We start from the raw sequence: 72,089 nt of genomic DNA on the forward strand, positions 1-72,089 counted from the left end.
TGGTGGCAAAGTAATTACAATAAAGCAATTAAACACTGGAATGGTAGATGTGCAGAAGATGAATGTGCAAGTAGAGATACTGGGGTGCAAAGGAGCAAGATAAATAAATAAATACTGTATGGGGATGAGGTAGGTAGATAGATGGGCTGTTTACAGATGGGCTATGTACAGGTGCAGTGATCTGTGAGCTGCTCTGACAGCTTCAGAGATTTTTGCAGTTTGTTCCAGTCATTGGCAGCAGAGAACTGGAAGGAAAGACGACCAAAGGAGGAATTGGCTTTAGGGGTGACCAGTGAAATATACCTGCTGGAGCGCGTGCTACGAGTGGGTGCTGCTATGGTAACCAGTGAGCTGAGATAAGGCGGAGCTTTACATAGCAGAGACTTGTAGATAACCTGTAGCCAGTGGGTTTGGCGACGAGTATGAAATGAGGGCCAACCAACGAGAGCGTACAGGTCGCAATGGTGGGTAGTGTATGGGGCTTTGGTGACAAAATGGATGGCACTGTGATAGACTGCATCCAGTTTGTTGAGTAGAGTGTTGGAGGCTATTTTATAGATGACATCACCCGAAGTCGAGAATCGTTGGATGGTCAGTTTTACGAGGGTATGTTTGGCAGCATGAGTGAAGGATGCTTTTTGCGATATAGGATGCCAATTCTAGATTTAATTTAAGATTGGAGATGTTTAATGTGAGTCTGGAAGGAGAGTTTACAGTCCAACCAGACACCTAGGTATTTGTAGTTGTCCACGTATTCTAAGTCAGAGCTGTCCAGAGTGTAGTGATGCTGGATGGGCGAGCAGGTGCGGGCAGTGATCAGTTGAATAGCATGCATTTAGTTTTACTTGCATTTAAGAGCAGTTGGAGGCCACGGAAGGAGAGTTGTATGGCATTGAAGCTCGTCTGGAGGTTAGTTAACGCAGTGTCCAAAGAGTGGCCAGAAGTATACAGAATGGTGTCGTCTGCGTAGAGGTGTACCAGAGAATCACCAGCAGCAAGAGCAACATCATTGATGTATAGAGAAGATAGTCGGCCTGAGGCTGGTACCCTGTGGCACCCCCATAGAGACTGCCAGAGGTCCGGACAACAGGCCCTCCAATTTGACACACTGAACTCTATCAGAGAAGTAGTTGGTAAACCAGGTGAGGCAATCATTTGAGAAACCAAGGCTGTCGAGTCTGCCAATAAGAATGTGGTGATTGACAGAGTCGAAAGCCTTGGCCAGGTTTTGGCTTAACTGTGTTGGGATAAAGAAAGACGCAGTAAGTCCATGTAATATATATCACCATTATATTCACACACTGTAAACGATACACTGAATAAGCTTAGTGTCGTATAATAAGCCCATATATGGGCCGGGCATCTTGATGACGCAAGACACTCTAATAATTAATCCATCATACCAAATAATAATAATTGGCCAAATAAATAAATCAAAAATAATCTAATTAAATCATGCAATTAAATTCATGTTGTATGTTACTTTCTGCCAAGTCAGGACCATGAACAAGTACTGCCGCCCAATGTGCAAGTGCGGAACTGCATGATGGTGTGACAACATGCTAGGCCTATAGAGTGTTAATTATTAATGGGTACTGGTATCCATTCGCTACGACTGTTGTTGCAATTTATGAGAGAAACTAGACGACGTGAGATTAATAATATCTGTCTGGTTTTACCAATCAATAGGCTAGATCAAGAGAAACCTACTTTTAGTTAAACACTAGTAAAGTTGTGTATTACATTTTGTGTTGCCTGGGATGAAATAAGAAAGACGTGGAAATGGATCACAGAGGGACGTACAAATACTATTAAAAGGAAGTAACTTAATCGGTTTGTTATTATATACTATAATATTCTATTCTACAAGAACATTCAACAACAAGTGTATCTTCTTTTCTTTACACCATTAGATGATGGAAAGAGTTTTTTCATGCGTTTCCCCCTCAGCCCAAAAGTTGGTGTGTTTGAAAAGAGAAGTAGGTGAGCGGATAGGAGGCGACGGAGAGAATATTTTAAGGAGAGGTAGACAAGGAAAGGATGGGGGAGAGAGCGGGGGGCGGAACCCGGATGCTGATGCTGCCGTATCGGATGAGGAGAAGCTGAGAGAGAAAGGGGAGAGAGAAAAAATAAAACGGTTTTGCGGCCAGAAGGGAGGCTATCCCGTAACGGATTGTGGATGCAAAGAACTTCGACAGACAAGCAGATATTTTTTGAATCGCTTCTGAAGCTACATCTTTCTGTACAAGGACACCGGTGAAGGATGAATCTTGAAACCAGCGGCGGCAGGAGCGCGAACGGGGATGCTGTGATATGTCCATAGACGGCGAGGGAGGGAGAGAGCAAGGGATAGAAGGGAGGAGGGAGGAGAGTACTACGCCAGCTAAATATTGTCATTTTTTGTAGAACCACGATTTATTACAACCATCCAATCGAGCATTTTACATAATAGAGAAAACGATTATTTCTCGAAATAAAAATATATTTTGGTCTGAACAGAAACGCAAGGTGAAATTGTTGACAGACGTTGACTGGAGAATACAGATTGAAAGAAGTGTAGGCTAGTCCGAACGGGTGTGGATAGCAGGGTGGCTGTTTTGACTCTCTGTTCCCCTCTATTTCCTGATACCAGGCCCTGGGATAATCCGAAGAGTGCACCGGATATTGGGAAAACCACCCCTCTGAGGCTAAAACGGAATATTACTATTCATATAGCCTAAAGGGCGGAGCAGAGATAGTTTACATACCAAAATGGGATAACAAGAGGTGGAGGGAGACTAAAATATGTTACGATAATAAGATTCTTTACAAATGCCATTAGTATGTTATTATAAGGATCACTAATGGCAGTAACGGGTGTAGGCTATGGGGTGCAGAATTGTGTGCAATCTAGCCGTTACATGGAGCCTATCTGATTCAATCATTTTTGATAGGCTATTGCAGCTCCTTACATCTATCTGCCTGTACTAATATTAACAATAGGACACATTTATTTGGTATACTGTTAATAATAATTGTAATTCATAATAACTGGCATCATTTTGGACTTCTCAAATATGCACCTGCCAATCTCCCTACGAATTTCTCTCTTCCACTTTCTAACATCCCATTATTTCATTCCTGTTTAGTTAATTCACGGTCGTTGATAATAAGCTGGAGTTTACCGAATTTATATCACGGTAACCGCATAGAAAAAGGCAAGTGCATGGGAGTAGCCCAGCCTAGACGATAGGCCACGAAATTGTCATCACGACTACAACCGCTCTCTCCATTCCTCCCTGTGACAATATCGCTAGGCGTCTGTAATGCTATTACCGTGGAGCCGTTCTACACCGAGGACCGATAGCTATAAATTCCTATTGAAAACAACAGTGATTTGATCTCCTTATCATCATATAATTTCGCCTTCAACGCACGGACATCATGACAAGCAAGGAGCTGTCCGTAGGCCAGTCGGCCCAATACGTCGGGCCTTACCGGTTGGAGAAAACCCTTGGGAAGGGGCAGACAGGTAAGCAATACTTGCACCGCTCCCTTTAAACGCACCATCACGCGAAAAAGCTGCTAATATTAGTGCATGGTAGATGAAAATAGTCATATCTATAGCTATTTATGTATATTAGGCCGAGAAATACAATTGGTCATCTAAAGAGTCCACTCTTTGTGCACCTGAACATTATGTCCTCAGTATTGATATTTGTGTGTATTTGATTGTCCCAGTTGTGGTAGCAACTGACATCAATGGGCCAATATGTCCAATATTATTGATATTGACAAATATCTGTGATCAGTAATGTGAAGCATGCTGTCACAGGTTTTACATGTGTATAATGTTGCATGTAATATTATTGTGAGAGTAGTTGTATGTATGTGTCTACCTGTTTGTGTATGTGTGTATGTCCTTTATGAATGAATCCATGTGTTCTGAGGTGTGGATCTCACTGACAATGCAGTACAGTTGTGGACACAGTCAGGCATAACTTGTTATCTTTCATCTCCTGGTGTTCTGAAGTCTAACTAACTCCAACATAAAGGGTGGTTTCCCGGTCCAGATTAAGCCTAGTCCAGGGCTTCATTCTCTATTGAACGGCCTTTTTAGTCCAAGATTAGGTAGAATTTGTGTCTGGGAAACCGGACCTTTATATTGGAGTTAAATGACCCTCCACCATAGTAAAGTAGGCTACTAGACGGCGGAGACTGGACTAGCAGATTGAACTGATCTATTAAGTGCTGATGTACCAGTCCCAGATTAAGTCTATTCTCTATTCCTGGACTAAACAATAGTTTCTCCACTGAGCATGCTTTTTAATCTAGGAGTAGACTTAATCCTGGTCTGGGAGTCTGGCCCTCGGGAAACTTTTTTAGACCTGTGTAATGTGACCAGTTTACTTGAATTTAAATCGATAGAGAAGACTATAATTGCTTGGTTTATTATAGAGGCTTTGATGAGTAAGTGGTAGACTTATCATATCAGATGTCAATGCTGGAAACAGGCTGGTGTAGCCTTAGTGGATTGAACTGGTTGAACTGTAAACAGATTGATGTAGACTGCAGTCGCTGAATTAGGCCATTAGGTTCTGCATAGTCAAGTCAATATGGTATGTGTGAGGTCATGCTCCACCTGTGTCTCCTGTATGGTCTGGTTCTGGTTCACTTGTTATGAATGAGAATTGAGCTGTGTTGAAAATAAAGGTAACTAAAGCAAACAAGACAAACTCAAAGCTTTTCTTTCTTTCTGCTCTATTTTGCTCTCTCTATCTCGGTCTTTGTCTCTCTCTATTTATCTCACTCTCCCCCCATCTCCTCCTCCACCCTCTCTCTCCCAGGTTTGGTGAAGCTGGGAGTCCACTGTATTACGGGACAGAAGGTGGCCATAAAGATTGTGAACCGAGAGAAGCTGTCTGAGTCTGTCCTTATGAAGGTATGAACCCAGAGAAGCTGCCTGCGTCCCAAATGGCAGCCTATTCCCTACATCATATGTTACTTCTGACCAGAGCATGGGCACTGGTCAAAAGTAGTGCACTTTATAGGGAGTAAGGTGCCAATTGGGACTCAGACGCTCTCTGAGTCTGTCCTTCTGAAGGTCCAGTAGCCTACAGAGAGAGCCATGAGCCTGCTAATATGAATTTGTAGAAGCACATTATATAGACATCCAGCGTGCTGTCGTTACTAATTAAGGTATTGATATACAATATATCATCAGCTTTTTCTTCCTCTTTGGTTCTTCTTTGTATTCTACTTCTGGGTTATTTGAGGTGTGTATAGGCTATGCACCGTGTGTATACAAACTCTCTGTCACATTCATTCACAGACACACTCTCGCTCGCTCTCCCTCTCTCTATCTCTTGCTCTCTCTCTTCCCCTCTTGCTCCTGCTATCTTTATCTCCTCACTCTCTTTTTCTCTCTCTACCTTCTCTCTGTTCATACCTCCTCTCTCTCTCTCTCGATCTCTTTCTATATCTCCAGGTGGAGAGGGAGATAGCTATTCTAAAACTAATAGAGCACCCTCATGTGCTGAAGCTGCATGATGTTTATGAGAATAACAAATACCTGTAAGTATATTATCCTCTTTTCTCACTCTTTCTCCCTCTCTTTCGTCTGTCTCTTGTACTGTACTAAAACTCAATAATATACTGTGTGTGCATGTACAGTTGATGTCTGAAGTTTACATACACTTAGGTTGGAGTCATTAAAACTTGTTTTTCAACCACTCCACAAATTTCTTGTTAACAAACTATAGTTTTGGCAAGTCGGTCATGTGCATGTGTAACAGTTTAGCTTCCGTCCCTCTCCTCGCCCCAACCTGGGCTCGAACCAGGGACTCTCTGCACACATCGTTACCCATCGCGCCACAGCAGAGCAAGGGGAACAACTACTTCTAGATCTCAGAGCGAGTGACGTCACCGACTGAAACACTATTAGCGCGCACCACCGCTAACTAGCTAGCCATTTCACATCGGCCACACATGACACAAGTAATTTTTACCAACAATTGTTTACAGACAGATTATTTCACTTATAATTCACTGTATCACAATTCCAGTGGTCAGAAGTTTACATACACTAAGTTGACTGTTGAAAAATAGAACTGTTGAAAAATAGAACTGTTTGGCCATAATGACCATCGTTATGTTTGGAGGAAAAAGGGGGAGGCTTGCAAGCCAAAGAACACCATCCCAACCGTGAAGCACAGGGGGTGGCAGCATCGTGTTGTGGGGATGCTTTGCTACAGGAGGGACTGGTACACTTCACAAACTAGATGGCATCATGTGAAAGGAAAATTATGTGGATATATTGAAGCAACATCTCAAGGTATCAGTCAGGAAGTTAAAGCTTGATCGCAAATAGGTCTTCCAAATGGACAATGACCCCAAACATACTTCCAAAGTTGTGGCAAAATGGCTTAAGGACAACAAAGTCAAGGTATTGGGTGGCCATCGCAAAGCCCTGACCTCAATCCTATAGAAAATCTGTGGACAGAACTGAAAAGGCATGTGCGAGCAAGGAGGCTTACAAACCTGACTCAGTTACACCAGCTCGGGCAGGAGGAATGAGCCAAAATTCACTCAACTTATTGTGGGAAGCTTGTGGAAGGCTACCCGAAACGTTTGACCCTTCTTATGGCTTGGGGGCAGTATTTCGACGTCTGGATGAGATGCGTGCCCGAAGTACACTGCCTGTTACTCAGTCCCAGAAGCTAGGATATGCATATAATTGGTATATTTAGATAGAAAACACTCTAAAGTTTCCTAAACTTTTAAAAATTATATCTGAGTATAACATAACTGATATGGCAGGTGAAAACCTGAGGAAAATCTATCCAGGAATTGGGATTTTTTTGATGTGGGTATTTTAGAGTATTTAATGGGTTTAGGACCCAGATTGCAGTTCCAATGGCTTCCACTAGATGTCAACAGTCTTTAGACATTGTTTCAGGCTTGTTTTCTGAAAAATGAAGAAGAATGAGACCTTTCTGTCATTGGACTGTAGAATCATGCAGTGCTGGTTTGCGCTCGTGACCGAGTACGCGCCCTTCGTTTTTTTTCCTTTCGATTGAATATGCTATTGTCCGGTTGAAATATTATCGATTATTTAGACAATTGACAACCTGAGGATTAATTATTAACATTGTTTGACATGTTTCAACAAACTTTCCCGGTACTATTATCTTCAAAGGTAAGTTATTGCTATTTCTGACTTTCGTGACTCCTCTACTTGGTTGGAAAATGTTTGTATGCTTTTGTAAGCGGGGCGCTGTCCTCAGATAATCGCATGGTATGCTTTCGCCGTAAAGCCTTTTTGAAATCTGACAAAGTGCCTGGATTAACAAGAAGTTAATCTTTAAGCCGATGTATAACACTTGTATTTTTATGAATGTTTATTAAGACTTTCTGTATTTTGAATTTGGCGCTCTGCAATTTCACAGGATGTTGTCGAGGTGGGTCGCTAGCGGAACGCCTGCGCCAGAAAGGTTAAACGATTTAAATGCAATGCTACCAAATACTAATTATGTAAACTTCTGACCCACTGGGAATGTGATGAAAGAAATACATGCTGAAATAAATAATTATCTCTGCTATTATTCTAACATTTCACATTCTTTAAATAAAGTGGTGATCCTAACGGACCTAAGACAGGGAATTTTTACTAGGATTAAATGTCAGGTATTGTGAAAAACTGAATTAAAATTTATTTGGCTAAGGTGTGTGTAAACTTCCGACTTCAACTGTATGTGTGTGTGCGCGCATCAATGTGTGAGTGATAATTGTTGCTGTACTGAAAGTGTGAGCATATGAACAGGCCTATACAGGACTATGTTCAAGCATGTACACGTCAGATTGCATGAGTGTATGTATTTGTATTTATTTTACCTTTATTTAACTAGGCAAGTCAGTTAAGAACAAATTCTTATTTTCAATGACGGCCTAGGTGGGTTAACTGCCTGTTCAGGGGCAGAACGACAGATTTGTACCTTGTCAGCTCGGGGATTTCAACTTGCAACCTTTCAGTTACCAGTCCAACGCTCTAACCACTAGGCTACCCTGCCGCCCCAATGAGCATGAGTATGAGCATGTACAGTGGGTATATAGTTTGTTATTATTAAATGCTTGAACATATAGCATTTGATCCCTCCCTCCCTCCCTCCCTCCCTCCCTCCCTCCCTCCCTCCCTCCCTCCCTCCCTCCCTCCCTCCCTCCCTCCCTCCCTCCCTCCCTCCCTCCCTCCCTCCCTCCCTCCCTTCCTGTCATTCTCTCTCCCACTTCCTTCAATCACCCCACCTTTTTTCTATCCCTCTCTCTCTCCCTCCCTATCCCCCTCTCCCAGGTATCTGGTGTTGGAGCATGTTTCAGGAGGAGAGTTATTTGACTACCTGGTGAAGAAGGGCAGACTGACACCTAAAGAGGCCAGGAAGTTCTTCAGACAGATCATCTCAGCGCTGGACTTCTGCCACAGCCACTCTATATGGTCAGCCACTACAGCAATATACTGTATACAGCAATATATACACAGCCACTCGATAGTCAGACACTACAGCAATGCAGTATATACAGCAATATACTGTATATAGCGATTAACACTGAGTATTTCAAACATTAGGAACACCTTCCCTATATTGAGTTGCACCTCCCTCAGAACAGCCTCAATTCGTAGGGGCATGGACTCTGCAAGGTGTCGAAAGCGTTCGACAGGGATGCTGGCCCATGTTGACTCCAATGCTTCCCACAGTTGCGTCGAGTTGGCTGGATGCCCTTTGGGTGGTGAACCATCATGATTCACAGGGGGAACTGTTAAGCGTGAAAACCCCAGAAAGGCTTTCCAGGTCTTGAAACACTCAAACCAGGGCTCTTGGCACCTACTACCATACCCCATTCAAAAGCGCTTAAGTCTTGCCCATTCACCCTCAGAATGGCACACCTACACAATCCATGTCTCAGTTGTCTCAATACTTAAAAATCCTTCTCTAGAAGGGAACAACTACTTCTAGGTCTCAGAGCGAGTGATGTCACCGACTGAAACACTATTAGCGGAAAAATAAGCTTCTGATAGGCTAATTGACATCATTTGAGTCAATCGGGGGTGTACCTGTGGATGTATTTCAATGCCTACCTTCAAACTCAGTGCTTCTTTGCTTGACATCATGGGAAAATCAAAAGAAATCAACCAAGACGTCAACAAAAACAATAGTAGACCTCCACAAGTCTGGTTCATCCTTGGGAGCAATTTCCAAACGCCTGAAGGTACCACGTTCATCTGTACAAACAATAGTACGCAAGTATATACACCCTGGGACCAAGCAGCCGTCATACTGCTCAGGAAGGAGACGCGTTCGGTCTCCTAGAGATGAACGTACTTTGGTGGGAAAAGTGCAAATCAATCCCAGAACAACAGCAAAGGACCTTGTGATGATATCTGTATCAGTATCTGAAAAAAAGTATCTGTATCCACAGTAAAACGAGTCCTATATCGACATTTGGCTAAGGTGTATGTAAACTTCCGACTTCAACTGTATACACAGCCTCAATTTTAAATAAATCCATTTAAAACTAGAGAGATTGAGAGGTTAGAAAATAGGTGAAAGAAGAGAACAGACCTGTTTCTCTAACCTGTGTGTGTGTGTGTGTGTGTGTGTGTGTGTGTGTGTGTGTGTGTGTGTGTGTGTGTGTGTGTGTGTGTGTGTGTAGTCATAGAGACCTGAAGCCTGAGAACCTGCTCCTGGATGAGAAGAACAACATCCGCATCGCTGACTTTGGCATGGCCTCCCTACAGGTGGGGGACAGCCTGCTAGAGACCAGCTGTGGGTGAGTACTGTGTGTTCCTGCATGCGGGTGTCCTTAGTGATGTACAGTATGTTTATGAATGTTAAGAATGTTATTTTCTTTCTTCTGAATGATTTCAGATCTCCTCACTATGCATGTCCAGAAGTTATCAGGGTAAGTTCCCTTTCTCTCTGTATGTCTGTGGTCATTGTCAAGGTGCATGCACCTACAATATGTGTGTGTATATACTGTATGATTGAACAGTGAATATATTTTATCCTAAGTGAGTGTAGTGCCGTCTTGTATTGCAGGGGGAGAAGTATGATGGTCGCAGGGCAGATGTATGGAGCTGTGGCGTTATTCTCTTTGCACTGCTGGTGGTAAGAACCTCTTCCTCTCTCCATCTTTCTTCCCCTCTGTCTCTCGCTCTGTAACTCCCCTCTCTCCTCTCCTGTGTGTATAGGGAGCTCTACCCTTTGACCATGACAACCTGCGCCAGCTCCTTGAGAAGGTGAAGAGTGGGGTGTTCCACATGCCCCACTTCATCCCCCCAGACTGCCAGGCCCTGCTCAAAGGAATGATTGAGGTCAACCCTGACAAGAGACTCACGGTACGGGGGAGGAGAGGGGGATAGAGGGGAGGATGGTGGAAGGGAGAGAGGAGAGGGAAGGGGATTATGGAGAGAGGGATGATGATGATGGGGCGAAGGAGAGCCAGACCCTGCTCAAAGGCATGATCGAGGTCAACCCTGAGACTCACGGTATGGGAGAGGGGGAAAAAAGGGTGGGGGGGAAAGACTCACGGTACTGACTAGATGTAGGAGTACCCTGTGTTCTGTTTAGGTAACTAACTGACTGTGTCTGTGTTCTCTTACAGCTAGAAGCAATACAAAAACACTCATGGTATCTGTAAGTACACTCATCCCATTCGACTCTATTTTCTCTACTTTCTCACCCACAGCTGGTATTCTCTGACACTAGTCAGGGAGGCTGGTGGTTAGAGCATTGGTTAGAGCGTTCTGCCCTTGAACAAGGCAGTTAAGCCACTGTTCCTAGGCTGTCATTGTAATAAGAATTTGTTCTTAACTGACTTGCATAGTTAAATAAAGGTTACATTTAAAAAATGTATCAGTCTTCTCTCTGAATAGAAGAATAAAAGAAAGTCAGTTGAGTTGCTTGTGTATGTGACCTTGTTCACGGAACTCTTTACTTATCTGTACTCTCTCCCCTCCATTTGTCTTTCTCTCTCGATCTCTGTGTCTGTATCTCTTTCCCCCTTTCCGTATTTCTCCCTTTTCAGTGGTGGTCGTAACGAGCCGTGTCCGGAGCAGCCTCCTCCCAGGCGTGTGTGTGTGAAGAGGATTGTGTCGCTGACAGAGCTGGACCCCGATGTACTGGACAGCATGCACTCTCTGGGCTGCTTCAGAGACCGGGGAAAACTGACCCAGGACCTGCAGTGTGAGGAGTGAGTACTGTCTGGGGTGCTTTTAGAGACGGGGGAAAGCTGACCCGGGACCTGCGCTGAGTGTCCCTTGATGTGGCCCCTGTAGTGTCACCATTTACTGGTTGCTGTGGAAACAAACTCTTGATCTCTCTCTTAGTGTCTCTGGCACCTCTATTAGAAGTAGGAATAGGATAATTATTTTCTTTCTCTCTTTCTCTCTTTCTCTTGCTCCCTACTAGTGTTTTCCTGCCTCTCTCTATCCTAGTATTTTTCTCTTTGTCTCTCTGGAGAAGTAAAGGTAATCTGACCTTTGGAAATAGGACTTTGTGGAGTATTTGGACAGGGTCCTTCCTCTTCCTATTTTTAATCTCTCTCTCTCTCTCTCTCTCTCTCTCTGTCTCTGTCTCTGTCTCTGTCTCTGTCTCTGTCTCTGTCTCTGTCTCTCTCTCTCTCTCTCTCTCTCTCTCTCTCTCTCTCTCTCTCTCTCTCTCTCTCTCTCTCTCTCTCTCTCTCTCTCTCTCTCCCGACTGACTGACTGCCTGACCAATCTAATCTGCTTTTTTGGCACGTCAAATGTTACATCACTCTGGCAAAGCATAAACATGACCAAAGATATTAACAATGGCTCTTTCTCCTTCTACTGTTGTCCCTCCAACTCTCACATTCACATTATGCTCTAGTTCTAAGTGAACTATTCAGGCTGTAACTATACTACTACAACTGTTTCGTTATTGTTAATAAAACAATTATATTCTGGTCAGATATTAACCCCAGATATCGCAACACTCTTTTTCAATCCCTGAATGTCTCTTACGATCTCTCGCTCTCTCTCTCTTGTTTTCCAAGAGACAACCAGGAGAAGATGATCTACTACCTCCTCTTGGACAGGAAAGAGCGTTACCCCAGCTGTGAGGACGAAGACCTGCCGCCCAGGAATGATATAGGTTAGAAAGAAAACCTTTAGACAACATTGGTAAACCTTTAGACCACATATATTAGAAAGGAACAACATTCCTAACCTACACTTATTGGACACTCTGATTTCTCCAAAGTGTCCACCATGTGTTCTGAGCACTCCCAGAAATATTCTATTCATTTTCAATTCTAACATAACATTCTAAGAAATAATTTGGAACATTATTTTTCTAGCCAACTTGGACTTACTGATAGGTATCTGTGAAGCTAGCGACAATAAGCAACATCTGGCGATTCTGTTTCAAAATAAAAGAGCTGCAATTAAACTTTTCAAAATAATTGTCCTGTGACAAAATTTTACAAAAAATTCATGTTGGTCTGCAGTTTTTTTGGAAACATGTCCAACATGTCAGCATCTCAAAACCTCCAGACAAAGCACCAGTGCTTTATTTAACATAAGTTAGAGGTGCTTTAACCTTTGTGTACCTCTGAGACCTGGATTCTAACCTTTCTAAGGTCTCCCAGCAGATCCCCCTAGGAAACGGGTGGACTCTCCCATGCTGACCCGTCATGGCCGGTGCCGGCCGGAGAGGAAGAGTCTGGAGGTGCTGAGTGTGACGGAGCAGGGCTCCCCCACACCCACGCGCAGGGCGCTAGACACCTCCGCACACAGCCAGAGGTTAGACATAGATACACTACCGGTCAAAAGTTTTAGAACACCTACTCATTCAAGGGTTTTTATTTATTTTTACTATTTTCTATGTTGTAGAATAATAGTGAAGACATCAAAACTATTCTTCAAATAGCCACCCTTTGCCTTGATAACAGCTTTGCACATTCTTGGCATTCTCTCAACCAGCTTCATGAGGAATGCATTTCAATTAAAAGGTGTGCCTTTATTAAAAGTTAATTTGTGGAATTTCTTTCCTTAATACATTTGAGCCAATCAGTTGTGTTGTGACAAGGTAGGGGTGGTATACAGAAGATTGCCCTATTTGGTAAAATACCAAGTCCATATTATGGAAAGAACAGCTCAAAAAAGCAAAGAGAAACGACAGTCCATTACTTTAAGACATGAAGGTCAGTCAATACAGAAATTTTCAAGAACTTTGAACCTTTCTTCAAGTGAAGTCGCAAAAAACATCAAGCTCTATGATGAAACTGGCTCCCATGAGGACAGCCACAGGAATGTAAGACCCAGAGTTACCCCTGCTGCAGAGGATAAATTCATGAGTTACCTGCCTCAGAAATTGCAGCCCAAATAAATGCTTTACAGAGGTCAAGTAACAGACACATCTCAACATCAACTGTTCAGAGGAGACTGTGTGAATCAAGCCTTCATGGTCAAATTGCTGCAAAGAAATCACTACTAAAGGACACCATTAAGAAGAGATTTGATGGGCCAAGAAACAAGAGCAATGGACATTAGCAACGGACCAGTGAAAATTTGTCCTTTAGTTTGGAGTCCAAATCGAAGATTTTTGGTTCCAAATGCCGTGTCTTTGTGAGACGAGGTGTGGGTGAACGGATGATCTCTGCATCTGTATTTCCCACCGTAAGCATGGAGGAGGTGTTATGGTGTGGGGGTGCTTTGCCGGTAACACTGTCTGTGATTTATTTTGAATTCAAAGCACACTTAACCAGCATGGCTACCTCAGCATTCTGCAGCGATACGCCATCCCATCTGGTTTGTGCTTAGTGGGAGTATCATTTGTTTTTCAACAGAACAATGACCCAACACAGTGACGGAAAAGCAGCCAACAAGTGCTCAGCATAGGTGGGAACTCCTTCAAAACTGTTGGAAAATAATTCTAAGTGAAGCTGGTTGAGAGTAAGCCAAGAGTGTGCAAAGCTGTCAAAGGCAAAGGGTGGCTATTTGAAGAACTCACATACACACACACTCAGGTCACACATAAAGACACACATATGCACCATATATACAGTGTTGTGAAAAAAATATTTGCCTCCTTCCTGATTTCTTATTTCTTTGCACATTTGCCACACTTAAATGTTTCAGATCATCAAACAAATTTTAATATTACACAAAGATATCTCAAGTCAACACAAAATGCAGTTAAGTGATAGCTTTTTTCCCTTAATTAAATTATCCGAACCTTCATAGCCCTATATGACAAAGTAATTGCCCCCGCTTGTTAAATTTCACTAGCCACACCCAGGCCTGATTACTGCCAGACCTGTTGAATCATGAAATCACTTAAATAGAACCTGTCTGACAAAGTGAAGTAGGCCAAAATATTTCAAAAAGCAAGACATCATGCTGCGATCCAAAGAAATTCAGGAACAGATGAGAAACAAAGTAATTGACATCTATCAGTCTGGAAAGGGTTACAAAGCCATTTCTAAAGCTTGCAGTGCAGGCCTCACTTGCCTAAGTTAAGGTCGGTGTTCATGACTCAACTATAAGAAAGAGACTGGCCAAAAATGGCATCCATGGCAGTTCCAAGGCGAAAACCACTGCTGACCAAAAAGAACAAAGGCTCATCTCACTTTTGGCAAAAAACATCTTGATGATCCCCAAGACTTTTGGGAAAATATTCTGTGGACTGACGAGACAAAAGGGGCTGCTTTGCTGCTTCAGGACCTGGATGACTTTCTGTGATTGATGGAACCATAAATTCTGCTCTCTCCCAAAAAAATTGTGAAGGAGAATGTCCGGCCATCAGTTCGTGACCTCAAGCTGATGTGCACTTGGGTTCTGCAGCAGGACAATGATCCAAAACACACCAGCATGTCCACCTCTTAAAAAAAAATAATTGAAGGTTTTGGAGTGGCCTAGTCAAAGTCCGGACTTTGAGATGCTAGTTAAAATCCGATTGAGATGCTGTAGCGTGACCTTAAAGGCGGTTCATGCTCGAAAACCCTCCAATGTGGCTGAAATGAAAACAATTCTGCAAAGAAGAGTGGGCCAAAATTCCTCCACAGCGATGTGAAAGGCTCATTGCCAGTTATCGCAAACGCTTGATTGCAGTTATTGCTGCTGAGGGTGGCACAACCAGTTATTAGGTTTAGGGGGCAATTACTTTTTCACATAGGGTTCGGATAGCTTTTTCCCTTAATAAATAAAATCATCACTTAACCCAAGTAAACACAAAATGCAGTTATCTTTGTGTAATATTTAAATTGGTTTGATCAGAAACCTTTAAGTGTGACAAATGTGCAAAAAAATAAGAAATCAGGAAGGGGGCAAATACTTTTTCACAGCACTGTGTGTGTGTGTATGTATGTATGTGTGTGTATTATATATATATATATAATACACACATACTTTGTGTTGTACTAGTGTAGCCTGTTAGGGGACCATACTATGTGTTACTGTACCAATGTTGTCATAGAAAAAACATAATTTCACATGTGGAAAATCACATAATTTCACATGTGAAAGTTCCACATCATTTCACATGTGAAAGTTCCACATGTTTTGCACATGCAAAATTCTATTTCACATGTGAAACCATGTGGTTTTGGAACACTACACATGTGGTGATATTTCACAAAGTTTCACGTGGATTTTCACGTGATCATATAACCTTTCACATGATGACCTGCAAATGAAAAGTTAATAGGATGTCACAAAATTGCTGCAGTGGTTTCCACACTTGATTACATTGTGTATGGTTATTTAAACAGTAATTATTTTACAACAGGTCCTCAACTGGGATTTGTACTCACGATCCCGTGGGTCACAGTATTACAATCTTCCTGTTACACCACATTGTCTGTGTCAATGACTGATTTCACATGTATTCCTACATTTTGGATTTAAAGGTAAATCTCAGTTTTGTATAATAGGGTCAAGAAAAACGATTATATTTATATTCAGGAGTAACATTAATACAGAATAATATACCCCACCAACATTAGACAACTATACAGAAAACCCTGAAATTGCTGAAAGAAGTAAATTATATCAATGATGAGAGAATAGTCAGATAACTAAAATAGCAGTGCAGATGACACTCTATGTGCAGAAATGTATTATAGGTAATGAATGTGTATGTGACTTCTTAGACTGCTACAGACTCTGTGGTGCAGCAGCAAGATCAGCGTAATCCAGAGGTTGTGAGTTCAAAACCAATCTTGGGTCATATTGAAAAGTCAGTACTAAGTGAATATGTCAAATGTAAGCATTTTGTCATTGATGAAAGATTTGTACACCTTTTTTTATTACACAATTTAGCTTCACAACGTACCACTTACCTTAAAACCCCCATACCATTTATTTACTTCCCTTTAAAAAAAAATGTGAAGCTGAAATTGAGCTGACATTTTTACATGGATAAAATTAGGCACATTAGATCAGTTCTTCACATGTATTCAATATAGAGTTCACATGCTAACACCACCCTTTCACATGTGAGAAGAGTAAAATGTTTTTGCCTCACATGTGAATTGCAGATTCACAAATTTGCACTTTCATGTGTAAACAGTTTTCACTTGTGAAAATCAAACTCTCATATGAGGAATTGCATTTTCACATGTGAAAAACTTTCACGTGAAAATCGAATTTGCACTTTCACATGTGGAACACTTTTAAATGTTGTGACGTGTAGTTTCATTTTATCACATGTTGCCACATGTTATCACATTAACTTCACATAAGATCACGTGAAATTCATGTGTTTTTTCCATAAGGGAGACTATGCTATATGTTACTGTACCAGTGTTATCTGATACTAGGATTTTTGTCCACCAGGTCTCGTTCAGTCAGTGGAGCTTCAACAGGGCTCTCATCAAGTCCTCTCAGCAGTCCCAGGGTAAGTCACGCTTGGCCAACTTTTTTACAAATGGACACACATTTACACTACCTGATTGTTATTGAGGTGGTTCTACTGAAGAATTTATAAAATACCATACCTGTAATATCAGTATATTTTTGTACAGACTACCTTTTGTTCATGGTGAAATGTGCTACTGCACATCTACACTACTGTGATTTGATTGTGTTTCTCTGTACTGAAGTGTGATTGTAACTGTTCTTCTGAGACTGTCCATCACCCTCATACTGTCCCATTCTGAGCCATTACCCATAACATCGATACTCACACACACCAATAGTAAGGGCCTAGAGGAACACTAGAGACACACATACACATTCCAAATAGAGGCACACAAGAGAAGAGGCACACATTGATAAGATCACATATTAGCCATCAAATTGAAAGGGTCTCTGGACCTTTATTCAAAATGGACGCTATTACATTTACATAATAAGATGAATATCAGAATATTCATTTGATAAATCCCTACAATTACAAATGCAAGTACAATCAGAAGTCTATAGTATATTCATAAATCATAACTCATGACCATTGCTCTCTTCATCTTTCCTTCCCTCCTTCCTTCCTCTCCATCCCTCTGTCCTTTCTCTTCCCACGCATCAGAGCCCAGTTTTCACTTTCAGCCAATCAGAAGTCACCTCCGCCTCCACCACCCACTCCAAAGACCCCAAACCAGGAAGTTCCACCACTCCCCGGCCGTCACAACGGACGACCGTGCCTGACCCCAAAACCCAGACTCTGCCCTCCAAAGGGCTCTCCGATCGCCCTCACCTCCAGTCCATGAAGTCACTACCTCTCCAAGCTCCCCCCTCTCCGTCCCCCTCACCCATCCTCTCCCCCATCCCTCGCTTCTTTTTTTTCCCCGCCCCCTCCGTCTTTAAGTCAGTCACTAAGAACATCTATCCTAACTCTGCCCCTGTGCCACAGGTCACCCCTCAGGGGTCTCCACTCCCCACCCCCCTGGGCACCCCCGTCCACCACCCCCAGCACCCCCCGCCCACCCCTCCCTCCTCCTCCTCATCCTCCTCCTCCTCGCGGGCGGAGGGAGGCGGCGGGGGTGTGGGCGGGGGCGGATCCCTCTCCCTAACCCCGCCCTCCAGCCCTGGAGGCAGCGGGGGGATGGCCGCCAGTAGCTCCGCCCACTGGAGGACACGTCTCAACTCCTTTAAGAACAACCTGCTGGGATCGCCACGCTTCCACCGACGCAAACTGCAGGGTAAGAGAGAGAGGAGGGGAGTGTGTGCAAGCTGTAGTATGAGAGTGGGACGGGTTATTGGCAAACTGCAGGGGGAGAGAGGTCAATTCTATTTCAATTCAGGAATTTGGCAATTCAATGTATTTCATTTCATTTGGAGTCAAAACAGATTTGGGCCAAACCTTGATGTTTGGATATCGAAAGTATACGATATAAACAATTATATGCATTGTGATTCATATTTTCAATGTGTACATCAGTAGTTAGTGTCTTCAGAAAGTATTCATATCCCTGGACTCATTACACATTTTGTTGTTACAGCCTGAATTAAAAATTGATTAAATATATTTATTTGCGCACCCATCTACCAATAATAACACATATTGACAAAGTGAAAAAGTGTTTTAGACATTTTATTCAATTTAAAAGAAATATTCACACCCATGAGTGTTGTAATCACTGCCAAAGGTGATTCTGAGTCCTTCTGGGTAAGTCTCTAAATAGATTTGCACACCTGGATTGTACAACATTTGCCTATCATTATTTTCTAAATTCTTCGAGCTCTGTCCAATTAATTGTTCATCATTGCTGGACAGCCATTTTCAAGTCTTGCCATAGATTTTCAAGCAGATTTAAGTCAAAAATGTAACTCGCCCACTCAAGAACATTCACGGTCTTTTTGGTAAGCAACTCCAGTTTAGATTTGACCTTGAGTTTTATGTTATTGTCCTTCTGAAAGGTGAATTCATCTCCCAGTGTCTGGTGGAAAGCAGACTGATCTAGGTTTTCACCTGTGCTTAGCGCCATACCGTTTCTTTTTTTTTTATGCTCAAAAACTCTCCAGTCCTTAAGTATACCCATAACATGATGCAGCCACCACTATGCTTGAAAATATGGAGTGGTGCTCAGTAATGTGTTATATTGGATTTTCCCCAAACAATACTTTTTGTAGTATTACTTTACTTCCTTGTTGCAAATGTTTTGGAATAATAAAAAAAAAATTCTGTACAGGCTTCAATTAGGTTAGTATTGTGTAGTAACTACAACGTTGTTCATCCATCCCCAGTTTTCTTCTATCACAGGCATTAAACTCTAACTGTTTTAAAGTCACCATTGGCCTCATGGTGAAATCCCCTAAGCGATTTCCTTCATATCCGGCAATTGAGTAAGGAAGGATGCCTGTATCTTTGTAGTCAATCGGTGTATTGATACACCATCCACAGTGTCCTTAATAACTTCACCATGCTCAAAGGGATATTCAATGTCTGCTTTTTTAACCCATCTACCAGTAGGTCCCATTTGCGAGGCTTTGGAAAACATCCCTGGTCTTTGGTTGAATCTGTGTTTGAAATTCACTGCTCGACTGAAGGACCTTACAATTATCTGTATGTGTCGGGTACAGAGATGAGGTAGTCATTCAAAAATCATGGTATAAACACTATTGTTGCACACAGTGAGTCCATGCAACTTATTATGTGAGTTAAGCACATTTTTACTCCTGAACTTATTTATATCAGGTTAGAAAGTGAGACCCAGATGCAGACATTGTCGAATTAACAATGGTTTAATAATCCAACAGGGGCAGGCAGTAGACAGGTCAAGGCTGGCAGGGGTCAGTAAACCAGAGGTGGGGCAACGGTACTGGACGGCAGACAGGCTCAGGGTAGGCAGAGGTGGGGCAAAGGTACAGGTCGGCAGGCAGAGTGGTCAGGTAGGCGGGCTCAGAGTCAGGACAGGCAAGGGTCAAAACCAGGGTGGCGAGAAAAAGAGAGACTGGGAAAAACAGGAGCGAAGAACAATCGCACTGGTTAACTTGACAAACAAGACGAACTGGCAACAGACAAACAGAACACAGTTATAAATACACAGTGGATAATGGGGAAGATGGGCGACACCTGGAGGGGTGTGGAAACAATCACAAAGACAAGTGAAACATCAATGTGTGACAATTTAGGCTTGCCAAAATGAAGGGGTTGATTACTTGAGTCAAGACATTTCAGCTTTTAATTTTGTATTAATTTGTAAAAATGTCTAAACATAATTTCACTTTGACACTACGGGGTGTCGTGTGAAGGCCAGTAAAACAAAAGATATTTAATTCATTTTAAATTCAAGCTGTAATTCAACAAAATGTGGAAAAAGTCAAGGGGTGTGAATACTTTCTGAAAGCACTGTATATAGGATAGGCCATGACAGCTTATACATATGAATTGTGTAAAACAGTATGTAAACATTATTACGAGTATGTGCATATTCTGTTCTCAAAGTAGCCACAGTCTCTGCTACCATTGCAGAAAGACCGTAGTGTACTATACGGTGCTCAAATTAATTAGACAGATTGGTAATTAAATCAATGAAACTGAACCTCATCAAGTGGTGTCATCAAATTTTTACTTCCCCCTCTCCAGTCCACTCTACTTTCTCCCTCCCCACCCTCTCTCCTTATTTTTCTATCTTTCCTCTATATATAACTCCCCCATCTCTCCTTTCTCTCTCCATCTCTCTCCTTTTGCTCTCCTGTAGTTCCAACACCGGAGGACATGTCCAGTCTAACTCCAGAATCAAGCCCAGAGTAAGTAGATAATTCTAGACATACACAGTTGGTCTATCTATATCCGTAAGAATGACTGTCCTGCCTGTCATGTAAAATGCTATCTGCTAGCCTGTAGCACATTTCTATGCTGCATGTTTAGGTAACACTTTAAATCAACTTCTAACTTTAAATCAAAATACTATATGACTGTTATTTCTGCCTGGCAGGCTGGCCAAGAAGTCGTGGTTTGGGAACTTCATCAGCCTGGAAAAGGAGGAACAGATATTTGTTGTCATTAGAGACAAACCGCTTAGTTCCATCAAAGCTGATATAGTCCATGCCTTCTTGTCTGTGAGTATCTCTGTCTATTCTCACTCATTCTTCCTCTCTGTCTCTCTCTGACAACTCTCTCCTCTCCTCTGTACCTTCCCCTACTCGGTTTCAGTGAAAGGCCTTTACAGCCATGATACAAAGATACACAACCACAGTCATAAAACATAAACAATTAAACATAGATGGAAAGCTTGTAAAGCTGTTTCCACCTCTGTTTCCAATGCTGTGTTGTTACATTACATCTGTCCAGATCCCGTCCCTGAGTCACAGCGTCGTCTCCCAGACCAGCTTCAGAGCAGAATATAAGTCCTCTGGTGGCCCCTCCGTCTTCCAGAAGCCTGTTAAGTTCCAGGTGGACATTGCCTTCTCTGAGGGAGAGAGGGACAGAGAAAAGGAACGAGCCGAGAGGGAAGGAAAGAGGGAAAATGGCATCTACAGTGTGACTTTCACCCTCATATCAGGTAGTGGTTCCCAAACCTGTTTGTGTTACAGTAAGACTTTTTGTGTTCTTGCAAACAACCAAGGGGCAAATCCTAACTTTCACTTAAGACGTATTGTCACTTCGTTATGCATTTGATTTCAATGGGAGTAGGATTTTCAAGAGAGAATGTGCCTTAAGCGGAAAGTATGATTTGCTTGAAGTTACAGTTTAATTTAGTCTATGATACATTTATTGGCAAAAATGTGTAATCAGTGTTTGGTAACTAATGTTTGGCATGATTTGAGCCTATAATATATCCCCAACATATACCACAAAACTGTCCAGACAGTTAACAGAACTCATTATACATGTAGGTAATTAATCTAAAATATTGATGCGGGGCAGTGTATACCTTGACTGAGTGTTTGTCTTTTTCCTTAGGTCCAAGTCGCAGGTTCAAGAGAGTGGTGGAAACGATTCAAGCCCAGCTACTTAGTACTCATGATCAGCCATCTGTGCAGGCACTGGCTGGTGAGTCTCCTCACGCACACACACACTGTTTATATCTCTGTCTTCATCAAACTCATGTCTTTTTATATTTTTCTCCCCAGATGAGAAGAATGGGCAGCTGACCTCGCGTCCGCCCAGCACCCCGACCCGGCAAAACTCCCGACGTTCGGAAGGAGGCGGGGACCGGGGCGAGAGGTGTGACCGTGGTGACGCAGGGATTGGGGGCAGTGGGAGCGTGCTTCAGAGGAGGAGCTCGGGCAAAGACAAGACCAGACTCCTTTCCTCCAACGGGACACAGTCCCAGCCCTGAGGGAACATTCTGGAAACAGACAACAGGATAGGACAGATAGAGAGAGATGACCCTAGAGAACAACACAGACAAACCCCCTCAGACTACCACTATCACCACTACCACCGTCACATCTACCAAACCACCTGACCCAGCAATCATCATCACAAACCACTGCTTCAACCTGAAACGGGCCCAACAAGATAGTTGGCCACCAAGATGGAAGAAAGAAAATAGCGGATGAGAGTAAATGTCACTCAGTGTGTCACTCGGTGTCACTCAGATTAGCTTCAGAACAGAAGACAAGATCAGAAAAATGTCTAATTGTACGTTTGAAGTACAACACATCATGCAACTGTCAACAACAATATGTAGCCAGTAAAATAAGCGGGCAGACTTATATGGGGAATGGCAGGCTCTGAATGGTTAAAGGCTAAAAAAAAATGTTTTGTTAAGTTATCTGGTCTACAACCAATAAGATGAAAACCATTGTGAAAATTCCGAAATAATATCAACAATTATAACAGTGTTTCCCAGTTGACGTGGATCCACTTTTAAGTTTTACCTAACATCGCTTTTTGGGACAGTGAGAGTGAAATATTACGGGTCAAGTCAATTCAGTGGATATCAAGGAAACAGACAGGTTGGGTCCTTTCACTGGATTCTCATTAACGATAAGTTACGAGAACAGAAACATGGTAGAATTTAAGATAATGATGAGGAAGACTGCATCAAAATCAGAATGAAGCGTCCAAATGCATCTTTGCATCCAAGTAGCTCCAAAGATGTCAATACAGCTATTTGAACAAAATAAAGACAAATATCTGTTTTTCTTTATAACTAAGCACCACAATTGTATGATTCCTAAAATGCAATTGAAACAAACTTATGAAAACCATCTTGCCTTTAAATGAGGATTAAGCAACAGATATCTCTACAGATATCACCCAAGTTGAAGAAAAATAACAGACGAGGCATGGAAGAAAGTCTCAACGCCCCCACTACAACTGACATCTGGAATATGTAGAGATTTCAAACAGATAATGGAACGATATAACTAGAATCATTAGAGTAATACTATGAATGGAACCCTCAGCAGATCCTCTGAATGATGAGCTCTGTTCACTTCAGTCCAATGGAAGATGAAGAAGATGTAGTTCACAGGAAGTTACCTTCATCGGTTGTTTATTCCAGGAGGACTGAACCAAGCACTCCACATACATTATTGTTTTCTACAGAAAACAACCAACCCTCCCTCCTCCCTCCCTTACATTCACAATATGGCCGACATGGGGCACTGAATGATGCGGCTTTTGAAAAGGCCCTAAACTGACTTGTTCTGTTAAGAGAGCAGAGGGTGGTGAGGAGGTGGAAAAGCTCATTTCAAGAAACAAAAAGAGACTTTGACTTAAGGATGACAGAGAGAAAAACATTGAAACGGCTGCACACTCATTCCCAGGAGAGGAAAGGAACAGACCACACAAAAATAATGAAATCCATTTAGTTTTTTGTTTCCTTTCACCTTTTGTTTATGTGATTTGAGCACAAATGAGTTTGATGTTTGCCGCCAACAAAATGGAGATAACGCTAACCAAGTGAATGTCAAAAACAAACACTATTGTGACAATATTTATTTATTTCATTTTATGTCGTAGATTTATTTAATATTTATTTATGTATTTATTTGTTGATTTATATATTGCAAAGAGGAAATGTAGTGGAAAGGGAAGATGCTGACAAAAATAGAGGGGAAAGTTCTGTTGGAATATTGGAACAGCATTGAAACTGACAAAATGGCTGCTGTAGTTGAAACCAGATTGAACCCTCTTTTCCAGAGCGAGTCAGAAAACAACCTCTTGTCCATTCATTCCTCAATGTTTTAGAAACCAATGCTGCAAAATTTCTTCCAGCTCTTTTTGATGTCTTTATTGTTGATTTGTCTTTGTTTGGTATAATGAAGATTTCCCATTTAAAGCAACAAAACAAAACTAATTTTAAGAAATGAACCAAGGATAGATTTGATGCTTTGGGAATTTCTGGGATGGCAAAAAATATGAAAATCTTCCATGAAGTAAATAAAAAATTATCTCATAGACACTTGAAAAAGCAGAGAGCAGGAAAGGGTAGGGATAGTAATCTCTAATTCCTTCTCTGTCATATTCTGCTAGAATGTTGTTACTTAAGCGTACAAAGATATGGACACACCACATAAAAACACTGACTGAGGGCCCAACACCACGTGCAGAACACAAGCAGTATTCACATACACACGGACCCTCCTGTTCTTTCAGAGAAAAAAAAAACTATTATAAATTTGACCTTAAAATTGGAATGCACTGTCCTAAAAGACACAAAACAAATAAAGTGGTTTCCCCCTACCATCCCTTCGCCCTTGGCCACTGCCATGCCCCCCCAACCCCTTCATTACGACCCCCCTCATACCCCTTCCCCTTGCACAGAGCACCAAAAGAAAACACAAGTTTCGTTCTAGTCGCTCCCCTAGTCCCTCCCTAGTCCCTCGTCGTCACCTTGTTGTTTCATGCCACTACCATTAAGCACCTATTATCAGTCTCACCCTGCCTCACCATTCCTTGGCTGTGACCACAGCACCAGTGACTAAGAATCACCGCTGCAAGTTATACCACGTCCCCATCAGCCATCATCACACTTCATATCAGTCGGAGTCAACACACTGCTACCGTAGGAAACAACTGCTTGTACAGCAAACAGGGCGATTATTGTAACTCTTTATTTATCATACTCTGTGTCTATAACAGCTGTACTGTATACTTAATTGGTGTGAATCGGCCATTTACCATGAAATACGAAAAGAGTGGGAGGCAGTCTTCCTCGATTTCCTTGCCTAGGGCTCGTCTCGCTCCCCTTCCCCACAGCAAAGAACATGGTTATTTATTGTTGACTTTAGTAGCTCACCTCTCATTGTAGCTCACACCCTTCACTCAAGGCCTTTTGGCAGGAATCATGTACCCATTTTCCTACTATCGTGACGAACCGTACGTACTGTACTGTGCTGTCTTGGATATTTTCCTTTCACATAGTCCTTTCCAGCATGGTTCCAGGAACTATTGTGAATGTGTAACCAGGCTAGCCGAGCTAGTCGCCAATGAAATGCTGCATGACACTACTCGAAAGCAATGTGGCCCCGTAGGTGATGATGACAGTGAATGTTTTTTTTACTGCATTAATATAGGTGGATCCAGCACCGTCCTGCACAGAATAGTAGTAGTAAGAGTTTGAATCGCCAGGAATTTGTTTGAGCGCCTTAAGATGATGCGTACGGAGGGAGGTACATGTCTGTTATATTTGCTCGACCTGTCAGTGTGTGTCCCCGGTGTCTGTGAGATTGTGTGTGCACGACTACTCAGAGCCCTCATCCTCCCCCACGCCACATTCTAGGTCAGAGGTCAGGGTCATTTGAATGGGAGATAGATGTGACACAAGACCCACGACCCCACAGTCTTTAATTTTCCATTACCCTGTGCTAAAAAACAGAGTTAGTGGGAGACCGTGTTACCCTTACCGTTTGTATAGGTGGGGTAGGCCTCCCTGCCCAGCTCTGTTGCTTCACGTTTAAAAGAGTTTGGCTTCTATTGGTTTCAATTGGCGTTGTTGAGGCCAGAGGGCCTGGACGTTGCTGTTACTGAGAGATTTGACACCCCGCCTTGCCTCGCCTGAAAACAAAAACTAGGGGAAATGCTTGCTGGAGACACAACTAGAGCGAAACCCTTAGACATTCTGTGTAAATAACCGTTCAAAGTAAACGATGGGATGAGGGGAGCTGTTTCAACCCCATTGTGGGTGAATCTTACTGCAACCACCCCAACTCCCTCCTTGCCCCCTTCCTACACCCTCATCTCTTCCCCCTCTATCTCTTCTTAAACCCCCCCACCCTCTCATCCAGATGAAAATACCTCAACCCAACCCCATCCTTATATAATCACACCCCTATCCATTGTATACAGTAAGTATGAAACCATATCTTGATTCTTTATTCACACTGTACTCACAATATGATTATTGTCATCATTATTGATCATTCCAAGATTGTAAAATTGTAATCCCCCCTTCATACACAGTAGAACAAAACAATTCGTAAATATTTAAAACAGTAATGTGGGGGGAAAAAACATGATGAGGATGATTATATAAGAAATGTCTGTATTATATTAAAAAAAAATGAAAGTGCACTATTATGATTATTATTATTGCCTGTGATAAATAAAGAACAATAAACTACATCAGAAGTAAAGAAACGGTGCCTCAATTCCTACTCTTCTATTAATTAGGATTACTGACCATAAATTGTGATCAAACATCATCTGCGTTTTGTTATGGTTGAACAGAATAATTTTCTTTAGCAAAAATAGTATTTAAAGATAAATATATATATATATATATATATATATATATATATATAATATTGCCAAATGTAGACTATACCGTGTAGCAACAGGACAGATCCCGGGTCTGTTTTTTGGATGTGTAAATTGATTGATCATTTACTGTATTGACTCGCAAAGGGTGTAAATACACTCGCAAAGGGTGTTTACCACGTGCCATGTGACAAAAAAAAGATACAGGGTTGTGAGAGTTAAGTCATCCATGTATGTGGCTCTCTGGCGCCACTGCCCACCTACTCCAGTCTGTTTTCACTGGAAATGACAGGAGTGGTTGAAGAAAAAAAAGAGATTCGGTGTTTGAATAACTTCTTATTTGGTGTGCTTTTATGACAAGACATTTCAGGATTAAACAGGTATTTATATAAAAATTGTTGCTATCCGTGTTGTTTTTCTTTTGTGCGTGGTTTCCAGTGTGCTTGGATACACACATTTAATTCCTGCACCAGCAGCTGTGCTTTTGTTGGCTTTTGTGTGTAGCGAGCGATGGATGTACGATATTGAATGAACCCACCATTCGTTCTAGGGACGCAGAACCACGGTTGGGGAGCACCGGATGACTTTTTGTAACGGATTACCGTTACAAAAACAAAACGGTAATTGTAATCCATTACCAGCAAAAACATTGTAATCAGATTACAGATACTTTTGAAAAACTAGATTACTTTTTCATTTCAAAAGGGATGTTTGCGAAACACTTCTGTTTTTTCAATGCCATCCAATTCAGCATTGAAAAAAGGCGCATATGTAAGTTTGTTCCACCTGGGCGAGTCTGACCACAAATCAGAGACCACTATGAAACACACCAAACGTGTTTGATGGAACGTGGGAAAAGAGCAGGAATAGGCGTTTGTAGGCTACAGTCCATGTAAATCACAGTGCTGCTCTCATTTAGCTATTTGCGCCTTACAGATTGTGGTTATTGTGGGATGGCTGTTCACACATCTAAATGTGAATCCAATAATGGTTGAATTCAAGAAATATATAATAAATATATATGTATATCCACAAATATTGACCACTAAGACCGCCATACTCCCATTGACTATAATGGGGAATCTTGCTTTCTAAAAACATTATCTGCCTTGAACTTGAAGATGTAGACCAGGGCTCTCCTACCTTGTTCCTGGCAAGCTTCCCTCCTGTAGGTTTTCGCTCCAACCCCTGTTGTAATTAACCTGATTCAACCTATCAACCAGCTAATTATTAGAATCAGGTGCACTAGATTAGTGTTGGAGTGAAAATCTAGAGGACAGTAGATCTCCAGGAACAGGATTGGAGAGCCCTGAGGTAGTCCATCAGTAAACTATTTTATGCAACTGTACGGTCCTGTTTCTATAGTGATGGTACTGTAGTTCTAACTGTAATTTCCTGTTTAATAGATGATTGTATGTGACTCTGGTCCTGTTTCCATAGCGATGGCAGAAGCCATCTGTGACTCTAGACTACTAGTAGAGTGAAATATGTGAATGTGACTAAGTAGAGCAGGTTATTGTATGCAACTCTGGTCCTGTTTCCATAGAAATTGCGTAGGCCCACCAGGCAGTGGCGTTCCAGTTCACCATCACCCCCGAGGGGATTGGCCTGCGCCTTTACTAAGAGGCCCTGTCCCAGATTTACCTCTCTGGCCTGCGCTCCTGGATCAGCCGCATGAGGGTAAGGAAGGACCAAGGAGGGTTAGGGAGGTTGTGGGTGTCAGATAATAATGGTGCTGAGACATCTTTGCAGTATTTTTGTGTGTGTTATTTCTTACATTATTTGCTCAGAACGTATCTTGCATTATTACCCAACATCCACTTTACAACAAGAGTATAGCCTGACTGGCTGGCATGAAAATGAACCACTGAAAAAGCATCCTCCATTTGCTATTTAAGTACACAGTTTCCACCCCCCCCCCCCCCCCCCCCCCTGGCCCTGTGCAGAGATAGGTGCATGAAATTGGTTCATTCTAAATCAAAACTAATTTCACACATATATTATTTAGTCTATGTAAAGACAATATTAAATTAAGAATAGTCTGACAGGTGACAATATTAATAATACATCATTCACAAGTAATAATATTGTCACCTATCAGACTATTCTTAATTTAATTGTATCACTTGTGAAGGCAAGAAAGAGTGCATGCCTTTTTTTGTGACTTTTTCAAATCATAGTTGCACACCTCATGTAGCCTAGGCAATAGGCCTATGTGTTTTGATAAGGTTTGTATCACAACTAAAGTGGACAAATAACTTCTTAAAATGAAGCACATTAATCCGCTTTACAACCGGTGTAGAGCCTTAGAATAGGTCAATTTATATACTATGGGGGATAGTAGATTGATATATGCTAGTGGTTATGCTGTTCATTAGGCCGACTCATCTTATTGGCTGATGAATACGAAATGTGTTCTTCTAACATCTTCAATGTGCGCCTCGGAATTCGATAAGGACGGAGTTGTATCTATATCCACTTGTAACGTGTCGTGTTTTTGGCTATGCCAGATTAAGTGATATGACATGCTATTCTATAAAATCATTTCTCTGTAATTAATATTACCTGATTAAGCTAATCATGTAAATGTAATTAACTAGAAAGTCAGGGCACCACGAAAGAATGTTTATAGAGCTGTTATCTTCTGAATAAACTCTTAAAGACCTGGTAATCTTTTGCGTCAATAGCAGTCAATATTTAATCGTCACCTTATTTAGTCTCATCTGAATGTTGTACATTTTTGGTTATCTTCACGAACCCTGGCTAACAAGTTGAATCAGCAATACAAAATGTGGTTTAATTGTTTATTTACTAAATACCTAAATAATCACACAGAATTACATCTACACAGAATGGATCATACATTGATTACAAATTATGTCATAAAGGAAAACGGACGGAACAGGTATGACAGCTGGTTACACAAAGAAAGGGTGTTTGGTTTGAGTGAAAGTGTGGGAAGACTGAGGAGCAAAAAGGTTTTGTGTCTCTATCAGGCCGTAGGCAGCTATGCTATCGTAAATGCAGTATCTTATGCAGTCTAAATAACCGCCCATTTGAAAAAGGAAAATGCAATAAATATTTACTCTGAGCTGCGCATCGGTAGATTGGTCGTAGATAGAAGGCGGGGTGGTCCAGCATGGATCTCAGGTCCTCTGAAGAATGTCTAGTGGTCAGCTGGAGCGTGGTAGAAAGAATACTCTGTCTGTCCTCTCCTAGCCCACGTTTATCGGGCGGAGAGGGTATCACTTCTTTAGTGAGTAAGAGTTCAAAGTTCATACCAAAGCTTTTTCTTTGCAACTCTGCCTAGAAGGCCAGCATCGCGGAGTCGCCTCTTCACTGTTGACGTTGAGACTGGTGTTTTGCGGGTACAATTTTATGAAGCTGCCAGTTGAGGACTTGTGAGGTGTCTGTTTCTCAAACTAGACACTCTAATGTACTTGTCCTCTTGCTCAGTTGTGCACCAGGGCCTCCCACTCCTCTTTCTATTCTGGTTAGGGCCAGTTTGCTCTGTTCTGTGAAGGGAGTAGTACACAGTGTTGTACGAGATCTTCAGTTTCTTGGCAATTTCTTGCAAGAACAAGAATAGACTGACGAGTTTCAGAAGAAAGGTCTTTGTTTCTGGCTATTTTGAGCCTGTAATCGAACCCACGAATGCTGATGCTCCACATACTCAACTAGTCTAAAGAAGGACAGTTTTATTGCTTCTTTAATCAGAACAACAGTTTTCAGCTGTGCTAACATAATTGCAAAATAGTTTTTTTCTATTGGTCAATTAGCCTTTTAAAATGATAACCTTGGAGTAGCTACGTCCCATTGGAACACAGGAGTGATGGTTGCTGATAATGGGCATCTGTATGCCTACAGTTGAAGTCGGATGTTTACATACGCCTTAGCCAAATACATTTCAACTCAGTTTTTCACAATTTCGAACATTTAATCCTAGTAAAAATTCCCTGTTTTAGGTCAGTTAGGATCACCACTTCATATTAAGAATGTGAAATATCAGAATAATAGTAGAGAGAGATTTATTTAAGCTTTTATTTCTTTCATCACATTCCCAGTGGGTCAGAAGTTTACATACACTCAATTAGTATTTGGTAACATTGAATTTAAATGGTTTAACTTGGGTCAAATGTTTTGGGTAGCCTTCCACAAGCTTCCCACAATAAGTTGAGTGAATTTTGGCCCATTCTTCCTGACAGAGCTTGTGTAACTGAGTCAGATTTGTAGGCCTCCTTGCTCGCACATGCTTTTTCAGTTCTGCCCACAAATTGTCTATGGGATTGAGGTCAGGGCTTTGTGATGGCCACTCCAATACCTTGACTTTGTTGTCTTTAAGCAATTTTGCCACAACTTGGAAAATATGCTTGGCGTCATTGTCCATTTGGAAGACCCATTTGCGACCAAGCTTTAACTTCCTAACTGATGCCTTGAGATGTTGCTTCAATATATCCACATAATTTTCCTTCCTCATGATGCCATCTATTTTGTGAAGTGCACCAGTCCCTCCTGCAACAAAGCACCCCCACAACATGATGCTGCACCCCCCGTGCTTCACGGTTGGGAGGGTGTTCTTCAGGCTTGCAAGCCTCCCTCTTTTTCCTCCAAACATAACGATGGTCATTATGACCAAACAGTTCTATTTTTGTTTCATCAGACCAGAGGACATTTCTCCAAAAAGTATGATATTTTTCCCCATGCAGTTGCAAACGGTAGTCTGGCTTTTTTATGAAGGTTTTGGAGCAGTGGCTTCTTCCTTGCTTAGCGGCCGTTCGGGTTATGTCGATATAGGACTTTTTTTAATGTATATATAGATAATTTTGTATCCGCTTCCTCCAGCATCTTCACAAGGTTCTTTGCTGTTGTTCTGGGATTTGCACTTGGATTTGAACTTTTCGCACCAAAGTACGGTCATCTCTAGGAGACCGAACACGTCTCCTTCCTGAGCTGTATTTTTTATTTCACCTTTATTTATCCAGGTAGGCAAGTTGAGAATAAGTTCTCATTTAATATTGCGACCTGGCCAAGATAACAGAGTTACACATGGAGTAAAACAAACATACAGTCAATAATACAGTAGAAAAATAAGTCTATATACAATGTGAGCAAATGAGGTGAGATAAGGGAGGTAAAGGCAAAGAAAAGGCCATGGTGGCAAAGTAAATACAATATAGCAAGTAAAACACTGGAATGGTAGATTTGCAGTGGAAGAATGTGCAAGGTAGAGATATAAATAATGTGGTTCAAAGGAGCAAAATAAATAAATACAGTAGGGGGAGAGGTAGTTCTTTGGGCTAAATTATAGATGGGCTATGTACAGGTGCAGTAATCTGTGAGCTGCTCTGACAGCTGGTGCTTAAAGCTAGTGAGGGAGATAAGTGTTTTTGTAGTTCGTTCCAGTCATTGGCAGCAGAGAACTGGAAGGAGAGGCGGAAGGAAGAATTGGTTTTGGGGGTGACCAGAGAGATATACTTGCTGGAGTGCGTGCTACAGGTGGGTGCTGCTATGGTGACCAGTGAGCTGAGATAAGGGGGGACTTTACCTAGCAGGGTCTTGTAGATGACCTGGAGCCAGTGGGTTTGGCGACGAGTATGAAGCGAGGGCCATGACGGCTGCGTGGTCCCATGGTGTTTATACTTGCATACTATTGTTTGTACAGATGAACATGGTACCTTCAGGCGTTTGGAAATTGCTCCCAAGGATGAACCAGACTTGTGGAGGTCTACAAGTCTTGGCTGATTTATTTTGATTTTCTCATGATGTCAAGCAGAGAGGCACTGAGTTTTAAGGTAGGCCTTGAAATACATCCACAGGTACACCTCCAATTCACTCAAATTATGTCAATTAGCCTATCAGAAGCTTCTAAAGCCATGACATCTTTTTCTGGAATTTTCCAAGCTGTTTAACCTTTTTGGGATAGCATTTTCACTTTTGGATGAATAGCGTGCCCAGAGTGAACTGCCTCCTACTCTGTCCCAGATGCTAATATATGCATATTATTATTAGTATTGGATAGAAACCACTCTGAAGGTTCTACAACTGTTTGAATGATGTCTGTGAGTATAACAGAACTCATATGACAGGCGAAAACCTGAGAAAGATCCAACCAGGAAGTGGGACATCTGAGGTTTGTAGTTGTTCAAAGCTTTTCCTACCGAATACACATTGAGATATGGATAAAGTTGCACTTCCTACGGCTTCCACTAGATGTCAACCATCTTTAGAAACTTGAATGAGGATTCTACTATAAAGGAGGGGCTCATGAGACTTCTTTGAGTCAGTGGTCTGGCAGAGTGCCTTGGTCTCATGACGCACGCTCCTGACAGAGTTACCTCTCGTTCCACTGCTTTTCTGAAGACAAAGGAATTCTCAGTTTGGAACATTATTGATGTTTTATGTTAAAAACATCCTAAATATTGATTCCATACATCGTTTGACATTTTTCTAAGGGACTGTAACGGAACTTTTAGAGTTTTTGTCTGGATGAAGTGCCTGCGCCTCATGAAGATGGATTGCTGGGCTGAACACGCTAACAAGTGGCTATTTGGACATAAATTACTGACTTTATGGAACTTTATGGAACAAATCAGTCATTTATTGTCAACCTGGGATTCCTGGGAGTGCCTTCTGATGAAGATCATCAAAGGTAAGTGAATATTTATGGTGTTGTTTCTAACTTTGTTGACTCCAAAATGGTCAGATATTCCTCTGGCTGTTTTGGGTTCTGAGCGCCGTTCTCAGATTATGCTTTTTCCGTAAAGTTTTTTTAAAATCTGACACAGCGGTTGCATTAAGGAGAAGTCAATCTTTAATTACGTGAATAACACTTGTATCTTTTATCAATGTTTATTATGAGAATTTCTGCAAAATCACCAGATGTTTTGGAATCAAAACATTACTGCACGTAAGGCACCTATGTAAACTGAGATTTTTGGATATAAATATGCACATTATAGAACAAAACATACATGTATTGTGTAACATGATGTCCTATGAGTGTCATCTGATGAAGATCATCAAAGGTTAGTGATTAATTTTATCTATATTTCTGCTTTTTGTGACTCCTATCTTTGGCTGGAAAAATGGCTGTGGTTTTTTGACTTGGCTATGACCTAACATGTTTTTTTTTTTAATTGGACACGATGGGTAGATTAACAAGATGTGTATCTTTCATTTGCTGGTTTGGACTTGTTAATGTGTGAAAGTTACAAATTTCTCAAAAATATTTTTGAATTTTGCTCGCTGCCTTTTCAGCGGAATGTTGTCAAGGAACCGTTGCGCTAGAAAGGTTAAAGGCACAGTCAACTTAGTTTCTGTAAACTTTTGGAAAAATGACTTGTGTCATGCACAAAGTAGATGTCCTAACCGACTTGCCAAAACTATAACAAGAAATTTTGTGGAGTGATTGAAAAACAAATTTTAATGACTACAACCTAAGTGTATGTAAACTTCCGACTTCAGTGCAGTCGTGAACAAAAGTTTTGAGAATGACACAAATATTAATTTTCACAAAGTCTGCTGCCTCAGTCTGTATGCTGGCAATTTGCATATACTCCAGAATGTTATGAAGAGTGATCAGATGAATTGCAATGAATTGCAAAGTCCCTCTTTGCCATGTAAATTAACTGATTCCCGAAAAAACATTTCCACTGCATTTCAGCCCTGCCACAAAAGACCAGCTGACATCATGTCAGTGATTCTCTCGTTAACACAGGTGTGAGTGTTAATGAGGACAAGGCTGGAGATCACTCTGTCATGCTGATTGAGTTTGAATAACAGACTGGAAGCTTCAAAAGGAGGGTGGTGCTTGGAATCATTGTTCTTCCTCTGTCAACCATGGTTACCTACAAGGAAACACGTGCCTTCATCATTGCTTTGCACAAAAATGGCTTCACACGCAAGGATATTGCTGCCAGTAAGATTTCACCCAAATCAACCATTTATTGGATCACCAAGAACTTCAAGGAGAGCGGTTCAATTGTTGTGAAGAAGGCTTCAGGGCACCCAAGAAAGTCCAGCATGCGCCAGGACCATTTCCTAAAGTTGATTCAGCTGCGGGATCGGGGCACCACCAGTACAGAGCTTGCTCAGGAATGGCAGCAGGCAGGTGTGAGTGCATCTGCACGCACAGTGAGGCAAAGACTATTGGAGGATGGCCTGGTGTTAAGAAGGGCAGCAAAGAAGCCACTTCTCTCCAGGAAAAACATCAGGGACAGACTGATATTCTGCAAAAGGTACAGGGATAGGACTGCTGAGGACTGGGGTAAAGTAATTTACTCTGATGTATCCCCTTTCTGATGGTTTGGGGCATCCGGAAAAAAGCTTGTCCGGAGAAGACAAGGTGAGCGCTACCATCAGTCCTGTGTCATGCCAACAGTAAAGCATCCTGAGACCATTCATGTGCGGGGTTGCTTCTCAGCCAAGGGAGTGGGCTCACTCACAATTCTTTCTAAGAACACAGCCATCAATAAAGAATGGTACCAGCACATCCTCAGAGAGCAACTTCTCCCAACCATCCAGGAACAGTTTGGTAACGAACAATGCCTTTTCCAGCATGATGGAGCACCTTGCCATAAGGCAAAAGTGATAACTAAGTGGCTCGGGGAACAAAACATAGATGTTTCGGGTCCATGGCCAGGAAACTCTCCAGACCTTAATCCCATTAAGAACTTGTGGTCAATCCTCAAGAGGCGGGTGGACAAACAAAAACCCACAAAGTCTGACAAACTCCAAGCATTGATTATGCAAGAATGGGCTGATCAGTGTGGCCCAGAAGTTAATTGACAGCATGCCAGGGCAGATTGCAGAGGTCTTGAAAAAGATGGGTCAACACTGCAAATATTGATTATTTGCATCAACTTCATGTAATTACTATTCCATAGTAACATCTGACAAAAATATATAAAGACACTGAAGCAGCAAACTTTGTGTAAATTAAATATTTGTGTCATTCTCAAAACTTTTGGCCACAACTGTAGATAGTCCATTAAAAATCAGCCGTTTCCAGCAACAATAGTAATTTACAACATTTAACAATGTCTACACTGTATTTCTGATCAATTTGATGTTATTTTAATGGACCAAAAATGAGCTTTTCTTTCAAAAACAAGGACATTTCTAGGTGACCTCCAACTTTTGTTATATATATATATATATATATACATATATATGTGTATATATATATATATATATATATATATATATGTATATTTTATATCACCACCTTTATGGGTTCTTCACTATTTCACCATTATACATATTTAATACTTTCTTTACTTTTCCTCAGGTAACCATATCCAATTCATCCTATATACTGACACTGTATGTTTTTCTACTGGTCTTTAAGTATCCTGTACACTGACCTTTACCTGTGTATTTTCTACCAGTCCTACCATTTCATATTCTATATACAGTATATTCATACTGTGGCCTTCTTCTGTGGTGACAGAACAGGTTGATCAAAGGGGTGTACCCCGCCAGCCCTTCCTTCTGGCTGTTTGATGTCATAGCAATCCTGGCCACCATGTACATGTGCTCTGACCCCTCTGAAGGATTCAAATTGTCCCCCACCATTGATTATGTTGTTATTAGTTTGCTAACGTGCCATTTTAATTATGCTCACTGTATAGGTGAATATTGAGGCCTCTGTCTGTGTCTAGCTCTCTGCCAAAACCTGCAGCCCCATGTCTGTGAGAGAAGGTGAGAAAAGGGATTGAGGATGATAGCGAGACACAGAGCGACAGTGTCTGTTTTTCTCTGAAAAAAAGGGCAGATTTGCATGCCACTGAGACAGGTTCTCAGAAACCTTGTGTTAAGAATAACTTGTTCTTTTAGCTGCACATGCAGGATTTTACATGAGATCATACCATAAGGTGTGATCTCGGGTATATAAGATGCTGTCTTTTGTAATGGGCAGAACTCAGGAGAATTATCAGTATGTTTGATCTTTGACTTCTGTCTACAGCTGTATTCTAATTAAAATATCTTAATTTTATATGTGCACATTTTGAGTGTTCCTTATTTGTTAAGTAAATAATGGAGCCCAGAAAAGTGGAACCAACACCTCCATGGGCATCATTGCCAAAATCCAGGTGCACCTGCCCTTCAGGTAACTAGCTATATCACTCACTACCTCTGCCTGTGCGGTAACTACATCATACACTGTACTAAATAGGAAGATTAGGAAGAAAGAGGCAAGTAGGGGGAGGGAGTGAGATGGGGGAGGGGGGATAGTTACTTTGTGTAGTAGATGCTATACACATTGATTGACTGACTGACTGACTGACTACAGATCATGTTAACTACATCTCACTATAAAATCATATAATATAAAATATTCCCTCCGCATGGCAATCAAACAAGCTAAGCGTCAGTATAGAGACAAAGTAGAGTCGCAATTCAACGGCTCAGACACAAGAGGTATGTGGCAGGGTCTACAGTCAATCACGGACTACAAAGCAAAAACCAGCCCCGTCGCGGACCAGGATGTCTTGCTCCCAGGCAAACTAGATACATGTTTTGCTCGCTTTGAGGACAATACAGTGCCACTGACACCGCCCTCTACCAAAACCTGTGGACTCTCCTTCACTGCAGCCGACGTGAGTAAAACATTTACAGCCGACGTGTTAACCCTTGCAAGGCTGCAGGCCCAGACGGCATCCCCAACCGCGTCCTCAGAGCATGCACAGACCAGCTGGCTGGTGTGTTTACGGACATATTCAATCAATCCTTATCACAGTCTGCTGTTCCCACATGCTTCAAGAGGGCCACCATTGTTCCTGTTCCCAAGAAAGCTAAGGTAACTGAGCTAAACGACTACCGTCCCGTAGCACTTCCGTCATCATGAAGTGCTTTGAGAGACTAGTCACTCCCATTTGCTTACCGCCCCAATAGGTCCACAGACGACGCATGTTTATGTTTTATCTGTCGGCCGCACTCAGGCTCTGTGTAGTTAATCCGACCCTCTCTGCCTAGTCAACGCCATTTTACCTGCTGTTGTTGTGCTAGCTGATTAGCTGTTGTTGACTCACCTACTGTTTTAGCTAGCTCTCCCAATCAACACCTGTGATTACTGTATGCCTCGCTGTATGTCTCTCTCAAATGTCAATATGCCTTGTATACTGTTGTTCAGGTTAGTTATCATTGTTTTAGTTTACAATGGAGCCCCTAGTTCCACTGTTCATACCCCTGATACCTCCTTTTTCCCACCTCCCACACATGCGGTGACCTCACCCATTACAACCAGCATGTCCAGAGATACAACCTCTCTTATCATCACCCAGTACCTGGGCTTACTTCCGCTGTACTCGCACCCCACCATACCCCTGTCTGCGCATTATGCCCTGAATATATTCTACCATGCCCAGAAATCTGTGCCTTTTATTCTTTGTTCCCAACGCTCTAGGCGACCAGTTTTGATAGCCTTTAGCCGCACCCTCATACTGCTCCTCCTCTGTTCCGCGGGTGATGTGGAGGTAAACCCAGGCCCTGCATGTCCCCAGGCACCCTCATTTGTTGACTTCGGTGATCGAAAAAGCCTTGGTTTCATGCATGTCAACATCAGAAGCCTCCTCCCTAAGTTTGTTTTACTCACTGCTTTAGCACACTCTGCTAACCCTGATGTCCTTGCCATGTCTGAATCCTGGCTCAGGAAGGCCACCAAAAATTCTGAGATTTCCATACCCAACAATAACATTTTCCGTCAAGATAGAACTGCCAAGGGGGGAGGAGTTGCAGTCTACTGCAGAGATAGCCTGCAAAGTAATGTCATATTTTCCAGGTCCATACCCAAACAGTTCGAACTAGAAATAAGTCTCCCACTGTTGCCGCCTGCTACCGACCCCCCTCAGCTCCCAGCTGTGCCCTGGACACCATTTGTGAATTGATCGCTTCCCATCTAGCTTCAGAGTTTGTTCTGTTAGGTGACCTAAACTGGGATATGCTTAATAACACCCCGGCAGTCCTACAATCTAAGCTAGATGCCCTCAATCTCACACAAATCATCAAGGAACCCACCAGGTACAACACTAAATATGTAAACAAGGGCACCCTCATAGACGTCATCCTGACCAACTGGCCCTCCAAATACACCTCCGCTGTCTTCAACCAGGATCTCAGCGATCACTGCCTCATTGCCTGTATCTGCTATGGATCCGCAGTCAAACGACCACCCCTCATCACTGTCAAACGCTCCCTAAAACACTTCTGTGAGCAGGCCTTTCTAATCGACCTGGCCCAGGTATCCTGGAAGGATATTGACCTCATCCCGTCAGTTGAGGATGCCTGGTCATTCTTTAAAAGGGCATGCTGTCCGGTCCTCTGGCAGTCTCTATGGGGGTGCCACAGGGTTCAATTCTCGGGCTGACTCTTTTCTCTGTATATATCAAAGATGTTGCTCTTGCTGCGGGCGATTCCCTGATCCACCTCTACGCAGACGACACCATTCTGTATACTTCCGGCCCGTCCTTGGACACTGTGCTATCTAACCTCCAAACGAGCTTCAATGCCATACAACACTCCTTACGTGGCCTCCAACTGCTCTTAAACGCTAGTAAAACCAAATGCATGCTTTTCAACCGTTCGCTGCCTGCACCCGCACGCTTGACTAGCATCACCACCCTGGATGGTTCCGACCTAGAATATGTGGACATCTATAAGTACCTTGGTGTCTGGCTAGACTGTAAACTCTCCTTCCAGACTAATATCAAACATCTCCAATCTAAAATCAAATCTAGAGTCGGCTTTCTATTCCGCAACAAAGCCTCCTTCACTCATGCCGCCAAACTTACCCTAGTAAAACTGACTATCCTACCGATCCTCGACTTCGGCGATGTCATCTACAAAATAGCTTCCAATGCTCTACTCAGCAAACTGGATGCAGTTTATCACAGTGCCATCCGTTTTGTTACTAAAGCACCTTATACCACCCACCACTGCGACCTGTATGCTCTAGTCGGCTGGCCCTCGCTACATATTCGCCGCCAGACCCACTGGCTCCAGGTCATCTACAAGGCCATGCTAGGTAAAGCTCCGCCTTATCTCAGTTCACTGGTCACAATGGCAACACCCACCCGTAGCACGCGCTCCAGCAGGTGTATCTCACTGATCATCCCTAAAGCCAACACCTCATTTGGCCGCCTTTCGTTCCAGTTCTCTGCTGCCTGTGACTGGAACGAATTGCAAAAATCGCTGAAGTTGGAGACTTTTATCTCCCTCGCCAACTTCAAACATCTGCTATCTGAGCAGCTAACCGATCGCTGCAGCTGTACATAGTCTATCGGTAAATAGCCCTACCCAATTTCACAGTGCCTTGCGAAAGTATTCGGCCCCCTTGAACTTTGCGACCTTTTGCCACATTTCAGGCTTCAAACATACAGATATAAAACTGTATTTTTTTTGTGAAGAATCAACAACAAGTGGGACACAATCATGAAGTGGAACAACATTTATTGGATATTTCAAACTTTTTTAACAAATCAAAAACTGAAAAATTGGGCGTGCAAAATTATTCAGCCCCCTTAAGTTAATACTTTGTAGCGACACCTTTTGCTGCGATTACAGCTGTAAGTCGCTTGGGGTATGTCTCTATCAGTTTTGCACATTGAGAGACTGAAATATTTTCCCATTCCTCCTTGCAAAACAGCTCGAGCTCAGTGAGGTTGGATGGAGAGCATTTGTGAACAGCAGTTTTCAGTTCTTTCCACAGATTCTCGATTGGATTCAGGTCTGGACTTTGACTTGGCCATTCTAACACCTGGATATGTTTATTTTTGAACCATTCCATTGTAGATTTTGCTTTATGTTTTGGATCATTGTCTTGTTGGAAGACAAATCTCCGTCCCAGTCTCAGGTCTTTTGTAGACTCCATCAGGTTTTCTTCCAGAATGGTCCTGTATTTGGCTCCATCCATCTTCCCATCAATTTTAACCATCTTCCCTGTCCCTGCTGAAGAAAAGCAGGCCCAAACCATGATGCTGCCACCACCATGTTTGACAGTGGGGATGATGTGTTCAGGGTGATGAGCTGTGTTGCTTTTACGCCAAACATAACGTTTTGCATTGTTGCCAAAAAGTTCAATTTTGGTTTCATCTGACCAGAGCACCTTCTTCCACATGTTTGGTGTGTCTCCCAGGTGGCTTGTGGCAAACTTTAAATGACACTTTTTATGGATATCTTTAAGAAATGGCTTTCTTCTTGCCACTCTTCCATAAAGGCCAGATTTGTGCAATATACGACTGATTGTTGTCCTATGGACAGAGTCTCCCACCTCAGCTGTAGATCTCTGCAGTTCATCCAGAGTGATCATGGGCCTCTTGGCTGCATCTCTGATCAGTCTTCTCCTTGTATGAGCTGAAAGTTTAGAGGGACGGCCAGGTCTTGGTAGATTTGCAGTGGTCTGATGCTCCTTCCATTTCAATATTATCGCTTGCACAGTGCTCCTTGGGATGTTTAAAGCTTGGGAAATCTTTTTGTATCCAAATCCGGCTTTAAACTTCTTCACAACAGTATCTCGGACCTGCCTGGTGTGTTCCTTGTTCTTCATGATGCTCTCTGCGCTTTTAACGGACCTCTGAGACTATCACAGTGCAGGTGCATTTATACAGAGACTTGATTACACACAGGTGGATTGTATTTATCATCATTAGTCATTTAGGTCAACATTGGATCATTCAGAGATCCTCACTGAACTTCTGGAGAGAGTTTGCTGCACTGAAAGTAAAGGGGCTGAATAATTTTGCACGCCCAATTTTTCAGTTTTTGATTTGTTAAAAAAGTTTGAAATATCCAATAAATGTCGTTCCAATTCATGATTGTGTCCCACTTGTTGTTGATTCTTCACAAAAAAATACAGTTTTATATCTTTATGTTTGAAGCCTGAAATGTTGCAAAAGGTCGCAAAGTTCAAGGGGGCCGAATACTTTCGCAAGGCACTGTACCTACCTCATCCCCATACTGTTTATGACCCTGGGTCTCGACCCCGCCCTGTGCAACTGAGAACTGGACTTCCTGACGGGCTGCCCCCAGGTGGTGAGGGTAGGTAAAAACATCTCCACTCCGCTGATCCTCGCCTGTATTCCCTGTTCACCCACGACTGCGCGGCCATGCACGCCTCCAACTCAATCATAAAGTTTGCGGACGACACTACAGTGGTAGGCTTGATTACCAACAACGACGAGACGGCCTACAGGGAGGAGGTGAGGGCCCTCGGAGTGTGGTGTCAGGAAAATAACCTCACACTCAACGTCAACAAAACAAAGGAGATGATTGTGGACTTCAGGAAACAGCAGAGGGAGCACCCCCCTATCCACATCGAAGAGACAGTAGTGGAGAGGGTAGTAAGTTTTAAGTTCCTCGGCGTACACATCACGGACAAACTGAATTGGTCCACCCACACAGACAGCGTTGTGAAGAAGGTGCAGCAGCGCCTCCTCAACCTCAGGAGGTTGATGAAATTCGGCTTGTCACCAAAAGCACTCACAAACTTCTACAGATGCACAATCGAGAACATCCTGTCGGGCTGTTGTTAGTGTCATTTAATTATGCCAATGTGCTTTCATCAATTGAAAACCCTTAATATATTTTATGAGAATTTCTAAGATTCTTGTTTGCATAAAATAGACGCAGACCAGTCTTTCAATAATAGGTAACAGAATTTATTCTCGGAGCACGCTCCCACTTAACCACAAGCAACAGTTTATATACAGATCATGACGTCATTTAATTGCTTTAACAGAATCCCCTCCTCTCGACCGGGACAAAGTGAGGTGAAAAGTTCATTCTAACTTACTAACACACTCCCAGGTAACTTTTGACCCCTCAACATTATCGATCACCACTGAGCTGACAGTTCTAATTAACAGAAAACCTAGGAATGCACTCACTGCCTTATCTAAAAACCCCAGAGCTAAGTTTCTGTAGGTTCAACGTTAGGTTAACGACCTTATTTGTTTACACAGTCCCCAACCCATTAGTTTCTTCTTAGTTGGAATGGTGTTCATTAACTTTAATTACTCCTTGTCCGTGTCACACAATCCCTTCTTATGAACTCATATTGTTAATCAGATATAATAAAACAGAGTATAAGTTTTTTTAGTTACAATTCTATTTAAAATGGGGATATTGTTTATTCATAATAATTCCAACAGCTGTATCACTGCCTGGTACGGCAACTGCTCCGCCCACAACCGTAAGGCTCTCCAGAGGGTAGCGAGGTCTGCACAACGCATTACCGGGGGCAAACTACCTGCCCTCCAGGACACCTACACCACCCGATGTCACTGGAGGCCATAAAGATCATCAAGGACAACAACCAACCGAGCCACTGCCTGTTCACCCTGCTATCATCCAGAAGGCGAGGTCAGTACAGGTGCATCAAAGCAGGGACCAAGAGACTGAAAAACAGCTTCTATCTCAAGGCCATCAGACTGTTAAACAGCCACCACTAACATTGAGTGGCTGCTGCCAACATACTGACTCAACTCCAGCCACTTTAATAATGGAAATTGATGGAAATTGATGTAAACAATGTATCACTAGCCACTTTAAACAATGCCACTTAATATAATGTTTACATACCCTACATTACTCATCTCATATGTATATACTGTACTCTATATCATCTACTGCATCTTTATGTAATACATGTATCACTAGCCACTTTAAACTATGCCACTTTGTTTAAATACCCTACATTACTCATCTCATTTGTATATACTGTACTCGATACCATCTACTGCATCTTGCCTATGCCGTTCTGTACCATCACTCATTCATATATCTTTACATACATATTTTTTTATCCCTTTACACTTGTGTGTATAAGGTAGTAGTTGTGGAATTGTTAGGTTAGATTACTTGTTGGTTATTACTGCATTGCCGGAACTAGAAGCACAAGCATTTCGCTACACTTGCATTAACATCTGCTAACCATGTGTTAGTGACAAATAAAATGTTATTTGATTTATAATGGCACGGGACTTTTTAGCATATCTTGTCAGCTAAATGAACACGACTACAGCCTATGGCATGGAGCATATCCAGAAAACATACAGTAAGCCAACGCATATTCTGTTCTTCTGAAATACATTTTCTTAATATCATGTTTCTTTAGACCTGATTAAAATAATGGATTTATTGTGATGTTGAATTGCATGGTAGTCTGGCGATGCCTAATGTGATTATATTAATTAACAGTCAATTACCATTAGACTGGCAGTCTTTTTCATGACAATAACCGGGTGACATGGGTAGGGCTCGTTCTTAAAATTCATGCGAGTACAGGGCTCTAATCTTCTACATTTGACCAATAGAGGTCCCCATATTACTTGTTTCTCTTTTATCCTGTGATATTTTCTTAGTCTCTCACAGACTGACAGCCATACTGACAACCAGTCTACTACTATAATGTATGAATTGTATGTATCCTCTCTCCACTTCCCCCACCAGTTGTCTTTCTCTGAGTGGTCAGGGCCAGACCATGCTGTCAGTGCTGGTGTTCAGTGCCCTGCTGTGGCTGTCTCAAGCTGCTGCTCTCCTACCACTGCTGGATGTTCGAGCAACACGGACACATCACCACCAAAGTCTGGGTGGTATGTAAGCTATGCCAGAGACGGTGGAAACGCTCTTTATACTTCTCACTCTAGCACTGGTGTTCATTTTTCTGTAGTATATATACACTGCTCAAAAAAAAGGGAACACTAAAATAACACATCCTAGATCTGAATGAATGAAATATTCGTATTAAATACTTTTTTCTTTACATAGTTGAATGTGCTGACAACAAAATCACACAAAAATTATCAATGGAAATCAAATGTATCAACCCACTGAGGTCTGGATTTGGAGTCACACTCAAAATTAAAGTGGAAAACCACACTACAGGCTGATCCAACTTTGATGTAATGTCCTTAAAACAAGTCAAAATGAGGCTCAGTGTGGCCTCCACGTGCCTGTATGACCTCCCTACAACGCCTGGGCATGCTCCTGATGAGGTGGCGGATGGTCTCCTGAGGGATCTCCTCCCAGACCTGGACTAAAGCATCCGCCAACTCCTGGACAGTCTGTGGTGCAACGTGAGGTTGGTGGATTGAGCAAGACATGATGTCCCAGATGTGCTCAATTGGATTCAGGTCTGGGGAACGGGCGGGCCAGTCCATAGTATCAATGCCTTCCTCTTGCAGGAACTTCTGACACACTCCAGTCACATGAGGTCTAGCATTGTCTTGCATTAGGAGGAACCCAGGGCCAACCGCACCAGCATATGGTCTCACAAGGCGTCTGAGGATCTCATCTCGGTACCTAATGGCAGTCAGGCTACCTCTGGCGAGCACATGGAGGCGAGCCCCCCAAAGAAATGCCACCCCACACCATGACTGACCCACCGCCAAACCGGTCATGCTGGAGGATGTTGCGTTCTCCACGGCGTCTACAGACTGTCACGTCTGTCACATGTGCTCAGTGTGAACCTGCTTTCATCTGTGAAGAGCAGAGGGCGCCAGTGGCGAATTTGCCAATCTTGGTGTTCTCTGGCAAATGCCAAACGTCCTGCACGGTGTTGGGCTGTAAGCACAACCCCCACCTATGGATGTCGGGGCCTCATACCACCCTCATGGAGTCTGTTTCTGACCGTTTGAGCAGACACATGCACATTTGTGGCCTGCTGGAGGTCATTTTGCAGGGCTCTGGCAATGCTCCTCCTTGCACAAAGGCGGAGGTAGCGTTCTGCTGCTGGGTTTGTTGCCCTCCTACGGCCTCCTCCACGTCTCCTGATGTACTGGCCTGTCTCCTGGTAGCGCCTCCATGCTCTGGACACTACGTTGACAGACACAGCAAATCTTCTTGCCACAGCTCGCATTGATGTCCCATCCTGGATGAGCTGCACTACCTGAGCCACTTGTGTGGGTTGTAGACTCCGTCTCGTGCTACCACTAGAGTGAAAGCACCGCCAGCATTCAAAAGTGACCAAAACATCAGCCAGGAAGCATAGGAACTGAGAAGTGTTCTGTGGTCATCACCTGCAGAACCACTCCTTTATTTTGGGTGTCTTGCTAATTGCCTATAATTTCCACCTGTTGTCTATTCCATTTGCACAACAGCATGTGAAATTTATTGTCAATCAGTGTTGCTTCCTAAGTGGACAGTTTGATTTCACAGAAGTGTGATTGACTTGGAGTTACATTGTGTTGTTTAAGTGTTCCCTTTATTTTTTTGAGCAGTGTGTATATATATATATATATAATAGTGGTATTGTAATTGCTGGTAATGGTATTTGTGGCAATAGTACATGCATTGGCAAAATCATTAACAGGAGAGGTAGCTGCAGTTGTACCACAGAACAATGAAACAAATATTTCACTGGACGTATAAATGTGAAGCATCCGTTTGGCGTTTCCACTCACTACCAAATATGGTAGTGCGAGCAAGCCCAGCAGCTGGTAAATGTAGAAGATGGATTATGGCCGTCATTCTGCACATTTTCTCATCGGTGATCTCAAATACAGTTTTCTGTTCCCAAAACTGAAATATGGTATGAACAGAATGGACTAGGTTTTGTGGACTTTACCCGTTGCATCATTTTTTATTTGTGTTGTTTAGGAGTGCAAAGGCAAATTGAGCAGTGGTGGGAAAAAATACTCAATTGTCATACTTGTGTAAAAGTAACGATACCTTAATAGAAAATTACTCAAGTAAAATACTACTTGAGTAAAAGTCTAAAAGTATCTGGTTTTAAATGTACTTAAGTACAGTGGTGTACAAAGTAAATTTTATACATTCAATTCCTTATATTAAGCAGTGGTGGATGTACTTAAGTATCAAAAGTAAAATCCAAAAAGCAAAACAGCTAGACCTTTTATTTGGTTTGAGCTTTTCTGAAAAGACCTCAGAAAACAAGTCCTGCAATGCTGAACAGCTTTTCACAGGCAGCTGATGCAGGTAAGGGTGTTTAACCTCAGAGAAAGCTTACAGACTGCTGGGAAGGACTCCATATGATCAGCTGAACCGGTATCCATCCAGCTGTTTGGAGCTTTCTTGTGCTGGAGACATTTTCATGGCATCTGATGAACTGGTGCCATCACTTAGCTGCAGCAAGGGTTCTTCCAGGTGATCCATGATGTAGTCCATTCCTGAAATACAAGGAAGATTACAATAGAAGTCATGCAGTTATGAGCCTATATTAATCCATCCCCATCCATATAAACTAAAGAACTGGGCTAAGTAGGCTACCCATTGGACTGAACCACAAAGTCAGGAATGTAGTTTAAATGAGTGGTTCTTAAATCTATGAAGTGTCAAAATGTACACTATACACAGTGGTTTATGAATAATAAAATACTGTTAATTAACCACATGCTGTCTTAGCCATTCTGATGGTGGCGTCATCCTTTGTTCACGTTGTTTTGAATTTGGGGAGAAGGATCGCAGCTGCTATCAGTTCAGGGTCTTGAAACATGTGGCTGAAGTGCTTCTTCAGTCCCAGTTGTAACGCATCCACCAGAGGCTTACAGTACTTCAGGGACAACTTGATTCGGTCAAGTTGTGATCAGCAGGTTGATAGTTGGAAGTAGCCATCCCATCTGGACATTGGTTCAGCCTGCCGGATGTTGATGGCCGTTGCGACTGGGCTCATGGTGGCAGCATACTCTGTGAGGAGGGCGAGTTCAGCTGGATTGAACCTATGAAAATATATATATATAATAATACTGTGTTTCCTAACCCCATACAAAAGGGGACCACTAACCATTTCACCTGATTTGAACTACAGTAATCAATGGCTGGATGAGTAGTTGAATAAATGGATCAATGATAGTGTATGGCTACAACATGTGAAACCATTATTAGTCCCCAAACAAAGGCTCAGGAACCACTGCAACAGATTTAGACAACATTCAAGACCTTAAATTATGACAAAATAATACATAATACAGCCATGAACCAAGAGTTCCACCTTGTAGCATTCGGGCGCAGCAGCTGGAGGTCGCAAGCATCTTCAACCATTTCGGCTGCAAGTGTGGATCTTCCGCATTTGTTCCAAAGTGCTTGGCACTTGCCAAATGTTGAATGGGACACTTTTTTGTAAGCCTCATTGAATGTTGCTTTCAGGGCATCGAATGTAGATACTAAGTTGAGTAGGTGGCAAGCAGAGCGCTGGTGCTTCAGCATCTGGTACTCAAAACCATAATCTTCATTTAGGATCGTTGCCACATCAACAAACTACAATTCTTCACTCCTCTTATTCCTTGTCACCATCTTCCTGTCCTGGCTGAGCTGCTTCACCACCCACTGTCTCGTTGTTTTCATCTTCTCCAAAAACTTGGAAAGTTTTCAAGAAGTTAGAGCTGTTGTTCTCACAATCTTAACCCGGATTTCAAACTCAGAATGCTTGTAATTTAATGTGCTTGCCAACATAAAGGTGTGCGATCCTCTCAACCATTTACAGGCCAGGGCTGCAGAGCATCTGCATCTATCTGGGTCTATCCAGTGGGCTGTAACACCAATGAAGCTCCGTCTTCTTGCAGACCAGCAGTCTGTGGTGATGTGGTCCTCTCATGGTCCTCTCATGGCCTCAGTCACCTTCATTTACTTGGAGGCTTCATCAATCCTGGATTTCAGCCTTGATAAGATCTTTAGAGTTAGGCTGCAGATCCTGGACAAACTCTCTGAACGGTTCTACAACAGCAAATGGTTGGAGTCCTTGGACCACATACTTCACCACAGCTTTGTCGATGGATTTTTGAGACACTGTCTTCAGTAATGTGCTGTGCTTGATGGTGGAGGGAGTCTTATGGGCATGTTTGCCGTCAGTTCTCTATACTTAAGATGGTGTACATGCTTTCTCTGAAATAAGAAGAAAAGGATAAGAGAAACAGTTACTTAGCTAGATAACTACCATCACCAAATACTTAAGGTATAGGATCCCAATTTTAAAGCTATAAACTACATTAGTTAAGTTTGATTTACTGGGTACTTTAGCAGGATACTTTAATATTACAATGAGAACTGTTAATTGATCTAGCTAGTAGGTCTACAGTAACTTTATCAACACAAGGAATAAAATGGCTAGCTAATTGAGTGTTGGCTAACATTCGAAAACTAACATTAGTTAGCTAGCTTGGCCAGTTGTTTAGAGAAGGTATTTGGCTAGACTAACGTTAGCTGACTAAAATGTGCCCAGATTCGGAAACTACCAAGTTAGCTCGTGTCAGTTTAGTTAGAGTCTGTTAGAGCACATTTTAGCCAGCTAAAGTAGGTAGTTACTAGCTAGTGAACAATTTAGCTATAGGATTCCCTAGCATTAACTAACACTGCTTGTTGCATTAGAAAAGGTGGGCTAGCTAGGTTAGCTGTCATGCTAACAGTAGACGTACCTCAAATGTGTTTCTTTAGGTTCGACAGCGAGGTCTTGAACGCTAACATTAGTCTTTCCTAAACTTTTGGTAAACATAAGACATTTTATCCGGTAGGATGAATCCTTCATTCCGAGAAAAGGAAACATTTATTTTAGATACCAGCTTCAGATTGATTTGATTTTGTTGCGTGTATAATGAAGGTGTCAGGGGAGATGTATCGGAGTAAAAGTATACTTTTGTTATGTAGTAAAGTAAAAGTCAACAGAAATATAAATGGTAAATTACAGATACCCCAAAACATTACTTAAGTACAGTAACAAAGTATTGAGTTACTGCACACACGTACTTCAGAGTGGGCGTTCCCAAATGGAAATATGCAGATGGCGCTAGAATGCGGCAATAGGATAGTTGTAACGGCTTTCTTCTGTGGACGAAGGAGAGGACCAAAGCGCAGCGTGGTTAGTGTTCATCATGTTTAATAAAGACGATAAACGTGAACACTACAAAATACAAAACAACAAATGTGAAAAAAAATGAAACAGTTCTGTCTGGTGCAGACACGAAGACAGAAGACAACCACCCACAAAACAGGCTACCTAAATATGGTTCCCAATCAGAGACAATGACTAACACCTGCCTCTGATTGAGAACCATATCAGGCCAAACATAGAAACGGGAAAACTAGACACAACAGAATGCCCATTCAGCTCACATCCTGACCAATACTAAAACAAAGAAAACACAAAATAACTATGGTCAGAACATGACAGTACCCCGCCCCCCCCAAGGTGCGGTCTGGGTGGGCATCTGTCCGCGGTGGCGGCTCTGGCGCAGGACGTGGACCCCACTCCACCATAGTCTTTGTCCGCTTTAGTGTCCTCCTAGGAACGGCAACCCTCGCCACCGACCTTGGACTGGCAACCCTACTAAAGGACCCCACTGGACTGAGGGGCAGCTCCGGACTGAGGGCTGTGTCGCAGCCGACCGTGACCGGGAGACCCATGAGGCGATGCACAATTGGCCCAGGGTCGTCTGGGGAGGTTTTGGCCGGACGGGATGTCCTTGTCCCATCACGCTCTAGCGACTCCTTGTGGCGGGCCGGGCGCATGCACCCTGACTTCGGCAGTCAGTTGTATGGTGTTTCCTCAGACCCATTGGTGCGGCTGGCTTCTGAGCGAGCAGTGTGTCAAGAAGCAGTGCGGCTTGGCAGGGTTGTGTTTCGGAGGACGCATGGCTCTCGACAAATGAGATGTGTATGCATGACATTGAGGGTGAATGGGCAAGACAAAATACTCTGTCTCTCTCCCTCTGACTCGGTCTGACTGTCTCGCTGTCTCTCCCTCTGACTGTCTCTCTGACTGTCTCTCTGGCTGTCTCTCTGACTGTCTCTCTGACTGTCTCTCTGACTGTCTCTCTGTCTCTCACACTCTCTATTTCTATTATTTTTTTCTCTCTCACCTCCATCTCTGACCCGTCCCCCCTTTTCCACTAGGACTTTCTGTATGCGACTCCCATGCCCATCCAGGCAGCGAGGGCCGGCAGTACCATCACTGCTCACTGTCACTGCTCACTGTCAACAGTGAGCAGCTCAAACCTGTGAGTACTGCTACTGCTACTAGTACACATATACAGTGGGTGTAGAAAGTCACCACCCCCTTTTGAAATGTTCACCTTTTTTTGCCTTGCAGCCTGAAATGAAAACACATAAAATGTGAGTTTATTTCCAAATCACAAATCAGGCTAATTGGCTTCCATCTGTGATCAATTGTAGTGACTCTGAATAGTTCAGAATAAAAACAGTTGTTCGTAGAGGACTCCACTGCTTAGTAGTGCAATTAAATGCAAAGAATCCACCATGTGCAGAAAGGAGGCTACCAAGAAGCCAGTGGTGACTTTGATGGAGATTCAGGCCTTTATGGCAAAGACTTGTCAATATGTGCATGTGACCACAATATCACAAGTGCTCCACAAATCTGGCCTCCATGGGAGGGTGGCAAGATAAAAAGCCACATCAAGTCTTGTTTGAGCTTTGCCAAAAAGCTCATTTGTAGATTCTGAGGCAAAGTGGCAAAAGGTGCTGTGGTCAGACGAGACCAAAATTGAACTTTTTAGCCTGAATGCAAAACGATATGTCTGGCGAAAACCCAATACATCTTTCCACCCAAATAACACCATCCCTACAGTAAAGCACGCGGTGGCAGCATCCTGTTGTGGATGTGTTTCTTTTCAGTAGGGACTGGAGCACTTGTCAGGATAGAAGGGAAAATAGACAGTGCAACATACTGACAGATTCTTGAGGAGAACCTGCAGCCCTCTGCAAGGAAGTTGAAAATGGGACGATGGTTCACGGTTCAACATGACAATGACCCAAAGCACACCGCCAAAGCAACCGTACAGTGGCTGAAGGACAAGAAGGTGAATGTCCTTGAGTGGCCAAGTCAGAGCCCCAACCTAAATCCCATCGAGAATCTGTGGAATTATTTGAAGAATGCAGTCCATGAGCGGTCACCATGCAATTTGACTGAGCTTGAACAATTCTGCAAGGAAGAATAGGCAAATATTGAACAGTCTAGGTGTGCAACGTTAGTAGAGATATATTCAAAGAGACTCATGGCTGTAATTCAAGCAAAAGGACGGGGTACAGGAGGGGGCTTTTTTTGGTGCATGCTGGGAATTGTTTGAGTGAAGGAGTGTTGTGGAGAGTTAGATATTCACAACTTTCTTTCGGTTTTCTATTTCTTGGTGACATTCTTCTATGCATGATCAAGGTTATTATTTTTTGTTGTGGTAGAATTAAGTATTTTGTTTTTCGTATCGAAATTACCCTGATTTTGGCAGGGATGGCAGCCCGAATGTGGATGCCGTCCCTGTCACTTCGGCATGGCTTTAGGTGTGTTACTGAAGCTACTGTCACGGTGGAGGAGTTTCTGGTCGCTGGTGAGAAGGTAGGCTATGAGAATGTAGCTTATGCATCCCGGATGAATAGAGCGGTGGTGGTATTTCTAAAAGAAGAGTGTCTTGTTGATCAGATGGTTGAATATGGCATACTTCTTAAAGGAATGTTTATTCAAGTTACGCCGCTTTTTTCTCCGTCAACAAGGGTAACGATTTCAAATGTACCGCCGTTTATTCCAAATGAGCTATTGGAGCGCGAGTTATTGCGCTTTGGGAAGTTCGCCAGTTCGATTAAGGTTGTCCCGTTGGGTTGCAAACACCCGGCGTTGAAACAGGTAATGTCATTTCGGCGACAGGTGTTTATGTTTTTGGACTCACCGGAGCAGACTTTAGAGTTATCGTTTAAAATCAAGTATGACAATAGAATGTATATGGCTTATGCTAGTACGGGTAGTCAATGGTGTTTTGAGTGTGGGGATGTTGGTCATAAGCGACATGCTTGCCCGAAAAGGGAGAAGGCCGAGGGAGGGGCGCAGGTGGTCCTCGTAACGCCTGGGCCCACTGATGTAGGGAGAGGTGGACCGACAGCGGTAGAGCAGCCAAAAGCACCTGTTGCTGATGAACAAGTTATCCGTGTTGAGGGCACGGAGTTGCAACTTGTATTAGAGGGAAATGTTATGCTACAGAAAAGTATTGTTGTAGAAGGTAAGGATGTATCTGAAGAACCAGTTCCTCAGTACGAGTGCTGGGGTAAAGGAGGTGGTTCATGTGGAGCTAGGCTCCCAGGTAGTGGAGGAGGTGCCCACTACGAATGCTGGGGTAAAGGAGGGGGTTCATGTGGAGCTAGGCTCCCAGGTAGTGGAGGAGATGCCCACTACGGGTAACGGGGTACAGGAGGGGGTTCGTGTGGAGCTAGACTCCCAGGGACTGGAGGAGATGCCCACTACGAGTGCTAGGGTTCATGTGGAGCTAGGCTCCCAGGTAGTGGAGGAGATGCCCCCTACAAGTAATGAGGTACAGGAGGGTTTTCATTTGGAGCTAGGCTCCCAGGTAGTGGAGGAGATGCCCACTACGAGTGCTGGGGTTCATGTGGAGCTAGGCTCCCAGTTAGTGGAGGAGATGCCCACTATGAGTAATGATGTTCAGGTGGGGATAGTCTCCCAGGTAGTGGAGGAGATGCCTGGTACGAGTGATGAGGTGCAAGTGGGGAGTGTTGAAAGGGATGTGGTAGAGGGGAGTCAGTTGTCTGTGGTCTCAGCTGAGGATCAGGAGAAGGATATGGATATCTCTTTTGATATGACAGCTGCTGGTGAGGACTCAGTTTATGATCTAGAGGAGGTAAATGAGTTTCTGGATGAGACTTTTGGGAAATCTGTCAAATTGGCAGATTATATTGATGTTGATAAGTTTGTTAGGTCAGCTGTGATGTTACAGAAGACGGTGGGGTTAGACCAATTCAGTGAGAAGAAGCGGTTTCGCTTGAGGAAATGTATTACTGCTGTTGCAGCAGCAAAAGGTGGTGGGAAACGTGGTCAGGTTAAGAGAAGAAAAAAAATGATGATGACCATGCTTCATAGGGTGTCATTTTTCTCCTTGGTTTCTCTGTGGTTTGTTCTGCTTTTCTTTTCTCTTTTCTATATGGAGGTACTAGGGGTAGGTTCTCTCAATATTAATGGAGGAAGGGACAGGAATAAGAGGGCTTGGGTATTAGAAGTAATAAAACAGAAAAGGCTTAATGTAGTTTTCCTACAGGAGACACATAGTGATGAGGAAAATGAGGTTGACTGGGGTATGTGGTGAAAGGGGCAGCATGTACTCAGTCATGGTACTAATTTCTGTGCTGGGGTGGCAATCTTGTTTTCCTCAGGCTTAGGGGTGACTGTGGTATCTACAACAGAGATTGTCAAGGGTCAGGTTTTATTGGTCAAGGTGGATGTTATTGGGTTTTTGTTTGTTTTTTTGAATGTTTATGCTCCTAATGAGAGTACAGAGCGTATTGCTATGTTTGATCAAATAAAGGAAACCTTAAGACAGTGTGATCAAGAGGGGTGTATGGTTTTAGGGGGTGACTGGAACAGTACTGTGGATTTTACTGTTGATCGCACCGCTGAAGAACCTCACCTGCCGTCAGCCACTTGCCTGTCTGGCCTATTAACTGAGTTTGAGCTTTCTGATGTGTGGAGAGTAAGGAATGCAAAAGTTAGGCAGTACACATGGCTAAAAATTAATGAAGGTCGTGTCAGTGCAGCAAGGTTAGACAGGTTGTATGTATCTGAGCAATACTGTAGTAGGGTTGGAAAGTGTGCCATTACTCCTGTGGGTTTCTCTGATCATCATATTGTTACTGTTGATATTCACTTGTCCTGTCCACGAAGGTCATCACCTTACTGGTATTTTAATGTTAAATTGTTACATGATGTCATGTTTTGTGACAGGTTTTTGTTGTTTTGGGAAAAATGGAGGGTTATAAAAGGGAATTTCGAGTCCTTGGGACAATGGTGTGAGGTTGGGAAGGCCCAAATACGAGTATTTTGTCAACAGTATACTGATCTGTCTCAAATTGAAGTTAAAGAGACTATCAAGGCCCTTGAACAGGACATCAAATCTATTGAATTGAAGCTGCTCACTCAGAACGACCCTGGACTAGTCATGAACTTACAGGACAAGAGACATGAACTGAGGTCGTTTCTGCATGAAAGAGTGAAGGGTGCCTTGATTAGGTCTTGTTTCGCTTCCCTCAAGGATATGGATGCTCCTAGCACTTTTTTAAAAACCTAGGACAGTCGACATTTAAACGTAAACAGATGGTCTGCCTTCGTCTCCCTGATGGGAAGGTGACCACGGATGACTTTGAAATGCGTCAACATGCCGTGGATTTCTACTCGGCCCTCTATAAGGCGGAGGATTGTGACTCTCTGTGTACTGAACAGTTGTTACACGGTCTTCCTCAATTGGGACCTGAGCAGAGAGTCGCATTGGACTCTGACATTACACTGCAAGAGCTGTCCACAGCAGTTATGCAGGTCTCAACAGGCCAAGCCCCTGGCATCGATGGTTTACCATCTGAGTTTTATAAGCACTTTTGGGGGTCTATTGGGGAGGATTTTTATGAAGTGGTGTGTGAATCTTTTCATGAGGGTTCTCTTCCTGTATCCTGAGTGAAAAGAGTGAAAGCAAAAGAGAGAGCGAGAGAGAGTGAGCAAGAGAGAGAAAGAGCGAAAGAGGGAGAAAGAGAGAGAGAAGGATAGAAGAGAAAGCGAAAGTGAAAAATAAAGAGCGAAAGAGAGAGAGAGTGAAAGAGCGAGAGAAAGCGAAAGAGAGCAAGAGAGAGCGAGAGAGAGAAAGCGAAAGAAAGCGAGAGAGAGCGAGTGAAAAAGTGAGAAAGAAAGAGAGAAAAGGAAAGAGAGCGAAGGAGAGAAAAAGAGAGAAAGAGAGAAAGAACGAAAGTGGGCGAGAGTGAGAGAAAGAAAAAAGAGAAAGAGTGAAAGAAAGAGGAGAAAGAACGAGAGAGCGAGAGAGAGCAAGAAAGAGAACGAGAAAAGGAAAGAGAGAACGAGAGAAAGACTGAAAGAGCGAAAGAGAGAGTGAAAGAGAAAGAGCGAGAGAGAGACAGCGAAAGAGAGCGAGAGAAAGAGCGAGAGAGAGAGAGAAAGAGAGTGAAAGAGAGCGAAAGAGAAAGAGCGAGAGAGAGACAGCGAAAGAGAACGAGAGAAAGAGCGAGAGAGAACGAGAGAAAGCGAGAGAGAGCGAGTGAAAGAGTAAGAAAGAAAGAAAGAAATAGAAAAGTAAAGAGAGCGAATGAGAGAAAAAGAGAGAAAGAGCGAAAGAACGAAAGAGAGTGGGCGAGAGTGAGAGAAAGAAAAAGAGAAAGAGTGAAAGAAAGAGAGAAAAATGGAGAAATAGAAAAAGGAGAAAGAATGAGAGAGCGAGAGAGAGCAAGAAAGAGTATGAGAAAAGGAGAGAGAACGAGAGAAACACTGAAAGAGTGAAAGAGCAAAAGAGAGAGTGAAAGAGAAAGAGAGAGAGAGAGAAAGCGTGAGAGAGAGCGAAAGAGGGATAACGAGAGAGAGAAAGAAAGAGAAAAGGAAAGAGAGAAAGAAAAAGAGAGCGTAAAAGGGCGAGAGAAAGCAAGAGAGAGCGGGAGAAAGCGTGGGAGAGAGTGAGAGTGAAAGAGAGTGTGTGAACAAAAAAGAGAGAGTGAACAAAAAAGAGAGAGAAAGAGCGAGAGAGTGAGAAAGAGCGAGACAGCGAGACAACGAGAGAGCGAGAAAGCGAGAGAGAGCGAGAGAGAGAAAGAGCGAGCAAGAGAGAGAAAGAGTAAAAGAGAGCGAAAGAGGGAGAAAGAGCAAAAGAGAGATAATGAGAGAGAGAAGAGAAAATGAATGAGAGAAGGAAAAAGCGAGAAAGAGAAAGTGAAAAGAAAGAGAAATAAGGAGAGAGCGAAAGTGCGAGAGAGAGCGAAAGAGGGCGAGAGAAAGCAAGAGAGAGCGACACAAAGCGAAAGACGGCGATAGAGAGAGAGTGAAAGAAAAAGAGAGAAAGAGAGCGAGAGAAAGCAAGAAAGAGAAAAGGAAAGAGAGTGAAGGAGAGAAAAAGAGAGAAAAAAAAGAGCTAAAGAACGAAAGTGTGAGCGAGAGTGAGAAAGAAAAAGGTGAAAGGGCGAGAGAAGGAAAGAGAAAAAGAGAATTAGAGAAAGACTGAAAGAGAGAAAACGAGAGAAAGAGTGAAAGAGAGAGAAAGAAAGAGAAAAGGAAAGAGTGAAAGCAAACGCGAGAGAGAGAAAGAGCAAAAGAGAGATAACGAAAAGAAAGAGAAGGATAGGAGAGAAAGAGAAAGTAAAAAAGAAAGAGCGAAAGTGAGAGAGAGTGAAAGAGCGAGAGAAAGCAAAAGAGAGCAAGAGAGAGAGCGAGAGAAAGTGAGAGACAGCGAGAGAGAGCGAAAGAGAGAGAGTGAAAGAAAGAGAGAAAGAGTGAGAGAGCGAGAGAGAGAAAGAAAGAAAAAGAGAGAGAAAGAGAGCGAAAGAGAAAGAGAGAGAAAGAAAAATAGAGAGAAAGAGAGCGAGAGAAAGAAAAAGTGAGAAAGAGAGCGAGCGAGAGAAAAAGAGAGAAAGAAGGAGTGAAAGAGAGCAAGAGAAAGAAAGAACGAGAGAAAGCGAGAGAGAACGAGTGAAAAAGTGTGAAAGAAAGAGAGAAAAGGAAAGAGAACAAAGGAGAGAGAAAGAACGAAAGAGAGTGGGTGAGAGTGAGAGAAAGAAGAGTGAAAGAAAGAGGAGAAAGAGAGAAAAAAGGAGAAAGAGAAAAAAGAAAGAACGAGAAAAGGAAAGAGAGAACGAGTGAAAGAGAAAAAGCGAGAGAGAGAGAGAGAGAGAGAGACAGCGAAAGAGAGCGAGAGAAAGAGCGAGAGAGAGAGTTGAGAGTGAAAGAGAGCAAAAGAGGGAGAAAGAGCAAAAGAGAGATAATGAGAGAGAGAAAGAAAGAGAGAAAGAAAGAAAAAGAGAGAGTGAAAGAGAGCAAGGGAAAGAGAGAGAACGAGAGAAAGCGCGAGAGAGCGAGTGAGAAAGAAAGAAAGAAAGAAAGAAAGAGAAAAGGAAAGAGAGCGAATGAGAGAAAAGGAGAGAAAGAGCGAAAGAACGAAAGAGAGTGGGCGAGAGTGAAAGAAAGAAAAAGAGAAAGAGTGAAAGAAAGAGACAAAAAAGGAGAAAGAGAAAAATGGAGAAAGAATGAGAGCTAGAGAGAGCAAGAAAGAGTATGAAAAAAGGAGAGAGAACGAGAGAAAGACTGAAAGAGTGAAAGAGCAAAAGAGAGTGAAAGAGAAAGAGCGAGAGAAAGAGTGAGAGAGAGTGGGTGAACAAAAAAGAGAGAGAGTGAACAAAAAAGAGAAAGAAAGAGCAAGAGAGTGAGAAAGAGCGAGAGAGCGAGAAAGAGAGCGAGACAGCGAGAGAGCGAGAAAGCGAGAGAGAGCGAGAGAGAGAAAGAGAGAGAGAAATAAAAAGAGAGAGAAAGACAGAGAGAAAGAGAGCGAGACAGTGAAAGAAAAAGAGAGAGAAAGAAAACGAGTGAAAGAGTGAGAAAGAGAGCGAAAGAGTGGAAGAGAGAAAGATATTTTACTTTACTGTGATAAATATTCCTCACAAAGAGATTCATTATTCACAGAAATGACTACATATATTCCACATTTTTACAAATTGAACCCAGGGGAAAAACTAAGAATACTCATGGGCGAAGGAGCAATGGCTCCTCTTGCAGCCAAATATGTATTTTCCTGCCATAGCCTGAGGGACACTGAATGATAACATCTGCATCGTAAACAGTAACTTACTTATTATTCATGTTTATCATTCCAAATATGGGTGGTAATGGTAGTGATAACAGTTTAGTGATGGTAGTAGTAGTCGTAGTAATGATGATTGTAGTTGTAGTACTGATATAAAGAAGAAGATGACCATTATTTAGTTATAAGTTAGTTATAGTTCCATTTTCCATAATTTGATTTTATATTTATTACATTTCTACTATTGACTGTTCCCATTTTATTGTTATTATTTTTGTATTTAATTTAGTGAAAGAGAGAGCGAGAGAGAGAGCGAGAGAGTTTGAGTTTTAAATACTCTTTATTGGGTCTGGGGGCCCATCACACAATAAATAAATCAAATCAAATCAAATCAAATGTTATTTGTCACATACACATGGTTAGCAGATGTTAATGCGAGTGTAGCGAAATGCTTGTGCTTCTAGTTCCGACAATGCAGTAATAACCAACAAGTAATCTAACTAACAATTCCAAAACTACTGTCTTGTACACAGTGTAAGGGGATAAAGAATATGTACATAAGGATATATGAATGAGTGATGGTACAGAGCAGCATAGGCAAGATACAGTAGATGGTATCGAGTACAGTATGTACAAATGAGATGAGTATGTAAACAAAGTGGCATAGTTTAAAGTGGCTAGTGATACATGTATTACATAAGGATACAGTCGATGATATAGAGTACAGTATATACGTATGCATATGAGATGAATAATGTAGGGTAAGTAACATTATATAAGGTAGCATTGTTTAAAGTGGCTAGTGATATATTTACATCATTTCCCATCAATTCCCATTATTAAAGTGGCTGGAGTTGAGTCAGTGTCAGTGTGTTGGCAGCAGCCACTCAATGTTAGTGGTGGCTGTTTAACAGTCTGATGGCCTTGAGATAGAAGCTGTTTTTCAGTCTCTCGGTTCCTCCGGATGAATGGTTTCCAGTTTGCAAAGAGTTAAATAAAGTTTGTTCAGAGCCATCGATGTGTCTGCTTGGGGGGGGATATATACGGCTGTGATTATAATCGAAGAGAATTCTCTTGGTAGATAATGCGGTCTACATTTGATTGTGAGGAATTCTAAATCAGGTGAACAGAAGGATTTGAGTTCCTGTATGTTTCTTTCATCACACCATGTCACGTTAGTCATAAGGCATACGCCCCCGCCCCTCTTCTTACCAGAAAGTTGTTTGTTTCTGTCTGCGCGATGTGTGGAGAAACCCGTTGGCTGCACCGCTTCGGATAGAGTCTCTCCAGTGAGCCACGTTTCCGTGAAGCAAAGAACGTTACAGTCTCTGATGTCCCTCTGGAATGCTACCCTTGCTCGGATTTCATCAACCTTGTTGTCAAGAGACTGGACATTGGCAAGAAGAATGCTAGGGAGTGGTGCACGATGTGCCCGTCTCCGGAGTCTGACCAGAAGACCGCCTCGTTTCCCTCTTTTTCGGAGTTGTTTTTTTTTTGGGTCGCTGCATGGAATCCACTCAGTTGTCCTGTTTGTAAGGCAGAACACAGGATCCGCGTCGCGAAAAACATATTCTTGGTAGTACTGATGGAAGTACTGATGGTGAGTTGATGCTGATCTTATATTCAGTAGTTCTTCTCGACTGTATGTAATGAAACCTAAGATGAGCTGGGGTACTAATGTAAGAAATAACACGTAAAAAAACAAAAAACTGCATAGTTTCCTAGGAACGCGAAGCGAGGCGGCCATCTCTGTCGGCGCCGGAAGTGTATCTACAAAACCACAGTTACACATCAATTAAAAACACAACTCCAATTCCTCCTCCACAGTAACTACACCCAACAGCCTCTGAATACCCCATATACTCAAAAACAGATCGATATTGTTGACAAGTTTATAATAGGCAAACTCAACCCTTAGTCTCGCTGCCAACATTCCCTCCAGCATTCCCACCACATCCACAGACCCCTGTCCCCGAATACTGTTCTTTCGGGTCTTCCATATCACTAATTTTGCTGCCCCTAACACAAAATTAAGCAACACAACTACACCCTTTTGACTGAACCTGTACTTTGGCCCAAATATATACAGTTGGGAAGAGAAAACCTCTCCCAACGTTGAGAACCAATCAGTGATCAGTTCAATCATCCCAACCAACCTGGGACACAGTAAAAACAGATTCAGACTCAGCACAGAATGGACACCCCTCCCCAACAGTAGGATCCAGGTGTACCAGATGCATGTTGGTGGCTATAGCTCCATGTATCCTCCATTGGAGGTCAGCTGTCCTCTTATCAATAGGCAGTTTGTATAATGATCGCCAACAGCCTTTTGGAGAGACCAAGCACACCCGCCCACCTCGTCGATTTTACCCCTTCCAGGGAAGAGGCATGGGACACCTTTACACATATTCTGTACATGGCCTTCTTTCCCACCTCCTTGAACTCCCCCAGCTCCGGGGTATCGAAGGAAAGCAGCATCCCCACATCCTCCTCGAATGCCCCCATCGCAGCACTAACAATCAGTGCAGGGAACACATAATCCAGACCCTCCTTTCACCGATCAGAATTGGAAGTGTCAGTCACATACTGCAGATGAAGCACTGGCAAGGAGTCGCAGACCTCAGCGACGACCTTCCTCAGTAGACGGATCCCCGCTCTTTCTCCCAGCTCCTCCAACGATCTGTTCCTGCTCTGCATCAGATGACCCAGCTTTGTACACCCCACGCCTAACAGGCATGAACGTAGGCTGGCTGAACCCAGAACACGGGACTGGATGGCAGTGTTGTGAAAAAGAGGCTCTTCAAAAAGCCACATCCCTAGTGGCGTGCTGGCCTTACGGGACTTGACAAGGACTCTCCAAGCCTGCATAGCAGACTCATAAAATGGAGTCAGGCCAGGCAAATCACCCCCGTCCAGATTTAAGAGGAAAAGGTGCTTGTCTAAGCCCAAACAGCCCGCTCTCCTCATCAAATTGTAGGCTGCTTCTGTACAACAATCTCTGGGCTGCTCGGAGCTGGAAAGCCATGATTCGAGAGGAAATGTCCACCAGGCCTTGCCCACCCTCGTGCAGTGGCAGGTACAGGGCTGTAGCTTTAATCCAGTGTTGTCCAGACCAGAAGAAATTAACAAGGGTCCTCTGAAGCTCTTGTATCAGACCCTTTTGTGGCTGCAAAATCATTATTCTGTGCCACAGGATAGAGGCAGCAAGATTATTAGCTACCAGACAGCTGGGGCAGCACCCATTTCCACCCATTTCCACCTTGACAGTCTGGCACACACTTTCTCTGCTACACCCTCCCAGTTCTTTTTCTGAAAGACATCGGAGCCTAGAAAAAAAACAAAGTCTTCATCCCATCTCTGCCCCACTGAAGCCCCCCTGGTAACCATGGAGCGGACCCCGTTTGAAGCCGACCTGCCCACAGCGCTCCACTCTTTCCCCAATTTACTCTAGCTGAGGAGGCCCCCTCATAAACCTTAAAAGCGTTTGAGAGAACCTTAACATCCTCACCCTCTGTAATAAAACTGTCACATCATCTGCATACGCAGACAGTGCTATTGTGGGACCCTTCATTACACCTGGCACAGAGAAACCAGTAAGCTTCGCTCTTAAAAAACAAAGCATTGGTTCAATCGCCAGACTATATAACTGCCCTGAAATTGGGCATCCATGCTTGATGCCCCTTTGGACAGGGATAGGGCAACTCAAACCACCACCCACCTTCACCATACACGAGGCCACAGCATACAGTAAATTCATCCAAGACAAAAAAAAACATCCTCATTGTTTTAATTAAGTGTTTTCTAATTGTTTTACATTCATTATCAAACCATTTGTCAGAAACATTTTGATTTTTGCTTCTGATGTTGCATTTCTTTGGTTTTCTCAAATTTGCTTTCGATGCTGCTTTTTGGAATATGCAGTTGATGTTTTGAGTAGCTGAATTGACACCATCTTTATTGTTTTGCTACCGTGAGTTATTGAAAAACTGAATAGAGTTCATCATTTCATTTGAGTTCAATGTTTCAATGAATCTCTCTGCACTGTTTGGAGCCCATCTGTACGATTGGTTTATGTTGTAAAGTTTATTGGGCTGTTTTTTTAATGAATATTGCTGGTTAATTTCTTCAGAAACACGTTGATCTGACTGTGATCTGACAATGGTGTCTGTGGTCTGACAGTGAATGCACTAATGGAGGAGGGGTCAATGTCAGTGATGGCATAATCGACTACACTTGTCCCAAGAGCTGAGCAGTAAGTAAACTGACCTAAAGAGTCCGCTCTGATTCTACCATTAAGCATGTACAGGCCTAAGGCTCGACAGAGATGTACTAACTCCTTTCCATTTTTGTTCAGTATTTGGTCAGGACTGTTTCTATTATTTATAATAGGGCTACTGTACAAGGAGGGGTGTCCAAATATGTGGTGGTTACCTCCCGCATCAGTGTAGTCAGGCTCAGAACCTGTTCTTGCATTGAAATCTCCACAAAGAAGCACTTTACCCTGCGCCTGAAATGTAATTATTTCTGTCTGGAGATTGTCAAAAAACTGATCATCATAATATAATGAATCTGAAGGAGGAGCATAAGCTGCACATATGTATACATCATTGTCACAATAGATTGTACCTTTGTTAAGTTTTAGCCAAATGTGAGTGGCACCTTTTTTCATTTCATTCAGTGCTAAGTCCTGCTTATGTCAAATGATGATTCCACCTGAGTCTCGGCCCCGTTTAACATTTTTATGTTTGATTGATGGTAGTAAAATTTCTCTGTAGCCTGAGGGACACTGAGTATCTATGTCTCCACGACACCATGTTTCCAGTAGGATTATGATGTCCTGTCCCTTGATGTTTTTAATCAATTCTGGATTTGTTGTTTTATAACCAAAATGTGAAGAGTATAGGCCCTGGATATTCCGAGAGCTGATAGTTAATGATCTCATTTATAATAAGTGATATTCACTGGTTTGAGTAAAGTACATCGGGAAAAAAATAAAAATAAAATATATATATATATATATATATACATACACATGCACACATATACATACATGTACATATATCTTTCTTTCTTTCTCACTCTTTCACTCGCTCTCTCTCCTGCTTTCTCTTGTTCTTTCTCTCGCTCTCTTTCTCACTCTCTCTTTCTCTCGCTCTCTTTCACACTCTTTCACTCTCTCTTTCACTCTCTGGCATCATCCCTACGGGGAAGCGTGGTGGCAGCATCATGCTGTGGGGATGTTTTTAAGCGGCAGGGACTGGGAGACTAGTCAGGGTTGAGGCAAAGAGGAACGGAGCAAAATACAGAGAGATCCTTGATGAAAACCTGCTCCAGAGCGCTCAGGACCTCAGACTGGGGCGAAGGTTCACCTTCCAACAGGACAACAACCTTATGCACACAGCCAAGATAAAGCAGGAGTGGCTTCAGGACAAGTCTCTGAATGGCCAGCCAGAGCCCTTACTTGAACCAGATTGAACATCTCTGGAGAGACCTGAAAATAACTGTGCAACAACTCTCCCCATCCAACCTGACAGAGCTTGAGAGTTCTGCAGAGAAGAATGGGAGAAACTCCCCCAAAAATGTGTGCCAAGCTACTAGCATCATACTCGAATACTCGAGACTGTTATCGCTGCCGAAGGTGCTTCAACAAAGTACTGAGTAAAGGGACTCCACACTTATATAATTGTGATTTTTTTTACGTTTTGTTAAATATACACTACCGGTCAAAAGTTTTAGAACACCTACTCATTCAAGAGTTTTTATTTATTATTACTATTTTCCACATTGTAGAATTATTATTGAAGAAATCAAAACTATGAAATAACACATATGGAATCATGTAGTAACCAAAAAAGTCTTAAACAAATAAAAAATATATTTGAGAATCTTCAAATAGACACCCTTTGCCTAGTTGACAGCTTTGCACACTCTTGGCATTCTCTCAACCAGCTTCACCTGGAATGCTTTTCCAACAGTCTTGAAGGAGGGTCCACATATGCTGCTTTTCCTTCACTTTGCGGTCCGATTAATCCCAAACCATCCCAATTTGGTTGAGGTCGGGGGATTGTGGAGGCCAGGTCATTTGATGCAGCACTCCATCACTCTCCTTCTTGATAAAATAGCTCTTACACTGCCTGGAGGTGTGTTGGGTCATTGTCCTGTTGAAAAACAAATGATAGTCCCACTAAGCAAAAAACAGATGCAGAATGCTGTGGTAGCCATGCTGGTTAAGTGTGCCTTGAATTATAAATAAATCACAGACAGTGTCACTGGAAAAGGACCCCCACACCCACACACCTCCTCCTCCATGCGTTATGATGGGAAAAACACATGCGGAGATCATCCGTTCACCCTGTGGGACACGGCGGTTGGAACCAAACATTTCAAATTTGGACTCCAGACCAAGGGACACATTTCCACTGGTCTAATGTCCATTGCTTGTCCATTGCAATGTCCATTGCATGTCCATTGCAATGTCCATGAAGGCCTGATTCACACAGTCTCCTCTGAACAGTTGATGTTGAGATGTGTCTGTTACTTAAACTCTCTGAAGCATTTATTTGGGCTGCAATTTCTGAGGCTGGTAACTCTAATGAATTTATCCTCTGCAGCAGAGGTAAATCTTGTTCTCCAATTCCTGTGGTGGTCCTCATGAGAACCAGTTTCATCATAGCGCTTGATGTTTTTTGCGACTGCACTTGAGTAAACCCCCTCACCTTGTCACAACACAGCTGATTGGCTCAAATGCATTAAGAAGGGAAGAAATTTCACAAATTAACCTTTAACTGACTTGCCTAGTTAAATAAAGCTAAAATAAAAAAATAAAAATAAAAATGTTCTGTGTAAATAACTCACGGACATTAGAGAAGCTAAACCAAGTTTAATTCTTCCCAAAGGGTCTATACAGCTGTAATTTAGACAAAAACATGTTTCCACCACCTCAAGTATATATACTCCACTTTTGGCCCTCCTCCTTCTCTCCAATCTTTACATTATATGGTTTGACAGGAAGAGGGTAGTAGGGTAATAAACCAGAATTTCTCCCTTCAGGGGATCTGACCTGACCTCAACCCTTCCTTTGCCTAATCCACAGATGTCCATCCGCTTCCCCTATAGCGATACTGTGACTTTCTCTCGTCCACCCAACACATTCCAAAGCCATCTGTCTCCTACAGATTACCATTAACTTCTTTATAAACGATGCTTCTGCATATAACCATTAACTCCTTTATAAACTATGCTTCTGCGTATAACAATGTTCCAAGTTTCACCCAGAATCTAACACAACTAACCATCTACCCAGTGGTGGAAAAAGTACCCAATTGTCATACTTGAGTAAAAGTAAAAATACATCACCAAGTAAAATACTACTTGAGTAAAAGTCTTAAAAATATTTGGTTTTAAATATAATTAAGTATTGAAAGTAAATGTAATTGATAAGATGTACTTAAATATTAAAAGTAAAAGTAAAATAATAAATCATTTCAAATTCCTTATATTAAGCAAACCAGGCGACACCATTTTCTTTGTTTCTTTTTTTTACGGATAGCCAGCGCAAACTCCAACACTCAGACATAATTTACAAACAAAGCATTTGTGTTTAGTGAATCCACCAGATCAGGTAGTAGGGATGACCAGGGATGTTCTTTTGATAAGTGTGTGAATTGGACCATTTTCCTGCCCTGCTAAGCATTCAAAATGTAACGAGTACTTTTGGGTGTCAGGGAAAATGTACAGAGTAAAAAGTACAAAAATAAAAATAGTAAAGTAAAGTACAGATACCAAAAAAAAAACTTAAGTAGTGTGGTTGTTAATTTCTTTACTATCAAATGAGGAGAAACAAACTCAACACACAAGTCAGAGTTACTTAAACTAAATCTTGAATCACTTATTAATAAGGGAGCAGGTCAATACAACGCACACATACAGTGGGGCAAAAAAGTATTTAGTCAGCCACCAATTGTGCAAGTTCTCCCACTTAAAAATATGAGAGAGGCCTGTAATAGGTACACATAGGTACACTTCAACTATGACATACAAAATGAGAAAAAACATTCCAGAAAATCACATTGTAGGATTTTTTTATTTATTTATTTGCAAATTATGGTGACCTCTTATGGCCTATAGTCTATACAAAAGTGTGACCGTGTGTGCCGCACTACAACTGAGACAAACAATGTTTATATTCCCACATTTGAGCGCATTAGTCTGTCCAGGCGGCCCTTTCCATGATAACCAGGGGCCACACATTGTCAAAGGACTGTTTTGTTAGCCATCATGACAGCCATCCATACTGTCACATACATCTCTCACACTCTCTCTTTTTCTCTCTGGTTAGTTACAGTATTGTCACACACAGTATTGACTTCACTGCCAGAAGGCCCGCCACTATGTGTGTGTACTGTCACTGTGTGTGTGTAGCCACTGTGTGTGTGTATGGAAGCAATGGTTGTGGAATCTGTGGACATCTGTGGATGACTGTTTCATCCTAACATCGTTGGTGCCGATGTGGATAACAATATCTCTATACTCTCTACACTCGCCAGTTTTAGCTTTAGCCAGCACCATCTTCAGATTAGCCTTAACGTCGGTAGCCCTGCCCCCTGGTAAACAGTGTATGATCGCTGGATGATTCGTTTTAAGTCTAATACTGCGGGTAATGGAGTCGCCAATGACTAGAGTTTTCAATTTGTCAGAGCTAATGGTGGGAAGCTTCGGCATCTCAGACCCCGTAACGGGAGGAGTAGAGACAAGAGAAGTGACTCGTTGCTTATTATTTTTTTTAAATATTTGTTTATTTTTTATTTCACCTTTATTTAACCAGGTAGGCTAGTTGTGAACAAGTTCTCATTTGCAACTGCGACCTGGCCAAGATAAAGCATAGCAGTGTGAACAGACAACACAGAGTTACACATGGAGTAGACAATTAACAAGTCAATAACACAGTAGAAAAAAAAGAGAGTCTATATACATTGTGTGCAAAAGGCATGAGGAGGTAGGCGAATAATTACAATTTTGCAGATTAACACTGGAGTGATAAATGATCAGATGGTCATGTACAGGTAGAGGTATTGGTGTGCAAAAGAGCAGAAAAGTAAATAAAAATAAACAGTATGGGGATGAGGTAGGTAAAATTGTGTGGGCTATTTACCGATAGACTATGTACAGCTGCAGCGATCGGTTAGCTGCTCAGATAGCAGATGTTTGAAGTTGGTGAGGGAGATAAAAGTCTCCAACTTCAGCGATTTTTGCAATTCGTTCCAGTCACAGGCAGCAGAGAACTGGAACGAAAGGCGGCCAAATGAGGTGTTGGCTTTAGGGATGATCAGTGAGATACACCTGCTGGAGCGCGTGCTAAGGGTGGGTGTTGCCATCGTGACCAGTGAACTGAGATAAGGCGGAGCTTTACCTAGTATGGACTTTTATGGTGGGCTTCCGCTGCCTCACCTGTTAGGCCTATTGCTAGGCTGGCATCCTTAACCCTCCCTCCCTCAGCTTGAGTTCACACCCTTTTTCCATATCAATGGAAAATGTTTTTAAATGTTTTGCAACAGAAAACCAAAAGTATGTATCTTATTGGACAATTCCAGGTTGTCTCTCCCTATTTGTCTGTTTTTATTTTTTACCTTGGTGCCTAATGAACATGACCCTGTTCCTGGTTAGAGTGGAATTATCTTGGGTATAGGCCTAGATCTAGTGTAATGGCTTTCTTCTGTGGACAAAGGAGAGGACCAAAACGCAGCGTGGTTAGTGTTCATCATGTTCAATAAAGATGATAAACGTGAACACTACAAAATAACAAATGTGTAAAAAAAAAAAAAAAAACAAACAAAAAAAAAAAAAAAAACGAAACAGTTCTGTCTAGTGCTGAGAGACAAAGACAGAAGACAACCACCCACAAAACCCAACACAAAACAGGCTACCTAAATATGGTTCCCAATCAGAGACAATGACTAACACCTGCCTCTGATTGAGAACCAAATCAGGCCAAACATAGAAACGGGAAAACTAGACACACAACATAGAATGCCCACTCAGCTCACATCCTGACCAACACTAAAACAAAGAAAACACAAAAGAACTATGGTCAGAACGTGACATCTAGCATAAGTCCGGTCTTAAACACTGGTGGATTTCATATGTAGGCCGGTAAAAACGGAGTACTGATCTAGCATTGATAATTGTCTTAAAATGAATGTGGTTAGAAGGAGGGAAGCAGATCCAGGACTAGCTTTTAGGAGCACATCATATAACTAACCTAATACATTGAAAAACAGTCTACTGAAGAAAAAACTGATAAAAATGTCAGTCAACTCATGACAATGTAGTACCACAAACAATCACGAGAAGTCAAACAGAACACAGTGGAGCTTTGGAAGCAAGGTAACGACAGGTCCAACTCTATCAGCACTGGACCTCCACCAATGTTGTCACCCACCATGTGTCCCTTCGTCCATCTGTCAGTGTGTCTCATTGCCAGTTCTGTTGGCTAGGTAATCACACTGAGTAACTCATTACCCGTGACACCCATTGGAAAGGGGGATGGCCAACATTGTTTCAGGCTCAAAACCAAGTGCGGGAGAGGCGTGGCAACAGCTATGTGCACTATAAATATTTCCTGGGCAATGCTATGCTATACATTTTCAGCTGACACCACTGTGGAGAGACGTCACTGGGAAAAGGGAAGGGGGTTTATAGACAGATGAGGAAGAGAATAGGGGTTGATAGACACAATAAATAATAGGGGTTGATAGACAAAATGAGAAAGAAGGACCAGAATTCAATCCAATTAACACTTATGTGCTGAAACCAACCCCAGGCCACAAGTTTCACATTTTATAAAGCCCTTATATTCAATGACAACATGTATTGCTGAGGATCAGACCTATAGGTTTTGATTATACAAACCCAACTATAACCAACCATGACTCTCATAGTACATTTTGCAGTATTAAATCAACACTTAGAGTACATTTTAACACTACCTCCAATAACATATGGGCCAACTCTACAGAGTGTAAAAAGTACTCGGATTATAGTGTTACATTTTGCATGTTAATTACTCACTTCATAGTGTAACACTGCATTACACTTGCCAGTATTACTCAAATGTGGGGTAATTTTAACACGGTGTAAATCTAGAGTTAGTGTTAAATTCTTGTTGAAACCTTTCTATTTAAAGGCCTGTGGCTTTCATCAAATTTGTACCTAGGTGAATATTTTACAAATTAAACTTGACTTTACATTTATGACTTTACATTACATATACTATAAGGCCTTACTTTGATGGCCTAAATCATATTATGCTGGCTGGTAAAGTAATGTGTAATTCCTATTTGGAATCCAAACAAAGTTAGGATATCCTACAGTTGGAATTTTTATTAACCTGCATTTGGAATGACTGTCAGGGTTAGGAAGCTTGATTATATAAAAAAAAAGACTACGTAAACCATTTAAACCAGAACAATAATTTCAGTAACAAGTGAAATAAATCCTACTCCTACTAACTGACTAGATTAGTTATTAGTGATTAGTTTAGGAAAACATGTTATTTATATTTGTCCAATATAAGATTATTGATTATTCACAGATATTAAAAACAATCCTAAAAAAGCTACCTGCAGTAAGAGCATGCTGGGAAATATGATAATGATGGTGTTTTTTTTATTATTGTTTTTACCTTTATTTAACCAGGTAGGCTAGTTGAGAGCAAGTTCTCATTTGCAACTGCGACCTGGCCAAGATAAAGCGTAGCAATTCGACACATACAACAACACAGTTACACGTGGAATAAACAAAACAGGGTCAATAATACAGTAGAACAAAATAAAACAAAAAGTCTATATACAGTGAGTGCAAATGAGGTAAGTTAAGGAAATAAATAGGCCATGGTGGCAAAGGAATTACAATATAGCAATTAAACACTGGAATGGTAGATTGGCAGAAGATGAATGTGCAAGTAGAGATACTGGGGTGCAACGGAGCTAAATAAATACCAGTATGGGGATGAGTTAGGTAGATAGATGTGCTGTTTACAGATGGGCTATGTACAGGTGCAGTGATCTGTGAGCTGCTCTGACAGCTGGTGCTTAAAGCTAGTGAGGGAGATATGAATCTACAGCTTCAGAGGTTTTTGCAATTCGTTTCAGTCATAGGCAGCAGAGAACTGGAAGGAGAGACGACCAAAGGAGGAATTGGCTTTGGGGGTGACCAGTGAGATATACCTACTGGAGCGTGTGCTACGAGTGGGTGCTGCTATGGTGACCAGTGAGCTGAGATAAGGCGGGGCTTTACCTACCAGAGACTTAACCTGTAGCCAGTGGGTTTGGCGACGAGTATGAAGCGAGGGCCAACCAACGAGAGTGTACAGGTCGCAATGGTGGGTAGTGTATGGGGCTTTGGTGACAAAACGGATGGCACTGTGATAGACTGCATCCAGTTTGTTGAGTAGAGTGTTGGAGGTTATTTTATAGATGACATCACTGAAGTCGAGGATCGGTAGGATGGTCCGTTTTACGAGGGTATGTTTGGCAGCATGAGTGAAGGATGCTTTGTTGCGATATATGAAGCCGATTCTAGATTTAATTTTGGATTGGAGATGTGAGTCTGGAAGAAGAGTCTAGAGACTAACCAGACACCCAGGTATTTGTAGTTGTCCACGTATTCTAAGTCAGAGCCGTCCAGAGTAGTGATGCTGGACGGGCGAGCATGTGCGGGCAGTGATCGATTGAATAGCATGCATTTAGTTTTACTTGCGCTTAAGAGCAGTTGGAGGCCACGGAAGGAGAGTTGTATGGCATTGAAGCTCGTCTGGAGGTTAGTTAACACAGTGTCCAAAGAGGGGCCAGAAGTATACAGAATGGTGTCGTCTGCGTAGAGGTGGATCAGAGAATCACTAGCAGCAAGAGCAACATCATTGATGTATACAGAAAAGAGAGTCGGCCTGAGAATTGAACCCTGTGGCACACCCATAGAGACTGTCAGAGGTCTGGACAACAGGCCCTCCAATTTGACACACTGAACTCTATCAGAGAAGTAGTTGGTAAACCAGGCGAGGCAATCATCTGAGAAACCAAGGCTGTCAATAAGAATGTTGTGATTGACAGAGTCGAAAGCCTTGGCCAGGTCGATGAATACGGCTGCACAGTAATGTCTCTTATCGATGGTGGTTATGATGTCGTTTAGAACCTTGAGCGTGGCTGAGGTGCACCCATGACCAGCTCTGAAACCAGATTGCATAGCGGAGAAGGTATAGTGGGATTTGAAATGGTCAGTAATCTGTTTGTTAACTTGGCTTTCGAAGACCTTAGAAAGACAGGGTAGAATAGATATAGGTCTGTAGCAGTTTGGGTCTAGAGTGTCACCCCCTTTGAAGAGGGGATGACCGCGGCAGCTTTCCAATCTTTGGGAATCTCAGATGATATGAAAGAGAGGTTGAACAGGCTAGTAATAGGGGTTGCAACAATTTCGGCAGATCATTTTAGAGAGGGTCCAGATTGTCTAGCCCGGCTGATTTGTAGGGGTCCAGATTTTGAAGCTCTTTCAGAACATCAGCTATCTGGATTTGGGCAAAGGAGAAATGTTGGGGGCTGTGGCGGGTTGCTGTGGAGGGTGTCGGGCAGTTGACTGGGGTAGGGGTAGCCATGTGGAAAGCATGGCCAGCCGTAGAGAAATGCTTATTGAAATTCTCAATTATAGTGGATTTATCAGTGGTGACAGTGTTTCCTAGCCTCAGAGCAGTGGGCAGCTTATTCTCCATGGACTTTACAGTGTCCCAGAACTTTTTTGAGTTAGTACTACAGGATGCACATTTCTGTTTGAAAAAGCTTGCCTTAGCTTTTCTAACTGCCTGTGTATATTTGTTCCTAACTTCCCTGAAAAGTTGCATATCACGGGGGCTATTCGGTGCTAATGCAGAACGCCACAGGATATTTTTGTGCTGGTCAAGGGCAGACAGGTCTGGAGTGAACCAAGGACTATATCT

At 42.4% G+C, this 72,089-nt stretch overlaps 1 protein-coding gene across 11 annotated transcripts; it reads left to right on the forward strand.

The window, feature by feature from the left end:
* The first annotated feature begins 2,054 nt into the window (after positions 1–2,054).
* LOC110521020 (serine/threonine-protein kinase BRSK1) lies at positions 2,055–26,471 on the forward strand. Of its 11 annotated transcripts, none has more exons than XM_036968883.2 (19): positions 2,055–3,511; positions 4,827–4,921; positions 5,468–5,553; positions 8,327–8,467; positions 9,685–9,801; positions 9,900–9,933; positions 10,071–10,139; positions 10,223–10,369; positions 10,636–10,667; positions 11,059–11,223; positions 12,049–12,146; positions 12,634–12,796; positions 16,832–16,892; positions 17,520–18,132; positions 20,635–20,683; positions 20,872–20,995; positions 21,228–21,441; positions 21,840–21,929; positions 22,010–26,471. In XM_036968883.2, the coding sequence occupies exons 1-19, from the start codon at positions 3,424–3,426 to the stop codon at positions 22,216–22,218; spliced, it is 2,595 nt and encodes an 864-aa protein (XP_036824778.1). In that variant the 5' UTR covers positions 2,055–3,423; the 3' UTR covers positions 22,219–26,471. The 11 variants fall into 11 exon arrangements, with proteins under 11 accessions (XP_036824778.1, XP_036824779.1, XP_036824782.1 ...); XM_036968884.2 differs by having other exon boundaries at positions 21,228–21,438; XM_036968887.2 differs by having other exon boundaries at positions 17,844–18,132.
* The last annotated feature ends 45,618 nt before the right edge of the window (positions 26,472–72,089 follow it).

The sequence above is a fragment of the Oncorhynchus mykiss genome, chromosome 4 (genome assembly GCF_057628025.1).
Source record: "Oncorhynchus mykiss isolate SJ-2025 chromosome 4, ASM5762802v1, whole genome shotgun sequence".
NCBI lineage: Eukaryota > Metazoa > Chordata > Actinopteri > Salmoniformes > Salmonidae > Oncorhynchus > Oncorhynchus mykiss.

Excerpts from the sequence above, each read along its gene's own strand:
- LOC110521020 (XM_036968883.2), top strand. The coding sequence starts at position 3,424 with ATGACAAGCAAGGAGCTGTCCGTAGGCCAGTCGGCCCAATACGTCGGG. Across the intron at positions 9,934-10,070 it reads CATGTCCAGAAGTTATCAGG|GGGGAGAAGTATGATGGTCG; the intron begins GTAAGTTCCCTT and ends CTTGTATTGCAG. Across the intron at positions 21,442-21,839 it reads TTTCACCCTCATATCAGGTA|GTCCAAGTCGCAGGTTCAAG; the intron begins GTGGTTCCCAAA and ends CTTTTTCCTTAG.